Source organism: Ruditapes philippinarum, unplaced genomic scaffold (assembly GCF_026571515.1).
Source record: "Ruditapes philippinarum isolate M1 unplaced genomic scaffold, ASM2657151v2 ctg719_1_1_1_1, whole genome shotgun sequence".
Lineage (NCBI taxonomy): Eukaryota > Metazoa > Mollusca > Bivalvia > Venerida > Veneridae > Ruditapes > Ruditapes philippinarum.
Genome location: NW_026861463.1, coordinates 663,190 through 726,806, shown reverse-complemented (window position 1 = coordinate 726,806; position 63,617 = coordinate 663,190). Strand labels below are relative to the sequence as shown.

Genomic DNA, 63,617 nt, shown 5'->3' with positions numbered 1-63,617 from the left:
TGGTATGTGTTTTAGGTTTGTTCCAGATTAGCTGAATAAGGACAGCATTGGAATAGTAAACCAGGGAAATTTTAGTGACGATTGATCCCCGACATTGACCCTAAAGGTCATTTGTAGTTCACATCTGATTCAAATATCAGTTGAGATTAGTCATCGGTCACTTGCAGAAAAATTGATATTATTGGTTAGTTATTCCAGGAAAGCATGTTAGGTGGATCAATTGCCAAGATTTTTCTTTAATGTTTAATAAGGATAAAAGAAGAGAAAAACAAACTGTTAGATGAGACTATTATACACTCATTGAACCTGAGCAAGAACTCAATTTTATTTTCTTTGCCATGTCCCATGTTAAAATTATTATTTAAACAATTGTCGAATTCTTATTAAACATGCCTTTTTGCTATCAGCTTTAAATTTTCAGTGAAATCGAAATATTAGTTATAAAGATTTTTGACAGTTGATATGGCCCTTGGAGAACCTGTTAAAAATCATTGAATTTATGATTCAGCTGCATGTAACTACCTTTATTAGTGAGAAAAAAGAAACTACTTCATAAATTGATGATTTAACTTGACCAAACTTCACAGGAATGATCCTTAGGTGGTCAAAAAGTTATAAATGGTTTGAGTCTGATGCAATAGGTCACAGGAGCTAAAATAGACTTTAAAAATGAAATCTTTAAGAACATTTATTCTCAGAAACTACAATGACCAGAGCTTAGATATTTGGCTTGTAACACCACCTTATGGTCTTCTTCAAAATTTAGATAAATTGTGCACCCTTGGGTAAAAAATGTTCCGCTCTAGGTGTCATTTGGTTTTCATAGTCTGATAGACTTATATAGGAAAATACATCTTAAGTCTTCTTTTATAAAACTGCAATGCCCACAGCTGAAATATTTAACATGTAGCATTGGCAAGTGGACCTATACAAAATTATTTTAAAAAATGCTGCTTGGGTTTAAATTGGTCCTCCCTGGTGGTGACTTAATTTATATTTTCTTGTATTGTAAATTGTCTTAAAAATATTCTTTAATGTACAATGCCAGTTGTTTAAAAATTTTGCATGTACCATCACCTTGTGCTCAAAATTGTACCCGCAATAGGGGTCACTTTGTTTATATGAACTTGTATATAAAATACATTTTAAGTCTGCTTTCTTGAAACAATAAATCCAAGAGCTTAGGTATTTGGCATGTATTATTGCCCAATGGACCTCCACAAAAATCATATGAGTCGAGCATCAGGAGTCAAAAACTGCCCACCCTTAGTTCACATAGACTTGTATATTGGAAATATCTTAAATGATCTTCTTTGAAAATTCAATGCCAAGAGTTTAGATATTTTGAATGTAGCATCACTTTGTAGTCTTCGACAAAAGCTACATACGTTCAAATTGACCCCACCATAGGGTCACTTAGTTTATATAAACTTGTAGGAAAATACAATTATGTTTTTGAGTAATTGCAAAATGCTTAGTAGAGCATGTAGCATTGCCTAGTAAATGTCTACAAAAGTTATATACGGCCCCTCCCTTTATTGGTGTCATTTCGTTCATACAGACTTGTTAAGTACGCATGTCTACTATAACATCTTTTTGTCTGAAAGTTCAATGCCAAGAGTTTATATATTTTGCATGTAGCATCACTGCGTGGTCCTCCACAAAAATAATATAAATAATGAATTAATCCGCCCCCCCCCCCCCCCGCGGGTCACTTATTTTATATAGACTTGTATAGGAAAATGCATTTATGTCCTCTGCGTGAACCTGCAATACCTAGAGCTTAGCTATTTGTCAAGAAGCGTTAATAGTAGCAAGCATCTACATTGTACAAATATTTTAAAATTATGATGCTTTGTTAAAAAATGACAAACCCAAGGTGACCTCATTACTGTAATTGTGATATGTTTTAGCAGTGTAACCCAGGTGAACGATCCAGGGCAATCATGCATGTCCCGCTTGTAACACAATTTTTTATGGTTTTAAATCATAAATATGAAGCTCAAATTAAGATTTATAAATGTTGTAGGTTCCAAAAAGCATTTTTTATAAAGATATTACCGAATTTAACATTTCATGTAAATAAAGGAAGGTAATTTTACTATAAAACAAGAGCTGTCTGTAGGACAGCACGCTCGACTATTCTAAATGCTTGATAGTAAAAGAGCCTTGATAATGTTAAATTTTTTAAGTTCACAAAAGGGCTAATTTTTTTTTATAAATTCATGTTATAGGCCTTAGAGAGAGTCTAATTATACAGTATTGGCTTGACTATTCGGAAGGTAATGTCACAAGGGTGTTTTATTGAGTATAATAATACTAATTACCTATGAATACATAAATTTGACAGAAAAGGTACAAAGGCTTTTTTATTAAGATGTTTTATCAAGTAAATCACTGCTTTATTATTATGAATGCATAAAATTGTCCCAAAAAAGGCACAAACCCTTCAGTAGTTACTGAGATAACAGCTTACAAGCAAAACTTTACCATGAATTTCTAAGTTGAAAAAGGGGAGAAAAATCAGCCTAAATGCAAGATAGAATTATGGATCTTTGTCAGTGACCTACAATTATGACCCTAAATGCATATGTGAAGTTTTAAATAAATATCTTTAATAGTTACTGACATATGTAAAACTTGCATGTAAACATTAACCAAGAGACTAAGTAGAAAAGGGGATATGAATCAGCCTCCAATTATGACCCTAAATGCATGTGTAAAGTTTCAAGTAAATATCTTTGAAGACCTTTAACCAAAATTTCTAAGTTTCAAAGGGGCAAATAATTCTGCAAATATTGCAGGCAGAGTTATGCAATTTTGCAAACTGATGTACATTGTTACTATAAAAAAGTATTTTAAATTTCAATTGAATATCTCAAGCAATAATTCAGATATTTGACTTAACAAAAACACTTTAACCAAAATTTCTAAGTTCCAAAGGGGCATAATTCTGTCAATATTGTAGGCAGAGTTATCCAACTTGTCAATCTGATGTACCTTGTTACTATAAATAAGTATTGTAAGTTTCAATTGAATATCTCGAGCAATAATTGAGATATTTGAATTTACAAAAAACTTAAACCAAAATTTCTAAGTTAAAAAGGGGCATAATTCTGTCAATATTGTAGGCAGAGTTATCCAACTTGTCAATCTGATGTACCTTGTTACTATAAATAAGTATTGTAAGTTTCAATTGAATATCTCAAGCAATAATTGAGATATTTGACTTTACAAAAAACTTTAACCAAAATTTCTAAGTTAAAAAGGGGCATAATTCTGTCAATATTGTAGGCAGAGTTATCCAACTTGTCAATCTGATGTACCTTGTTACTATAAATAAGTATTGTAAGTTTCAATTGAATATCTCAAGTAATAATTGAGATATTTGACTTTACAAAAAACTTTAACCAAAATTTCTAAGTTAAAAAGGGGCATAATTCTGTCAATATTGTAGGCAGAGTTATCCAACTTGTCAATCTGATGTACCTTGTTACTATAAATAAGTATTGTAAGTTTCAATTGAATATCTCAAGTAATAATTGAGATATTTGACTTTACAAAAAACTTTAACCAACGCAGACGCCGACGCGGACGCCGACGCCGACGCCGGGGCGACTACAATAGCTCTCATATTCTTCGAATAGTCGAGCTAAAAATGAATGCATATATATTTTAATAGTAACATATAATATGCACAAATATTTGCAGAACATATTTTAAATATTTATCGATGTTTGAAAATTGTTTTATTTGCATAAGTATGTACATAAATATAATTTCACTTAGTGTGGTTATCCACTTTGATCACAACATACAGGATCTACATAAATAATTCCATTATTTTATGGGATAAAGTGTAAAGCCCGCTCTTTCAAGTGAGTAACCCATGTATAGAATGTTTTGGTTTTTTTTTTGTTTTTTTTTTCGGAAACGTTATCAATATTTTTTGGCGTTAAGTAAAACAACGTGAATATCTGATTGTCCAAACATTATGAAAAAATACTGATTTTTGCCCAAAAACAAGTATAGGTTATTGACTAGATTGAGCAGTCATCACTTTATCCATAAAAAATTATGAAATATTTAAAAGATTATGAAAGAAAATGTTACATTGACCGGCTATTGTATTGGTTTGCTGCCCCACGTAGAAAATGCACCGTGTCAAGGAGTTTGAAGTCAAAAATAAAATAAATTGTCTCAATCTTTTTTCTTCTTTTTTGTTCTTTACATGACTCTGCCCAAAAGCCTTTTTTATTTTCTTCTTTTCTCTATACATTGTTTTGCAAAATAAGGAGGTCTAAAATCGCGAAATGCAGTCAACTAGCAGAACTTTTAACGTCTTCTGTACATCAAGAAAATTGCAGCCCAAGCGATCGGTAATCCTATTTTTCCGCGCAACGTCACGTTTTTTATGACGTCGCACACAATAACACAACGGATGATAAGGTATGTACATGTTTATATTTTCTTCCGTTATCATGTTTATGTTAGTTTTATTACAGGAGTTCCTTTGTTTTACAGTTAATATAACCATTATCATCGTTTATGCTACGTGCACATAAAATACTAGAACACTATGTATACATACATTCAGATTAAGAGCACAAGATCTCGAAGAAAGAAACAAACCCCTAGAAATGCCCGTAAAAGATGTTATATTTTTCAAAGCAAAATCTAACATTAAATTGTTTATAGTATTCAAGTTTTGATACATTATGTATTTCTATTTTCTAGTTTTTGATATACTGATCTCGTAACCTTTGCTTCAAATTACAAAAGAAAGAATAGTTACAGGAAGTGTTTAAATTGAACGAATATCACTGAAGCCTATGGTACGTTTTAATTATATTTGACATAGAATTTGCGTTCTGAATATTACATTGCTCTCTAAATATCTACCAAAAATCTAGGCTGTAGTAGAATCTATGTAGATCTAGTAACTGTAACAGATTCTAAGTTATTAAAATGATCATCTTGTTTTCTTGAGTTCTTTCAGTAAAGTCTCGTTCTGTCTTATATATAACATTTAGACAAATAGATAATTTTACTTAGAAATATTGAAAATGTGACAATGCTTACCATTTATTTATTCACTTTAACATTATAAACAACAAACGTAGTTTTGTAGGGTTCATGCCCTTGTAAAAAAAAACGCGAACTTTATTTTTTTGCAGATAATCAAAATGGAGCGAGGCATCACCGCAGACGACTCTGAAACATTGCAGACGACAGAACAGGAAGTTTCTGAAAGGTATAGTCTATGCACCATAACGCTTCTTGCTTGTAAGAAAAAAGGGCTAGGAGCGGATTAGTCTATTTTTATCCGTGGGCAGTAACCATCATTTCTTTTTCTTTTTTATCTATCTTCTGTTAATTTTAAACCCATTGCGGGGTCGTAGACATGTCTGCGCGTCAAAAATCGCGAGAAAGTTAAAAGTCGTTTAAAATAGTGTAAAAGAATACAAAAAATGTTAAAAACAGGGGTTGGAAAACTTTTATAATTAGGTTATATGCCAATCGAAATTCAAAACGTCAAATGTTACTTCATGTATTATTTTTTGAAACTTTTCGTCGCCATTTTTTGCCAGTGCAATTGGGCAAATCACTACTTCCAGACAAGGATTATATTTCATTTACTTTGAAAATGACCATAATTATACATGTAATGCACCTTTATATCCAAAGTAATCAATGACCTTCCAGATGCAACAATAGCAATATATCAAAGATTTATATTACAGTTATATATGAGCCATGACAAAACAAAATTTTGCAGGAACATGCAATCTTTGTTGTGCAACTTTTCTGGACTGAAATTAGGATATCTGTGAGAAAATATAACTAACATCTTAATCGATAGATAGATAGATAGAGAACCCCACAGCTTGGAAAACTGGGCATTATGTTTTGTGTCTCGATTTGAATCCAATGTGCTTTTGTTGAATCCTATTTGTTCTCCATTGCCGCTTTATTATATTTAAATGTTCATTTTTTTTAAAGTAATCTTGAATAATTCAAGAGCCTAACTTCATACCTGATGGCTTATTAATGGCAGACATATTTGTACTTTAAATGGATTCAAATTATTTTGAAGAAAATTATATCATTTCTAAATTACTTCAATACTAAAATATTTGTACTTTAAACGAATTCAATTTATTTTGAAGTATTTTGGCCAGTGAGCAAATAAAGAGATTAAGGATAACCTTATCAGCAGAAATTACATGTGTGTCCACATGAGCAGAATGCCCCGTTAGTAACGGAGGTTGAAATGCAGTCTTAAATCATGTTTGGATGCTGAGATTCACTTGATAGTGAATAAACATATACAATTTTATATGTTTTGATATATTTCTCTTCAGTTTGATATTTGCTTTATTCGTATACTTATTATGAGGCGTACAACTTTTGGCGCCACAGCAAAAAAAATCTCAGATATTGACATACAAAATTGAACGTGCTTTTATATATCATTTTTTGTTATCATAAAACAGCTCTAATCGGAAGAAAGTCGGAACTCTGAAAGATGATGCTAGCAACTTTTGTCTTTCCGACCGTTTGTCAGATGTCAGTTTTGTATTCAAAGAAAGTTCAACGAAACTTCCGGCTCACCGATTACTTCTGAGCATGCGCAGTAAGGTATTTGAAGCAATGTTCTACGGACCGATGGCTGAAACCTCTGGCACGATATTGATAAAAGATACCGACATATCAACGATGAAAATTATATTAAGGTACATTTTGTGTATTAGATGGTTCAAAGCACTATTTAAAGATCTCAGAAGACAATATCAGACTCGAGAGAATATTCTAGGAAATTGTCTCATTTAAATATGCTAATGTCGGCTGCCAAGTGGTTTAGGCCGTAAGTTTGTGGTTATACTCAGGTCAATGTATGTTAATGTTTGAAATTTGCAAACATTTATCAACAAAGTAAGCTAGGGTCTTAATTTTAGCTCTATAAGAATTAACGGGACTTTCTGCAACTCAAGGGAGTCATTTTTAATAAAACTGACAGTTTCAAAAAACAATTGCAATGCACCCGAGGCAGAGTGTTTGTCAAAATAATAATAACACCTATTTCTACCCCCCCCCCCCCCACACACACACTTTTGTTGCTGAGGGTTGAGGCATTAGAACTGCAGCCATCGTTGACCACCCTAAGAGGTGACTAAATGGGTCCGAATTACTGGCATCTATGCATGTCGTAGCTCCAGCAGGTTTGGTGGTTATGACCCTAGTCTTGCTTTCATAGGCGTCATGAATTGTAATGGTGCGCCGTAAAACCAAACCAAACAAACAGACATTTTATCAACTTCAACAGGAAACGTCTTAATTTTCAATTCCCTTTTCATGTTTTAATTTCTAATGCGCTGAAATGTTATGAGAATTATTATTATTATTTAATCTACGGCAGCGTGTATGTGCTAACATTTGGTTATAAAATATGATATACATGTTTGTACTTTATAATGTTTGGCATTAATCCTCTGTTTTACGGGATAGCATTTTTATTTCAGATTCATATACTCAGATGAAGTCGAGCTTGATGGTAAAAACGTAACCGGATGTCTTTACGTTGCCAAGAAATACGCTCTGGACGGTTTGGTCGCGAAATGTACGGAGTTTCTAGCAAACACGATTGCAGTTGGCACTGCCTGTACAATATACGAGCAAGCCAAGGTCTACGACGAGATATCACTTCAAACAAAATGTTTTGATTATATTGTTGAGCATTCAAATGATATTTTTCTGTCGGCAGATTTCCTTACTCTTTCTTACGACAGTCTTTTAGAAATTATGGCTAGTGATTGCCTAAGCAGTGACGAATCCTTGAATTTCATGGCACTAAAAAGATGGGCTGGATCCGAATGTGTGAAGCAAGATTTAACGACGACACCGAAAAATATTAGATCATGTCTTGGCGAGATCGTGTTTCTGGTACGTTTCCCGTTGATGTCCATCGACGTATTCGCAAAGGCAGTTGCCCCTACCGGAATACTGACGTATGAAGAAATGCTGATGATATACCATCACCTAGCAACGAAAACTGGGTCACCGGAACAGGAACACATCGGACGATTTTCTAGTAAAACAAGACAGATAGTCGTTAGATTTGATCGTGTAAATCAATCACCGGGATCTTCCGATTGCTTAGTTGTTTTAAATACCTCGAAACCTGTGCAATTATTGTCTGTAAAAGGTAAATTTGTGATACATGTTAGTAGTATCCACCTGACAAATACGGGGCGGCATAGATCTGATAAAATACTGTTTAACGTACATGACGATACGCTAGATCTACTTGAGCCATTGACACTGAAGCCAGAGAATGGTACCATCCATATTGAATTTCAAGCAAGGAGTGGCGTATATGACGATTCTTCGAGGTCAACAAGTGTAAATATTTCGCGTACTATCCGAGACGTCATTATAAATGTTAAACGTATACCTTATGGACTTCAGACACTGGTATTTAAGGAAATTTGAATATTGTTTTCAAGTTTTATTGCATAATGAATATACAAAATGTTTATACAGTATCTACAGTAAAGCAATGAAAAATAAATTCATAATAACACTTGTGTTTAATTTAATCTTATTCATAATTCCAATTTCGTCATATTTTGATAATATAATATGATTATAATCAGCCAAACACATTATATTCGTGTAAGTTTAGTGCCAGTTAGTTGATTTCAAATTAACGTCCTTAAGGTGACAACAGACACTTTCCGTGGTACTCACATAAATGTCATTTAAACCAAGTTATTTTAGTAATAATTGTTATTCATTTAATTTTTGTGCATTAAGATCGTTGATCATCATAAAAAATAACATATTTGAAAAAAATGCCTTTGTAAATGATTGATTTTGAATAAAAATCCTAAAATTTTAAATCGTCATATCAAAGTCATTTTTTTATTTTTTTGTCATCAAACTTTTGGAAAATAACCATACTTATATTATCTGGGGAACCGTGTCTCAATTTTTTTATATCTTTTCTCAAAAAAATATTACGTAACGTCAAACATTTTATGCGACTTTTTTCATCATACATATTACGTAATTAAAGATAATTAAGTCGCTGATTGAGCAAACAAAAATCCCTGACACGGTTCCCTCCGTAAATGAATTTCCTTTCATGTGCTTTAAACCGCATGTTAATTGCTTGATTATTAAAAAAGTTATGCCGATTCAACGTTAGTCCGACCCGCATCAAACGAAGTGTCATAAATCGGCTGTTCTCTCTCGGACCCCTACGTTTCACGCTAAATAATTGCATAATACACAAATATCGCACCAGAGAGGGTCACAAGTTGCGGTAACATACTCTAACAACATTTTATGACCCAGTGACATCCGACCAATTAAAAAGCTGCTGATTAATATCAGTTTATAGCCGAAATTTCTTCAATTCTTAACGTGATTTACTGTCGTCGCACATGTCACGTGACTATCGGTAAAATTTGAGGCACTCAGTGGGGGCAAATGGAACGCATTTGCGCACCGCTAGCGGGGTATTTAATTGTTTCCTATTTGAAGTTTATTATTATTATCATCAGCATTATTATTGTATTATACCAGTGTCACTCTGCCTGTGTATTCGTGTATGAAATTCCGTTAAAATATAAAATAAAATAACAAAAAACTGAGCTTCTGACAGTCTTTTAAAGTCCATGGTAGATGTACAAATAAGAACGGGATAGTATATATTTTTTCCACCAAATGCTTCACATATTTTAATAGAAATAAAAGGTATTACTCGATCATTATGATGTGGCCTTCTTGACTTCTATTATCATGAATATCATCTATGCACGGCATAGAGATCCAGTTTCTACCGGGATAGACAATAAATTTCATACTTTGTCCCAGATTTATTAGTACTGTGTCGGATTTACTGGCGAACAATTTATTTTCACTGAGAATATATTTTAATATCTTTTTTTATTCATAGAGAAATAATCATCCTTAGACAATCTAAAATGGTTAAGAAATTTGTCAGGGACACCTTACCACAAGTCATATAAGCGTTCACATAAAACATGTCGTCTGTTGTTGTTTTACTTGACATTGTTAGAAAACGAGGTTGAATGTAAAGTAAGCCCTTGAATCCGTACAAAAGTCTATCAACTCAATGTAATATATATCAGATTAACGGGACAGACAAATTATTTTCACACCTTATGGATATTTTAGCAACTTTATGTTACGTACATTGGCCGACAATTTCTTAATTTATAAAAAAGGCTAAATGTTGAGATATTCATAAAAGATGTACGGTAGATGAACGATACATGTATTACGAGAAGTATGGACCAGTATGGACCTGTAATTCACGGATATATGGAACTACCGATTTCCCTCATTGATGCCTCAACAGGGGGCGGAGCGTTATCGATAATCGACAGGTTACGCGAATAGCAGATACAAATAGTATAGGTACCGTTTTAAATCGTTTAAAAACACATTTTTTGGACTAACTGCTTCCAAAATTAAATCACGAATGTGTTCAGAAAAGGTTGATAAATCTACTTAGCAAAAAATCTCATTTTAGGTATTTTCAGTGATAATTGACTCCGTTGTCACCTTAAACTTGTTAAAGGCGTTTCAGGGAATTTGAAAGCATTTTTTGTAGCATCAGATGGATTCACACCTTTTCGAGGATTTGCTCTTGACATATAGGCATACATGTAGGAATACGTGAAACACAAGATACTGTTGTTTATTGCTATCCATATCGCTATTTCTTCATTTTTTTATAAAACAAGTACATATACGTATGTACGAGGGATGATCAAAAATAAACCAGCCTGTGACTGTCAATTGAAGAATTTTCAACCTTTCACTTATTGTTATATATCACACTTAATCGGAAAACAATACTTGTAAACTGATGCTTTATCTAATCTGATAACGCAAAAAGCTTGTCCGTAACAGCGAATTCAAAAACCATGGTAACGCACACCCGGCGCAGTGCGTAAATTCGCCTTGACATCAGGCGATTTAAGCTGCGTATATTTTACAATATGGCACATTTAGATTTCAAAATACGCCAAAACGTCATATACCATATCTTTGACGTTGTCAGTAAAAATGATTTGATTTAAGTCATATTTTTATTTGCAATCACAATTCAAACGTCACATGTTAATGAAATACTCCCGTTAAAACTATGTCGTCGGAATATCTCGAAAATCGATCAATAAGAAAAAATTGTCAAAAGTAAGACGAGAAACTGTTAAAAACGTAGAAAAAGATAATGGCTATCAAGGGAAAAGTTCCAGAAATACACAGCATATTTTTTTATTAGCATAAAAAATAAGAAAGGGTAATAGAGAAATAGAAAACAAGTAAGGGAGAGACAGAAAACAGAAATTTTCAATGACGTTGGTGACGTCAATCGACAAGACGTTGAAAAATGACAGTCGATTGACTGCGGACATGGTCAACGATGTTCGACAGTAGCTACGGGACGGTGAAGTAAACTCTTAAGGATTTTAAAATGATAATAGTTAATGCATTAATTACATATATTGTATTTTTGGTTTACAATTGTAACATAGAGGATATTTGTTTGTTTTGCATGTAAGATTGAAATATAATTTCACTGAGTGAACACCAGATGCAATATTTTCACGAGTGGCGTAGCCACGAGTGAAAATATAATAGCTGGTGTTCACGAATGAAATATATTTCAATCTTAAATGTAAAACAAATAAATATTCTTTTTATTTTATGGTATTTAAGTGATTTTAAGCTATTTTTTTACTGATTTTGCCGCGTAACGTCTCGCATCTCCTTTGTGACGTCATAATATCATGACGTCACATCATCAGTTTTGAAATCTAGTTCCGTTAAATTTCTCTAATTTTGTTAAATTTCTAACATGATGTATGATGACATGGCCTTTCTTTTCCTAAAGAAGCAAAATTTACGTATGACGGCATTTATTTCTGCCTGTTATTCCATCTAGTTATGATTATCTGTTCATCCGCATTCAGATATAGTCCGGCTACAGTGAAAATTATATTTTATAAATTTCACTTGTGGTTTATCAGAATATAATCATCTGATATATTACAATAAAACACTGGAAAGCATGAAATAAAATTAATTTCTTATTTTCGCAGTAGTTTTTTGGAGAAATTGTGTCAACAATTAGACAGTCACTGTTCAAATTCGGCTATGCGTTTTATTTATTTTAAAATAATGACAATTTTGTTCATAGTTGTTAATACTTCTATTTTTTCTTATGTATGATACATTATCGTTCAGCAACATTATTTTACATTATTTGTTATACCACGGATGTCAATTAAAGTCCGTGGTTATACATAATATAATTTATTGTATGTGCAATTTTTCCAACAATCAATTTACAGAAGGAAAGAACGGAAGTTTGCGTCATTACAGGAGCTCTGTATCATCATCCATTCTTTTACAATACAATAATGATACCCACTTGTACAGAAATATATATAGGCAGTGGATCCACCGCATCAACAACGTGACTGTACCACTTATCGGCCTACTCCGTGAATGAGTAAAAAGCTGCTCCTTTAAGGACAATACGCGTGTGACGTCGTTAACGTCAATTTCAAAGTTATACCGTGCGCCGCATTGCTTTACATGTACATGCCAATAACAGCATAACTTTTTTATTTGTTTATATTTCTTGTTGGTATTTTTTGTATCATTTAGGAGATAGATTCCGATTTATGTTCCCGGTATTTTAATGTAAATTCATTTAACAGGTAAAGAATCATTTACAAAGTCCGGTTAATTTTTGATCATCCCTCGTAAATGCATGGATTATTGCACGCGGCATGACCTGCAGATGTCCTCAACAGGATTTTTGCAGCATTTTAATTTAAGATTTAAAAAAGGACTACATACTAAAATCTAAAACATGATAAAGATAATGCATTTGCCAAATAAGTGAATTATCTGATATGTAAATAAAGAAATAAGTCATTAGACAGTTGAAGGACAAAAATTAAATATACACTTCAAATGTAATCGTAATTTTACTTAGCTTATGTTAGCTATCAATTATTTAATGGACGCATCAGTGTCATAAGGACCCCAGTTATAGATCTTGCCGGTGTTGCTATTACATATGTTAATGTAAATATTTATATACTTATTGATAATCATTGTTATTTCCGTTTTTTTGAATGTTTTGTTTCAAGAAATTTGACTGTGATCGATGGTTGTTGGTTTGTAAAATCATTTATCTGTTTACTATTTTCTACTTAAATTTGTTACTCTACACGGCGTCCATTCTCGTTCTTTATTGGCGACTCATGACTATTTTGGGCCTTTTTGATAAATAGAGAATCATAAGTAATGCAACTAAGTAACAATACTATCAGGTTTACACGACAAAGTTCCAAGTTATATGTAATGATATTTAAAATTGTTCTACACAAAGAACAAAATCTGGCTGATAAGTGCTTATAGTTTAATAAGCATAAAATGTCAACGTCATGTCATGTTAATGCGCGTGACAATTAGATTCATGATTTTAATACTGATACATGTGCATAGTACTTCAAATTGTGATCAAACTCTATAGAAATATATAATACGGCAATTCCAGAAAAAAAATATATACCTTTTAAAAGTCTATCTTTTGAGGACAGAAGAACCTATTCGTCAAGTTAACGAGTGTCAGTGTCAGTAACTCTTTACAAAAAATAGACTGAAAAAAAATTACCTTAAGGCATTAATTTAAAGTGTAACCCTTTCCGTAGCATACAAAAGTGTTTTTTTTATTTTAACTCTTTCTCTCACTGAGAGCACATATATTTCTTATCAATTTCGCCAGTGTGAAATAGAATAAAACACATTTTAACTATATAGGATAAAATGAGCAACACTTTAAACATTTTCCTTCGGTTCAATAAGAAATATGGTGATATACAATTCGTCATATCTCAAAATAACCAAAATAAGTACGACATTTAAACAGATGAATAATAAAATTCATTGATAAAGCGCCTAAACATTTCGTAAGAAGTTAAATATATTGTTGACGTGTGGTAGTCATGTTGAATTTAGCTAGCTGTCATCTTACTTTATTGTTGTAGGAGTAGTTTTGATTGAGTTAGGAATACTATCTGCGGGGGAAAGTTAAGCAAATGAAGGGTTTAACTTTGATTATATTTTTTGACAATATTTTGCTCGATTTCTTTCCACGTCATTTTATAACAATAATCCCTGATTAGGTTGTCCATTGTCAACATAATACACTTTTTCAAGAAATCTGAAGGGTATGGCATTTCTATGGTTGGGAAGTTCAATATTCTACAAATTGTCGTTCGCTTCGTCAGGGAGAAAAGTTCTCCCGGGCTTAATATAATTTTGTTTTTGTAACAGCTTAGATAATTGGAAGCCTAAATCAATCCTACACGGAACTACATTTTCCGTTTTTCGAAGAAATACAACTTAAATGAATAACAAGACAAAAACATAAACAATACTTACAATTAGCCGTTTAAATCGGCCTTCCGCTCTATCTCGGAAATGCCGTTCGCTCGTTTTACCGTACACCACACTTTTGAAGTGGAGCGACAGTTTGCCGGGCGTGATTGTTAGGAAGCTGACATAAATCTGTAGATGTGACAGCTTTTATGAGCGTGTCTAACAGTATTATCCCGACAAATATTTCAAAATAATGATTTTCAGTTGTGGTTACATATAATTTACTTCTGTAATTTTTTTTCAGTATCTTTAGGAATGAATATGATCATTGGTAACAGCTGCAGTTTCTAAATGAGATGTTTAAACTTGTCCCTTATTTACTGTTTTGCATGACTTTAAACTTTAAGCTGAATCGACAGCATTATCCGACTGTCGCCGACTAGAATGCCTTCAGAGTCAGTTATCATTCATTCAAATTGTTTTATAGTGTTGAGGGTTAAATACAGTTGAATGTTGAATACTGCTTGAACTAATGCAAGGGTTGGAGTGATGAAGCACGTTATATTGTCTATCAAAAACATTTTTAATAAAACCAAATAGGCGATTTTTAATTACATTTATATTCCATACTATTTCTTTTGATTTCAATGCATTTGAGCGGTCCTTCTTAACATATGTTTTACAAGGAAACAAACAAACAAAAAAAACGAGTTCAGTGGAGTAAGATACAAAAATTCCTAACATCTTTTTAATTCCTCTATAGTTGCTTCCGTTAGGTTCTTGAAAATAACTAGCTATTATGTATTGTAAATGTTATACTTTATAGATGATGGAAACTGAAGAAACAAAGCAAACGCCGTTGCAAGATGGTCATGATTTGGTTATAAATGAAAGGTAAATGTTTTCTGATTACGTATGTGACTAAATATTAAAATATTGACAATAGTCAGAATCGATCTATTTCATATTTGATCTTACAACTCCTTCTAGATATTTATTCAAACATCGATAATTTCCGCGCTGACTGGTTTTGATGAACTCTTTAGCAGCATGGAATAACTGATTCTTGTTGTGTATATTATGTTTTCAGAACTCTTATAAGCATATCACTTGATTGAATGATGAGTAGTTTATTAAAAGTATTAACAGAGTATCAAGCTGCTTGTTCAGCGATTTATAACAAACACTTTCATCAATGTCATGGTTAGTGGTGGTGGTGGTGGTACTATAGTAGTTTTCACTCCGGATCAGGGCAGTAATCCACATTGAATTTACCAGCATCGTCCCTGGGCAGACTGTCAAGCAGTTAACCAATACTAAACTTGCCTTCACTTTCGCAAGGAACTTGATAACTTCCGTACATGCCAGAGGAGAATTACAGTGCGAATGCATGATCAATCGCAACGAAAATGACCAGCACCGTCCGAGAATCGAACCCGGATCGCCCGATGCACAGGCCAACGCTCTACGTTAACCGAACGGCTTAATGTCGTAGTTGTTTAAAGGGAAAAACAAGGTTAGAATAAAAACTTGATTTCAGAAAACGAATACTGTAAATAATAAATCTGCAAATTTTCTGCCGCCAAATAATAATATTAAACGAATGATAACGAAGTTTAAATCGCTAAATCGCCGATTTCTACAAATCAGTAGGCGCGGCCATGTTTGTGTATTGGCCGTATAAAAACAGGTGCGCGTGATGTCATTTCCCCACATCTTTAGATTTATGATAAATCTAGCTGAATCGTAGCGAAACATTTACATATTAATAAAGTATTGACCAGACAATTTAATTTTCACAGGAGGTGAAGAGGCGATTTTTTTATTGTTCAAAATACGTAACAATATAAAAAAAAAAAATAAACAAATAAAGAAACAAATAAAAAATCAACGTCTACCGGTCGCACCACTTCAGGCCAGTGATGCCCGTTACTCCAAACAATGCTATTTTCATTAAAGTCTCATCTTAATGTAATTAATAAATACACATGTTATTATTTAAATTGAATTGAATTGAATTGAATTGAATTTAACAAAGTTTCACAATCAAATAATGCAATTAAATAAACAAACGCACCAACGAATAATTGGCTGTTAATTATTGAACGGCGATAATTATCATTATTATTAAAATCCTACTAAAACGTGTTCTAAATAGTACATGTAATTAAATGTTTGCAGTTTGATTCTGACTTTCAAATGAAAAGGTGTGAACATATGTTAGTAGTGATGTACACATTTCAAAAATATAAGCAACTCTTTCGAAAAGTAAATTGTTTACATGTCTGTCAACGTATGATGCTTCGTGGTATTTATTTACATCGTAATCGTAGCCTAATATTAACTGCATGCAAAACATTTTTATTGGCTGCTCAAAAATCTCATTTGCATAATTTATTCACACAATTGCTGGTTCTTACTACTTATGACTAATACTGTGTATTATCCATTTTAATTGTTCATAATTTGCACCAAATGTTCCTGTCACACTGTGTACTAACGGTTTTTATTGCTCCTTGTATGCCTCTGTGCCGACAGAACTTTTGATCATGCACAATGTTGCCCTGATTGGTTAATCACCCTTCAGTTGTCAAATATTCTAATGACGAAATAGACATATTTTTTTACGCTTCATCAGTGAACTGAATGACCTTAGGGTAGTCAAGTTATACTGTAAATTACAGCATTTCATACAATAGCAACACACTTTTCAGTTACCAATAATCATTTTGAATATTAAGTAGATTTATGTTTTTTGTTTTATTGGATTAAATTTACGGTAGAAGAAATGCGTATCTGTGTGGTAAGTAGATAACGTGGAAAAAAGCTATAGGGAACTGGATAAACCCGAGAATATGCGTAATAATAGGGGAATTATGCCCAATGGGCAACCTGTTGCTGTTGGTACCAGTTTTGACTGGGTGCCTAATTAACCAAACGGACAGTTTTGTTTTCATACGATATTAGTCTAGCTGCCGATTTTCCTGCGCCATTTTATTTTTAACGTCAATGTCGGAAAATCGCGTCCTCGGGAAATATCTGCATATTGGATTTAGTTGATATTTACCGCTGAGAAAAAGATACATGACCGGCGATGTACCCTATTCAGACAGCTTGTCTAGCGAAAATTAAGTACCAAATAAAAGGATATATCGTCAATTTGAAGAAAGTTCTCAAAGTACCCAAATTAAATTGATGGTTTATCTTTGAAAACTAAGCAGTCATTGCTTAAATCATGTGGTGGGATCATCAGCAAGCTTGAAAAATCGGACAAAATTAATGATAATTAATGCCGCGGCGTCTTCAATTAATTAATTAAAGCAATTCAGTTCCATATGATGTTTTCATAAATAATAAATAATGTACGCAATAAGATTAATTAAGTTCTTCGTCAAGATATATTTCAGTTGTACCAGCGTGTACACCTTTACCGGAAGTGGGTATAACACGTCACAATCTCGGTCTCGTCTGTCTCGCGAGAATGACAGAACGCCAAAATGGCGGCGCCCATGAACTTATTTCTCAAGTAAAAAATAGTGTCTTAAAATACGAATTTCTCACTTAAAGGGTTGATGTCAACAAAAAAACTGTCATGGTTCCTCTTTTTTAATGATGAATATTTATATTAGACAGACATCAATCCATCCATTCCTATTCCTTTAATGAAATCGGACTTTATAAACGCCTGGCATTATAAATATGCATATAATTAAAAGAGATGCAAATATATTGATTTTTTTTCTTTTCATGAAAAGGCAGCGAAAAAGAACCGAAAGGAACTTGAAAGGTGACACGAACTATTTCTGTATGTCGGATCACCTCGCCGATGTCTGGTTCGCTTTCAAAGACGACACTTATAAACTTCCAGCGCACAAACTTCTTCTAAGCATGCGCAGTGAGGTTTTTGAAGCCATGTTTTACGGGTCTCTAGCGGAAAGTTCAGATACAATCATGCTTGAAGATATTGACATTAGTACGATGAAAATGGTTTTACGGTAAATATTTGTTTGCTAATACAACTTGGCATACATGTATATTCAATTACACAATACGATGATTTGATTTTCTTGTTCAACATTTCAAAATAAAATGCATTGACTGACATTGTCCGATGATCAATTGTTTTAATGTAACCTTATATTCGTAATTGAATAAACTTCAGAAACTTGCTTCAATGAATCCTTAAAGCTTTCTAAGTTTAAATTATGGCCTTTTGGTCAAAAAATTTTCTAATGAGCCACTTAAACAAACAGACTTACATGATTGAAAACTTTGTCCTTTTCCAAAATGTTTTATGGCAGTTTGAAAATGATATTGTTAAGAAGGTTATTCAAAAATCTTGTAAATTTCAAAGAACACCAAATAAAATTTCAGGTATATGTACTCGGATGATATTGAACTGGATGTCAATAACGTTTCTTGCTGTCTTTATGCTGCTAAAAAGTATGCCTTGTATGATATGGCAAACAAATGTGCGAAGTTTTTGGAGACCAAAATCGGCGTTGACACTGCTTGTACCATTTATGAACAAGCGAAACTTTATGACGAGGCCCAGCTTGCAACAAAATGCATCGATTTTATTACCGGCAATTCAAAGGGGGTCTTTCTATCCAAAGATTTCCATACACTTGCTTTTGAAAGTGTTTTGGAAATCGTCAGAAACGGCATTCTGAACGCCGATGAATCTTTCATTTTTGCAGCAGTTAAAGGATGGGCAGAGTCTGAATGTAAAAGAAAAGGCTCAGAGGTCTCACCAGGCAACCTAAGATCATGTATCGGTGAAATAATGTTTATGATTCGATTTCCCCTGATGCCAAATGATGTATTCGCGAAAGAAGTCGAGCCAACTGGAATCCTTACAACTGAAGAACTATTGATGATTTACCGCCACTTGGCTGTTAAAATAGAGGGCCAAGAAGTACAGAATGTTGGAAAGTTCTCGTGTAGTAAGAGAGCTGTAATAAAGAGGTTTGACAAGATGCCTTTGAATCCCAATTATCAAGAGTGTGTCATTTCTCTGAGCGTCTCAAATCCTATACAACTTTTTGCCATACACGGGGACTTTGTACCTCAAGTTGACAAGGTGAATTTTTCTAAGTACCAAAATGAAATTAAATTCGATACAGATGGAGAAAAACTCATACTGCGTGAACCAATAATACTTTCTCCTCACTTTGGAAATGCCCTGATAGGTTTTCATATGAAATCAGTTGATGGGCCCAATCCTGACAAAATTAAATGGTCAGCAAAAGTGAATATTTCCGACGTAATTAAAAGTTCTACTGTCTACATTAGTCGCATTCCATGCACACTACATGCACTGGTGTTTAAGGAGACATAAAAAGCTAATTTGTGCTAACCGGGATTTATAACGTCATAGCTGACAGGAGACAAAATACATTAAGAAGAAATATTATCTTACATAATTGACATTTCAAGTAAGACAAAATCTATTGAAACAATTGAAAGCATAATTATAATCTTGTCCTCAAAGGGGCCTTTTTAACATCTTAAATATACCATAAAGACAGTCTAAGGATTTCAAACACTAATGGAAATCCTTAATTAAGATTTTTTATACTACACTGTATATTTGAAGCCTGTGGTCCAGTGATAACATATAGGGTGTGATACACCTGGATTTCGGTAGAGGCAACTGCATTTTAGTGATTTTAACATTTTTTCTCAAGAATTAGCCAATATATGCAAAGTAAAAGAATGTTTGTGTTAAATAAGTGACAAAAATAAAGATAAATGATGTTTTTATTCAAGTTACAAACTCTGGCCAAGCAATATTATATGTTCCGTATGCATCAAACTCAAGTTTTTCATAGCAAAACATTTAGATGGTAAAATGTTTTAAATTTTCAGAACTTGTTTATATATATCTGGAGATGTTTTTTATTTAAGTTTTATTGGATTTCCTTGATATAAACACTGGTTTTAGTTGTTGGAAAAGATGTGACAGTTTTAGCCTGTGAAGAGGGGAATTAATTAAATTACACGCATGCATTTATTTAAGATAAACATGTAAAAAGCAACGATCACTTGTTACTTGAAGTCACTTTGTAAATTTTATAGGTCCAAAATGGAAACGAAATACAAAAACGTATGTCATATGCAAAAATAATTCCTCTAAATGCCACGAGGGGTGTAGCACTGAAAAATCATAAAAGAATTGGATGGTGAAATTTTCATGAATTTGAAAAAATGTCTTATACTGTTTAGAAAAGAATAAAAGTTATGAAAAGCTGAGTACTGTTGGAGACCAATAGTGTCCGCAATCTTTAAATAGTTATATTTTAGCTCCACGTTTTGAAGGGGAAGAAAGTGGAAGCAATGTCATTACCCGCCCGTCGACTTAAGTTTACCTTTTTTTGGTTAACCTTTAAATCTATTATTATAAACTTCAATATAACATATTGAAACTTTATATGTGAATTCCCTCTCTGGCGTGGGTTGAATCGATCCCCGGGAGATGCTTTGGTAGTTTAGCGCGGAAGAAGGTAGTCTAGTACTGGTGTAACTCTCCAGGAACGATGGTTAGGAAACTATCCGCATATATGACTGAAATACTGTTGGGAAAATGCGTAAAATGAAACAAACAAACAAACAAAATATGTGAATGCAGCTTAATGAGTTGTACATGTCACACCGGTTTGAGTTCAAAAGATTTTTTTTTAACAAGAAAACGAAAATCCACGAATTTAAGAACCCACGAAAATGCCCTTTTTGATAAAACCACGAACTTTCATGCCCACGAATTTAAGTGAATTCGCAGTAATGTGTTTGTTTTGCCCTACACATGTTTGCTTCTACATTCTTTGACACATCGGCTGCAAATGAATTGCTGAACGAAACATTTCAAATTTACGCTCCAGAGACCTCCTTGACTGTTAGGCTGATTGTACTGATGTGAATTGTAATAGACGAATGGTCAGGTATTGTGTCAAGTTACTAGCTATAAGAACAATAATTAATTGAATATTTGCAAAATTAAAGGGTATAAATCTATATCTTATCGAACATTTTTATAAAATTTATAAACAGTAAAATTATATTGGTTCCATTATTATATGGCTGATTCCCGAAAACGTTGTAACATAGAATGTCTCTGTTATTTAATACACATGAAAATTGTACGTAAACAGAATAAAATGTACCGGAACAAAATAGTATTTTGCTATTTTAAGTAGGGTTTTATCCGTTTAGCAATGACTTGTTCATGAGCCACTCGCTTTAACGCTATTTACTGGCCTTTTTATTTTATACAAACATTTTGGAAATTTTCTTTTTTAAAATCCAAAAAAATTTTTGCATCAGATATATAGCGTTAAACACTTAAATGCCGAGTGGAAATTAATTTGCACACGGGCAACCTTTAATAAATGAAATATCACGAGACAACATCAACAAGTTATGAAGCGAACCAACGAAGTTTTAAGTGCGCATGCTTATTGATATAAAACTTTCAGTTTCACTTATCATCTGAAAGTAGGATAGTATCAACAAAACACAATGACAATATTTCATGTCTAAGGGAAATAAATACATTGGAAACTGTATCATCACTTCAAGTTAGGGCTGCTCAAAGAAGTATTTAGAGAATAAAAAGGTTAGCTCACAGAAAGATAGAGGACAGCTCAGATCATCAACATCAATTGATTGATTTTGCGAGTTCAGATGATTGGTCACAAACAGAATCTGATGATGTTTGAAAATTTAGTTGATATGTGCAAGGCAAATGCATTGGAAGTGTGAGATTCTATGCACATTGAAATATGAGCATAGAGAAATCAAAGTGCTGCAGCACTGAATGCGACGGACATGCAACCGGGGAGACATTTAGGTTTTTTTTAGAAAAAAAATAAAACACAAAATATATAACAGAGAAAATTTGTTCCATACAAGGAGCAATATATTTTGTGTCCCAATCTGATAGAATCCAGATTTTCTACTTTCAAGCAGAATGAAATATATGCCTAAAACCCTGGTCAAACTTGTAAATCAGTGTCATTATCGATTTATTCCAAGAAATGATATGTAAATGGAAAAAAAAACTTTCAACGACATATTTCTAAAATAAAACCATGCAAATAGACTTCAAGCATAATACATTATACCACGGATAAATCCGTGATTATACATGTGAGAATGTCATTTAGAATTGCTTCGTGTTTTAACATAGTGGGCATATAGACAATAAAATATAAGTCATTTGTATTTTTATTTCTTTTGGATATGTACGTCTCATTAAAAGTATTTTTGGTTAAAATCATCAGCAATTAATTGTCACCGTATTTTTTAGATTTTTTTTATTTGCAAGGGCCAGAGCACATCGTTTTTATTTTAATCTAAATGTCACAATTTTTTTTTAAAAGCACTATTGTGTTTAGTTGTCCTTTTCATTTTCACACTAAATTACATTTTCAACTTGTTTGCTTCTTACAATTGTATAGAATTTCTAAAAGTATTGCATGTGAACAAAGTAAGTATCCGCTGGTTTATAACATGTATAATGTGTACTCCCTACTGTCCGAAAATCAGCACAGGTAAAGCAGAATCTATATTTAGAATAGCGAAGGTTAACTCATATCGTGACCTAGAAAATGTATCTAATTTATTAATAACTGCTGAATATTCAGCTAAACCCGCGGTATGAGTCACGAAAATAGTTCTTCTTTTATTAATGCGCGAGTTATTCTAGAGTCCAAAAAACTTTTGATTTGTTAATAATAATGTTTTGTATAATGTAGAAATATTTATTTCCTACTAATAATTTCTTGGAACTCAGAGCTTACACCTTTATTATAGTATAATTTGCTGTCCTACTTTTTCGACAGCGGTAAATCGTTTCGGCAGTAATTTGCATAATTGCGCAATAATACTACGGGACTACAACGTTTTTATCAATCATATACGTCCATATTTTAACTTGGATAACTTAATTTGAAATTGAAAAGGCTAAATATGGAAGATTTTAAGATATCCCGACATAGTATGGGAGTTTTAAAGGATCAAATTCATGTACTTTTTCTTGGGCTGTTAATCGGTTGAGGACACTTTGCGCGAGTGTAGCAGACGAAATCCCATGTAGATGACTTAGCTCTGAACGCGCCTGAGGGCGCGTCCGTCGCAAAAATGTAGATGATCAGACAAATATAAAAAGGAAACCAAGGAATAAATTAAAGTGCATTTTAAATAAATCTAAACAAGGCCTCTACGCTTGCAACTGGCGAGAAGGAAAAACCGTGAAATTCATAACTAAGCAAATGATTTCGCTTTTTCTCTCAAAATAAATTTATTTTACAATATCGACACTGATAGTTAGACAGTTCATTCTTAGATGTATATTGTTTTTAGAGGTATAACACAATATTTGCTGGCAACAACGTGATAGCATTTAGGTATTTCATCCCTTTGTCTCTTTTTAAATATAAGTTTGTTTCCTGTTTGAGCATTGTTTAGTCAGTTACACCCATTTCTCTTTGGTACTAGCGCGTCGTGGAGAGGCACAGGGCATCGACAGAACCACGGGTGGGTACAACTTATACTTTCGTACTTCGGTAGCAAACTCCGCGCACCAATTACGCTACGGCCCGTAACCACTGCCTTCACACAAAGCACGTGATGATGGTCTTATCACATGATTGTGTCAAGATGGCGGATACGCCAATGCAATCGTTAAAAATTGTTTTATCTGTAATAAACAGCGACATTATAATTAACTTGAGCTATTGTGTCAAATCAGTCGATATAATTGAAAAATAATCATTTTTGTTAGGTGTAGAATCGAAAGTAATTATCACTTGAATGCTGTCCCGTTTGAGAGGGACATTTGTTTTGGAAATAAACGGTGCGATGTTAAAACTTTCAAAAATTATTTTCATAATACAGTAAAAACCCTCAATTAAGACCACCATTGGGACTGGGCCAAGGTGGTCTTAATTGCGGGGTGGTCTTAATTCTGAATATTCTAATCGATGCTTACACTCTTTTTGACCATGGTCTATTTTAAGCATTTTTAAGAACAAACAATATATATATCAGCAACTGCAACATAAAACTATGTTATAAATTAGCATCTGATGGAAAGAAAGAAATATCAAAATGTATTTTGTCTGATTTCAATATCAATTTCAATATATTAATTACAGTAAAAACCCTCAATTAAGACCACCATTGGGACTGGGCCAAAGTGGTCTTAATTGCGGGGTGGTCTTAATTCTGAATATTCTAATCGATGCTTACACTCTATTTTCATAATACATGTATTTATGTTTCCAAAATTATTTTTTATTTTAGTTCACATCTAACACCTTACGGTCTTGAAACATTAGCAAAACCGTGTTTACTTTTTAAAATAAATATCAAAATTGATAAAATAATATCGTCAAAAATCTTGACGAAAATGTTGTGATGGCAGAGATCTAATCCTGTAAGGGGAGATCACTGCGTAGTAGATTGCTTCGGTAGATCCAACTTTGTATTTACCACTGCTCTTCAAACTTGAAAAGCAGCTGACGATGTTCTGATTGAAGCCGACGGCAGTTGCCTAACAAGGTAACGGGACGACGTGTACGAGTAATATTATGCATGAGCCCCTAGTACCAGAAGACGGCATGAAATGGGACGCGTAGCACTACGAGAATGTAGCTGGGACGACGAGAAAAAGTGCTAGGTAACGTGAGCACCTTGCACACATAGAAGGTATGCTTTTAGCTGGCATAACAGCCCTCATCAGGGCTACCCTTACTTGCCTTCCTTTCACAGGATACGATTCATTCTAAGTCTCATGGATATGATGGCCGCCGGTAACGTTCATTTCAAAGCCGCGAGAATATTTATCGAAATTGTATAAAATGTCGTATAAAATGTCGCTGCTTATAGAAACTCTCGAACTTCTGTCGTAAAAGGTCGAGTTTTTACGAAGGAAACTGCGACATTTTCTGTCTATATACAAAGTAGACTAAGCCACGCATACGTATGCCTTCTTTTCTGTCTATGTACATAGTAGACTAAGCCACGCATACGTATGCCTACTTTTCTGTCTATGTACATAGTAAACTAAGAAAAAAAATAAGCGTATAGTAATAAATAACGTTTAAACAAAATTTCTTGGGTTTATTTCTATATAATATATTATATATCCAGAAATTGTTCGTTTTACTTACTATACACTTGCAAAGAACATTTGTAGACTGCAGACCTTCGAACAAAATTTTATATGGAATTCTACGATAACAGATGTCAATAAAATGATTGATTTGGTATCTTAAGTGCAGAAAAAAAGCTTATTTTCATTTATTTTGGTACCAAATTATACCGCTTCGTGTGGATTACTATCGCTGAATGTGCAATTTTCACACAATTCAAACAATGTTCTCAAAAACCACAAAACGTAGAATAATGCACTTTGTATTGTCATTTGAAGAAAATTTCCGCGCATATGATACGCTAGGTTTTGTTTTGATTTAAGAAACGTTTGTCACCTTAATTTATCACGTGACCCCCCCCCCCCCCCCCCCCCCCCCCCCGTGATCGCGGGGAACGTATAAACCTTTGTAAGTTGCCTACGACATTTAAGTCGCCTGTGATAAACTGTGGCTGCAATACTTATGCCTCAACCATTAAAAGCAATCCCTCAGCCACAAGGATTTAACCACCTAAAAATATAATATAATGTTTTTTACAAAATTACACCCCACCCACCATCCACCCGTTTCAATAACGTTAAAACTGGATAACGCTTACATGTAGAATTACACAATATTGTTCCCAAATAGTTAGCCCCCTTTACATCTTTTGGTTTTTGAATGTTATAGATGTTTATGTAATGTGTATGCATTCATAACTGCTCGTGTCAGCTTTAGAAGAACCGAAAGTGAAAGAAGAAAAGAAGATATTTTACAGGCGAAATGGTTTGTTATTTTCTATACTAGTTTATTGCTTATAATACACATCGTGTTAACTTCACTAATTATATTATTTATAAAAAGAGTTTACATGTGAAAATTGATCGTACGTACGATTATCAAATGTATTTAAATCTGCAACGTGACCTCAAAGTGCATTCTAGAAATAAGGGATTCCTTCGGTTCAATAAGAAATGGTGATACAATTCGTCATATCTCAAAATAACCAAAAACACATACATAAATTTCGTAATAAGTTAAATATGTTGTTGACGTGTGGTAGTCATGTTGAATTTTTAACTTTATTGGGTCAAAGGCTTTCTACATAGTTGTAGGAGTATAAGGGAGACCCATAGGAACTCGAGAACGGGACCGCAGATTGCGGCGCATATTTTCGATCGTGTAACGGTTTTTAAAAACGTTTCTGTTACATCTAAATTTTTTTAGTATTATCCGAGTATATGGCCTCAAAAAATATGTTATCAATTGAACCCGATCTGTCTCTTTTAAAACTGGTCAAATTTTATGGTATTATAAAAAAAGACAAGGACAAACTCCTCACAGTGATTACCTCCCTTGGCAGAATTGTAATCACTGCCTTCAAAGACGTCACATGATGATGAAAGTCACATGACGTAACGTCGAAATTCAAATGTAAATATCGACCGTTACAAAGAAAATCTAACGTTATTTTACTCTTTCTGTTTTATTTTTTACTTTTAGTGCCTACGTTCCATATAGTTTATTAAAAAATTATCGAAAGTATACAAAATAACGAAAAATAAATTCAAAAGCTAAAAAATATAAAATATCAAAATATCGTCTCGGTAGAAAATAATCTCATAATTTTTAAAATTATTTCTAAATATTCATATTATTTATTTATTTATTCATAAACATTGTTAAATAAATGAGAGAAAACTTATCTGATAGATAAAAGCAGTAGATAAAACAATTTTTGAAAAAATATAGTATATCAGAAATTCTGATATATTGGGACCTTGGTGGCAGAGATCTACGCCGAAGAATTAAGGGGAGATCACTGTGTGGAGATTGAGACAAGGAGTGACATCCGCCATTTGCCGCAACGTTTTCGGCATGAGTTTTTCCCCTTTGGCTACAATTGATTACTATTTTTTCAGAATTTTGTTCCCGTTATTTTTGTCAACTGTTTGATATAACGTTAACGGTTTATTGTTTGTACACGTGTTGACATGTATAGGCGGCATTATAACGGGCGTATTCGTGTATTGATTTGTTAAAATGGAGAAAACAGACACTTTAGTAATATGGTCCAACTGATTTTGTCTAATTGAAAAAAGGAATATTTAAACATGATCCATAGATAAATATTTTAGGCACTCATCTCGTATTCATTACTAGAAAAATTAAAACAAAAATCAAGCATATCAAGGGGGGTAACTTACGCCGAACGTTGCGGCAAATGGCGGATGTCACTCCTTTTCTTTTTTCGATATACCGTAAATTTGACTGATTTTTAAATAAGCATATTATATTAAATTGAGATTATATAATTAAAGACCATCCGCTCGCATACTATGAAAAGATATTCAAAGGTCGGACAAACAATATGTAAAGCCGGTACGGATTCGGATTTATGCGCCGCAATATGCGGTCCTGTTCCAGAGTTCCTATGAGGGAGACCGTTTGGATTGAACGATTCCGAAAAGACTGGAATACTATCTGAGGGGGAAAGTTAAGCAAATACCGGGTTCAACTTTTGATTATTCTTTTTGACAATATTTTCCTCGATTTCTTTCCACATAATTTTATAACAATAATCAGCTGACACTAACCTGTAGATGTGACAGCTTATATGGACGTGTCTATTAAGCACTGTCTATGAACCAACAGTTTTCTGAATATATATAAGGATTAAAAGACAGTGCGCTTCTTTTTTGTGTCGCCTCTACGGAGTAGTGGCGACATATAGGGATCACTTCTCCGTCGTCTGTCTGTCCGTCTGTCCGTCCGTCACAAAACTTGTCCGGACTACTCCTCATAAACTACTCATGCAATTTCATCCAAACTTTACAGGATTGATCAGTACCAAGTCTAGTTGTGCATATTGTCAGCATTTTCCGGTTCAATGATTTTTGTAAGAGTTATGGCCCTTTAATAATTTTTATTTTTAAAATTTGTCCGGACTACTTCTCTTATACCACTAATGCAATTTCAAGAAACTTTACAGGATTGATCTGTAGCTCAAGTCCTTGTGCATATTGCACGGATTTTTTGGTTGAATGATTTTTGGCCGAGTTATGGCCCATTGATAAAAAGGTGTTTTTTTCTGTGTGTTGCCAGATACACAAAAGCTTGTCCGGACTACTCCTCATAAACTACTGGTGTTATTTTATCCAAACTTTACAGGAATGACCAGTACCAAGTCTAGTTGTGCACTGTCTGTCTGTCTGTCTGTCTGTCCGTCTGTCACAAAACTTGTCCCCACTACTCCTCATAAACTACTGGGGCAATTTCATCCTAACTTTACAGGAATTTATGTCGCCACTACTCCGATCACTTCTCCTGTGATCACTGATCGCTCTTAATTGTTCTCATATAGTTAACTGTTTGATTGGAAGTTTACCTTGCTGAAATTTCTAAAATACCAGAGGTAAGAAATATTTTTTAAGTATTCCGAATGAAATTTTATTGTCCTTTGCCACAACTTTGTATCAAACATGTCAAAGAAAGAAACGTGTCTATTGTGTATTACAAATGATTCAATTTCTCCCGTTTACGTTTAATTGTATTATCTCGACGACTGCATGAAGACATTGTTTCAATATAATGGCTCATGTTAGTTTGTTATTTTCCGAAAACCGTGTATAGTTTTTCATTTGTGGTTACATATAATTTACTACTGTAATGGTTTATTCAGTACGTGAAGGATGTTTGATTGCCTAAAACTGCCAGCTATTCATTTCTACCTTTAAGAATGAATATGATCATCGGTATTAAAAATCGCTGTTGTTTTTAAATGAGATGTTAATCTTGTCCCTTGTTTACTGTTTTTGCATGACTTGATAAAGAAAAAAAACCGAACACATTATCCGACTGTCGCCCGTTTTATGTCAGACTAGAATGCAGGTAGAGTCAGTAACGCATCATTCAAATTGTTTTATTGTGTTCAGGGTTAAATACTGCTTAATGTTGAATACTGATTGAACTAATGCAAGGGTTGGAGCAACGAAGCACGTTATATTGTCTATCATAAACAGTCTTAACAAAACCAAATAGGTGATCTTTAACTACATTTATATTTCATACTGTTTCTATTGATTTCAATGCATTTGAGCGGTCCTTTTTAACATATTTTTTATAATGAAACAAACACAAAAAACGAGTTCAGTGGAATAAGATAAAAAAAAGTTCATAAGATTTTGTTTTATTCGTCTATAGTTGCTTCCGTGAGATCATTGCAAATAACTAGCTATTATGAATGTTATTTTTTATAGATGATGGAAACTGAAGAAACAAAGAAAACACCGTTGCAAGATGGTCATGATTTGGTTATAAATGAAGGGTAATGTTTCTGATTTCGTATATAACTGATGTTTAAATATTGACAATAGTCAGAATCGATCTATTTTATATTTGATCTTACAACTTCTTCCAGATATATATTCAAACATCTATAATTTCCGCGCTCACTGGTTGTGATGAACTCTTTAGCAGCATGATATAACTGTGTATTTCTTTATCTTATATCGTTGTTTTCAGAAGTCTTGTTAGCATATCACTTGAATGAATGATGAGTATTAACAGAGTACCAAGCTACTAGTTCAGCGTTTTATAACAAACACTTTCATCAATGTCATGGTTAGTGGCGGTAGTGGTGGTGGTGATGGTAGTTTTCACTCCGGATCCCGGCAGTAATCCACATTGAATTTTCTAGAGCACAGTTCAGCCTCAACATCGTTTCTTCTGGGCAGGCTGTGCAGTTAACCAATACTACTGTACAGTTTCTTTCACCTTCGTAAGGACAAATAACTTTCGTACATAATAGAGCAGAGGTACCGTGCGAATAATTGTAGAAAGGATATGATGATAAATCACAATGAAAGTGCCCAGCATAGTCCGGGAATCGAACAAGGGTCGTCCGATTCACAGTCCAATTACGCTCTACCTAAAGAGTTAAACGAACGGTTTCATATAATGGTTGTTCAATGAAAACCGACTTTACAAACGTCTAGCATTGTAAATATACAAATAATTAAAAGGATGCAAATATATTTATTTGTTTTCTTTCCGTGAACAGACAGAAAAAAAGAACAGAAAGGAACTTGAAAGGTGACACAAACTATTTCTGTATGTCGGATCATCTCGCCGATGTCTGGTTCGCTTTCAGAGACGTAACCACTAAACTTCCAGCACACAAACTTCTTCTGAGCATGCGCAGTGAGGTTTTTGAGGCCATGTTTTACGGGTCTCTAGCGGAAAGTTCAGATACAATCATGCTTGAAGATATTGACATTAGTACGATGAAAATGGTTTTAAGGTAAATATTTGTTTGCTAGTACAACTTGGCGTACATGTATATTCAATTACACAATACGATGATTTGATTTTCTTGTTCAACATTTCAAAATAAAATGCATTGACTGACATTGTCCGATGATCAATTGTTTTAATGTAACCTTATAATCATAACTGAATAACTTTCAGAAACTTGCTTCAATGAATCCTTAAAGCTTTCTAAGTTCAAATTATGGCCTTTTGGTCAAAAAATGTCTATTGAGCCACTGAAACAAACAGACTTACATGATAGAAAACTTTGTCCTTTTCCAAAATGTTTATGGCAGTTTGAAAATTTTATTGTTAAGAAGGTTATTCAAAAATCTTGGATTCCTCTTGTAGATTTCAATGTTAAACTAAAGCACACCAAAAACATTTTCAGGTATATGTACTCGGATGATATTGAACTGGATGTCAATAACGTTTCTTGCTGTCTTTATGCTGCTAAAAAGAAGTATGCATTGTATGATATGGCAAACAAATGTGCGAAATTTTTGGAGACCAAAATCGACGTTGACACTGCTTGTACAATTTATGAACAGGCGAAACTTTATGACGAGGCCCAGCTTGCAACACAATGCATTGATTTTATTACTGGCAATTCAGGTGAGGTCTTTCTATCCAAAGATTTCCATACACTTGCTTTTGAAAGTGTTTTGGAAATCGTCAAAAACGACAATCTCAACGGAGATGAATCTTTTATTTTCGCAGCAGTTAAAGGATGGGGAGAGTCTGAATGCGAAAGAAAAGGCTTAGAGGTCACATCAGGAAACCTAAGATCGTGTATCGGCGAAATAATATTCATGATTCGATTTTCCCTGATGCCAATTGATGTGTTCGCAAAAGAAGTCGAGCCAACTGGAATCCTTACAACTGAAGAACTATTGATGATATACCACCACTTGGCTGTTAAAACAGATGACCAAGAAGTACAGAATGTTGGAAAGTTCTCGTGTAGTAAGAGAGCTATAATAAAGAGGTTCGACAAGATGCTATTGAATCCCTATTATCAGGAGTGTGTTCTTGCTCTGAGCGTCTCAAAAACTATACATCTTGTTGCCATACACGGGGACTTTGTACCTCATGTGGACAAGGTGAACTTTTCTCTGAAAGAAAATGAATGTGAATTCGATACAAAAGGAGAAAAACTCATACTGCGTGAACCAATAATAATTTCTGCTCGTTTTGGAAAGGCCCAGATACGTTTTCATATGAACTCAAGTGACGGGCTTAATTCTGATAAAACTAAATGGTCAGTAGCAAAGGTGAATATTTCAAGCGAAATGAAAAGTTCTACTGTCTACATTACTCGCATTCCATGCACCTTACGTGCACTGGTGTTCAAGGAAACATGACATAAAAAGCTGATTTGTGGTCACCACGATTTATAACTTTATAATTGAAATAGCAGGTCACTAAACACATTAGGAAGAAATACTATCTGACATTGACATTTCAAGTTAGAAAAAAAACTATTGAAAAAGTTATTTACGCATAAGTATAATCTTGACCTCAAAGGAGCCATTTTTTACATTTCAAATACGCCATTAACAGACATTTAAAGATTACAAACTAATGGATATTCTAAATTTAGAATAATTTGGTTTGCTTCTGATTATTTTCCTTAAGGAATTATCCAAGATATGCAAACAAAAAGAATGGCTTTGTTTAAGCAATAGACAACAGTATTTATAATGGTTACACACTCTTGCCAAGCAGGTCCGTATTCATCAATCCAAATTTTCATACAAGAATCTACATGGTAAAAGTGTTTTATATTTTTTCAGAACTTTTTATATATATCTGAAGATGTTTTTTGATTTAAGTTTATTAGACTACTTCAAATAAAAAATGTGTTTAAGTGGTTGGAAAAAAAAATGTGTCATGTTTGAGCCTGTGAAAAGGGAGTCTATTTTTACGCACATGCATTTATTTTTAAATAAAAATTGTAAAAAACGCAATGATTACTTAATAATAAAAAATTACTTTGTAAACTGTATAGGTCAATAATGGAAATAAAAAACATAGACAATTTCTGCAAAAAACATATATTCTCTAAATACGGCATGGTGATTAATAATGGGTAAAATGCAAAGAAGGGGAATAAAAGATATGAATAATAGCATCTGTCGTTTGTTGCGGTTCAGGATCGGAAATCCGTTACGAAGAGGACCCGCCCATTATCGGGTTGCACGATGGACAGATATTCCGATCTGAACCGGCAAAACATATGTCGGATATTTTTCTTGCATATTCTGCCATGTTTCCATCATATGTTACCCTAATTAAAACAATTTTCATGGAAATTATGTAAATCTAACAGAAACAAACAGTCTGGTGCACCATGCACCTCATCGGCTTAGGTTCACCTTTTTGGTTAACCGTATAAACTTCAATTCGAACAAATTTATAATATATTGAAACTTTATAATTATTTTGAATGCACCTATATGAGTTTTACATGTGTTTCCAAAACGATGAAAAAGGCCAAAGACACTGTGACCTGTGATAGGTAATAGGTTAATCTCAATTTTCTCAGACACTAAACTTTATAATTTATTTCAATGTTAATTTCTTAAATATATCTAAATATCTATTTAACATTGATACCTCATTTGAACATTTCCAAAGTGTTTACAAAATAAAGGGGAATATAGTACTTTATATTACATTCTACATTCTTTGACACATCGGCTGCAAATGAATTGCTGAACGAAATATTTCAATTTACGCCACCAGTGACCTCCTTCTGAGTTTTATGGCTGATTGTGTAATAGACGAATATCCGGCATTGTTCAAGTTACTATAGTGGGGCGGGAAATAAGGTCTCTGCTGTCAAAAATAGTGAAATTGTGATACAAACATGAAACATTTGTCAGGAAATTTATTCTTTAGACCATGTAGATTTCAAAAGTGAAGTGGGCCCAAAATTATCTCTGCTCATTCAAGATGGCCGCCATTTTCAAGATGGCCGCCATATTAAATTTGATGTAATAATAGCTCATTCATTCCAATTTTTTGTACAACCTGAAACTTACACCCCAAAGATGCATATAGTTTCCCCTTTTTCAAAAATTTAAGAATCTTTAAGCAAATTTCTCTGCATTTTTCTTCAGAATCCAAGATGGCGTCCAATCATGGCTGCCAATTTTAATGAAAACTGATATAATCTCTTTTGCAGTATAATGTTTTGCACACGGTATGCGTATTGTCCCATATAAAATTGTGAAATATATTAGAAAAAAAATCAAAATTTTAGGTTACCCACATTGTTAGTCATGTTTTTTAGTTTTTTTGTACAAAAAAAAAGATCTTTAAAAAAAATCAAAAAGATAAAGTGCCATTTTTTTTTCATTTTTCTCTAACATGGTTTTCTAGGTCTATGTACAAAATTCCCAAAAGTTACATAGTTTCTTAAAGTGTATTTGATATTCAGATCAACACTATGTTTTTATTGTATAATTGTAACAAAAACAAACAAAAATGTGAAGGTTTTAATAACTTATTAAAAAAGTAGGGATGGGGTAAATTTATCAGACAAATTGTAGTACAAAATAACGTTTTTTAAGAAATTCTTATGCAAATATTCACTGTAAAAGTATTTTATTGTGATTAAGGTATTTTTGTTTTCCTTCAGATCTAGAGGGTGTACTAAAATATCAATAAATGCAGATTACAATCATATGTATACATTCAGTTATTAAAGTGTGTTTGCGATGATATAAGTTGTTTCAATATTCTTAATACAATTTGATAATTGTACAGAAAGAAGACTGAATGATTCATCAACGAACCATATGTTAGATAAAATCATGCTGGAACCTTAGTGAAATGTTGTCTATTTATGAATACAATTATTTCCTGCACAATTTAAGTCTGCTAAAAGCTGTAACAGAATGATTCAAATGTCATATTTACTTTCACATCATTGTAACCAAGTATAAATTGAATTAGTACCGTCCATTTCTAATAACTTATGTAGACATGATATTTTCAAAGAAACAAATACGACTGATACATCATAATATCTAATGACTAGGTGTGCTTAAAATAGGTATCAAATAAAACGGCTTTACCCACATAAACAAAACATAGCTTATACTTTGGAATATAAACTAAATGTGTTTCCTACTTTATTTTCCCATTAAACAAGAAGCATTGTTGACCCTAGATGACGCGCCTAAGACCAACTGCTGGAAAAGGTCTATAATTCTTTATACTGAAGAAATGCAAAAAATCATAATAAGAGTATCTTTTTTTATCACCGTCATGATTTATAAACTATTTGAAAAGAATCATGTCCAAAACTAGGCTCTCAGAACTACAAGAAGACTCATATAACTTATATTCCAAATAACGAGTCGCATGTAACTAAGTGATTTTGACCCTATGCCAATAGTTTTACTAACTTTATATAGCATTCACAAGATGTTATGAATATATTTTCTCTTCTCTGTGCACATAGTTTCCGGAAAAAAGAATTTGTAATATATTAAGTCAAATGTAAAACTAACGGAGATGACAGAGAAAGCCATTTTGGACTGCAGGAATGATTTAAAGGCCCTCCGAGGAACACAGTTTTTAAAGACTTTTGTGTAGGAATCGTATTTAAAGTTGTTTTGTTGTTGTTGTTGTTATTTAAAAAAATCAACAAACAAACAAACTGTAATGCCTAGAGCTTAGATAGGTCAAAATAATAAACCTTGCCAAGTAAAGAAACCACCCTTTAAAAGTTACATAAAAAACACTTTTGGATCATTAATGTACATGCAATAGAAAAATTCTTCTCAAAAATCAAAATGCAATAGAGCAAACAGGTACTAGGCTGGCATGTAGCACCAAACTTGGGTCTTTATTTACAGACATTTAATGAAATCATGCTTCATATGGAGCCAACCTGGGTTCACAAGACTTGTATAGGAAAACACATTAAAAACATCTAGTGTTAAACTACATTGACCTGAAATAAGATATTTGGAAATGTAGACTGATATAACAATGCATAAATTTGTATGATGCTACTGCAGTCGTAAAATGGTTTTGCAATGGTATCACTTAAATTTACAAAGACTACTGTAATAAATCTGTTTTCTCTTAACCTACAGTATCCGACGCATATACATTAATCAATGTATTCATCATAAATATGTTTATAAATAATGATATATCATGGACCAACATGGTCCAAATTTACCAAACACAAAAGGTCACTAAGTTTATATGGACTCGTATATAGATATGGGTTATTAAAGTCCTCTCGTGTGAATAAAAAATTGAAAGCAGATATTAAGCATGTTTTTTTAAAAGCAACCGGATTCAATTATGACACAAATCATGTGTGTTATGACATAATTGACACTCCCAAAATGATCTTGTTTACCTTTTTTGCAACAATGATCTTAGGTGAGTGGATCCAGGGTCATCATTACCTTCTTTATTGATAAGAAAAAAATAAGATATGATTACTATGTAGGAAATACTAGTATTACTTAGTTTTTTGGTTTACTAGTTTAAAAATAAAATCTTAACTTTCAAAAGTTGCATGCAGGCGAGACCATATCATTGATATATATGTTTCACATAACAATACATTTTGTTGGTTTTTAAGCCATGTTTATATTATAAATATAAAATTGTGGTGGAGTCAAAAATGCGTTTATGGACTACCTTTATACCTTACATTTTCAAGTACATGTTTGCTATTTTAAGCACGTTTAGTTGATTTATTGCTCTTCATTATATATGTCTTTACAATTAACAATTAATATATGATGTCAAAATATATTGAAACAAGAATTATCATGCAACCAAATTTATGACTGAATGTATACACCTGTTTGAATGTGCATTTCTTGCTCACCCACCAAATGGCCCGAAGGAAGACAAAAATACTTTCATCCAATAAAAAGTACTTTTTAAGTTGGAACATTTGCATAAGAATTCAAGGAAAAGTAAAAAGGCAAAGAAATAGAATGAACTTAGCTATGTAGATTTTCTGTTGTTTTTTCTTTTACAATTATAATATAAAATTACCCCACCCACTTTCACAAACTATAAAACCTACAGATTTAATGCTTTTCTTACAATAAACAATAAACACATGATATTAATGGAATGTCAAATACAGTTTAAGATATAAAGTAACTTTTTTAACTTTGTACATTACTTTAGAGATTCAAATTTGAAAAATATGAAAAAAATGGAATTTTTTCTTGATCTTTTTTAAAGATATTTTTAGACAAAAACTTTTAAAATGTTTACTTTTATTGAGATTAACATATAATTTGATTATCTCTGATATGTTTAAACACCTTTTTTATCATAATAAACATAATTTGTGCACCAAAAATTATACTATAAAATGGTTATAACAGTTTTGCACAAAATCGACGGCCATATTGGACGCCATCTTGGATTTGGAAAGAAAGTATGAAAGAGAAATTTTGTGATATTTAAATTTTTGAAAAGGAGAAACTATATGCATGCTTTTGGTGTTAGTTAAAGGTCTGTACAAAACATTGGAATGAATGAGCTAGAATGTACGTCAAATTTATATGGCGGCCATTTTGAAAATGGCGGCCATCTTGAATGAGCAGAGATATTTTTGGGCCCACTTCACTTTTGAAATCTACATGGTCTAAAGATGATTTCCTGAAAGTTTCATGCTTGTATCACAATTTGCACTATTTTCTCATTTTCCCGCCCCACTACTAAGCTATACGAACAATAATTCAATATTTGCAAACTTAATGCCGAGAGGAAATTAATTGCACACGGGCAAACTTGAATAAATAAAATATCACGAGACAACATCAACAAGTTATGAAGCGAACCAACGAAGTTTCAGATGATCACTAAGGATAGGATCAACAAAAACACATTGACACTATATGATGTCTAAAGGAAAAAATACAGAGGAAACTCATATCATCACTTCTAATTAGGCCTAGGTGTGTACAAAGAAATTTAAGAGAATAAAAAGGTCAGCTCACAGAAACATTGTGGACAGCTCAAATTATCAACATCAAGATTGATTTGGCGAGTTCAGGTGATTGGTCACAAACAGATGATGTTTAAAAATTTAGTTGATATGTGCAAGGCAAATGCATTGGAAGTGTGAGATTATATGTACATTAATTGAAATACGAGTATAGAGAAAAACTAAAACTGTAGACAAATAGGAAACCAAGAAATAAATCGGACGTACATTTTAGATAAATCTAGTATAAAATTATAAACATGGGCTCTACGCTTGCAATTGACGAGAAAGAAAAACAGTGAAATTCATAGATACATGTGACAAACAAACAATTTCGCCTTTCCTCTCAAAATAAATTTATTTGACAATAACGACACTGATAGTTAGACATTTCATTCTTACATGTACAGAGTATATTGTTCTTCTGACATATAGCGATACAATTGTTGGCAACAACCATCATAACATTTTGGTATTTCACCCCATTGTTTCCGATTACAATTTTGTTTGCTGATTGCACAGTATTTAGTCAGATACACCCCTTTCTCTTTGGTACTAGCGCGTCGTGGAGTGACACAGGGCATCTGCAGAACGACAGGTTGAACCCAACTTTGTTTTCATACTTCGGTAGATCCAACTTTCTCCGATCCTAAAACTTGGAAAGGAGCTGCCGATGCCCTGATAGAAAACAGGCGAAAGGGCCTTACAAAGTGGTGGGGACGACGAGTAAGGGTGCCAGGATTCGAAGCTCCCTACACACAGAGACATCTTAAAGGCAGGGTCTTACAATGTATGTGGCATAACAGCCACCAACAGGGCTATCTTAACTTTCCGTCAATTTTCAGGTTTCTGTATCTTCATAGTCTTATAGAAAAATTTTCTGGCTCAAAATTTTTCTTAATTTTACACCCAATTCAGTGCAGTTTTTTCATAGATTCTTCATAGTTTCTTATCGAACATGCTTTTCGTAAAAAAAAAAGATCGAATGACACCGTTACGCATGACTGTGTGTAAATCAATCGGTAACAAATTCATATTCATTGTTTAGGAATCGTAATTAATAACGCTCTTGTGAAATACGCTCGTATCAAAACTATCAACATTCATCTATGTATTTTGACTTTTTGATTCGCTAGTATATGTAGTAATGAAATACATGTATATAACTTTTAAGGCGACTGTAACAGACGTTAAACTATTCGTAATTGTATTATAGTATATTATTTACAGCGTTACTAATGGTTTTCTAAATATAGGTTGTGAGAATTCCGTTTTATTTTTATCAACCAATGAAAACGCTCGGATTAGGTCATGACATTATTTCGTCCACGCTGGAAGTAGAAACGCGTTTAAATTTCACCAAATTAAAATGACGATATCCTATTTGCATTTACTATATATATTGAAGCTGGCCGTCTTAAAGCAAAACATTCAATACCGAATAACGAGTCGAATACTCAAGAAATATATAGTTTAGATCTTTACTGATCTATTAATTTCTGTAATACATTACTAGCTCTGTGGGACGTATATTTTAGTTAATTAATAATGGGTATGTTTCTATCAAGATTGTATAATCTGTTTGAGGACTGGGGAGCGGACCCAGCCCGGATTGTTATGCTCGGACTGGATGCTGCAGGTATATTAACTTTTATTTATTTATTTATTTACATGTACATGTACTTATATATTTATTTAATTTATTTATTCATTCGTTTATTTATTTATTCAATTCATTTTTTATATAAATGATTGATTGATTGATTGATTGATTTGTCACGAATTTTAATTAATTGAGTGAAAAACTTCATAAATTCGATGCTTTTTGAACGTTTAAACACTTAAATTATTGTAAACATACTTTTGAATCTTATTTATACACAGGAAAGACAACTGTGCTGTACAAAATCAAGTTGAATGAAACAGTTACTACCATTCCTACTATTGGTTTTAACGTAGAAACTGTCACTCCTGTGAAGGGTCTACAGTTTACTGTATGGGATATTGGAGGCCAAGGAAAAATAAGACCCTTGTGGAAACGGTACACAGAAAATTCTGAAGGTACGTGTACCCGACTATTATTGCGTGCTACGAAGTTGAGTTAAGATATTTATTTTCATTGTGTGCGTTTCCAATACTTTTCTTTGTCCAATTTCATTACAAGTTTAATAATCTTAGCTTAAAACATGTTCAATGTATCTCAATCTAATTAAAATCATACCCTTACTGTCGCTCCAGTACCCTTCGCTACATAGCAAAGAGTAACGGAACAAAAACGATGATCTGATGTTAATGAGATTGAATGTATCTCAACATAATTTACCATTTGAATATTTTTGCAGGTTTGATATATGTAGTGGACAGCGCTGACAGAGAGCGGATGTCAGAGGCCCGGGAAGAGTTATTTGGAATTCTAGAAGGGGAAGAAATGAGAGGCGTTCCAGTGTGCATTGTTGCCAATAAACAAGATCTGCCAAGTAAGTTAAATATCATGTGATTACTTAACTAACTTATATGATAAATAAATTCGGATTTTCGATTTAGAAACGCTAAAATGAGGAATCGAATAGTTTGCTACGTAAGAGTTACTGATCATACATTTTCTCTCTAATAAGAATAAATAACCAAAGCATCTGGTGGTTTACAGTAATGTGGCATCAAAAATATTTGATGAATGTCCGGATAACCTAAAACAAAACAGATGCAGAAGGGAACGCATTCAAAATAATAGAGAAAATGGAAGAAGACTTTTATATCTATGTACGCGCTAACGGAATATATCGTTATACTGTACAGAACAGTTCATGCAGCTAAAAGATAATCACTTCACGATTTTCTATCATGCTATGAACCGGTAACTTCAGCAAGGCAATGATATTTTTTGTGAACAAAATCCAGATCACTTAACGAAAATTATCAAATGAAAAACTGATATAACATTTTTAAAGCATCCATGTCGAGTATTTCTGACAATGATCTGTGTTGTGTTGAACTGTTTTCTAATTTATTATTGTTTCTATGTTTAACTTATATGTTTTTTCTCTCAATTTTACAGATGCAATGAGTCCTTCAAAAGTAATTGAGGAATTGCACTTGCAGAAGCTAACAGGCCGGAAATGGTATATCCAAGCTGCGTGCGCAACTACCGGGGAAGGAATATATGAAGGAATGGAACACCTTGCAACAATGGTTAAAGAATTCAAACACAACAATCGATTTTAGAAGAAACACTGTCACAGCTTTTATTAAAATGAGACAGTTTGCCTTGTCGGCTCAATCAAGATGGTGTTTGAAATAAAGGCCATATAAGCCATGTGTTCTACGTAACTTGATACTGAACGTTCGTGGAATTAAGATGTTTGGTGTTCACAAAAGGATATTTCAAATGGTTATCGGCTACAATCACGCCGAATAAAAATCATTTGACATCTTTGTCATCTCGAACAAATATGATAAAGTTTATACAATTTGACACATTGTTGGTGTCTATTTTAGCCATATGTTTGGAGAGCGAACACGGGGTGTGCAATTCTGGAATAATCCGAAATCCTTGAACTGGTATAGTGAACTCGAATCCATTGTTGATTTTTGTTCCGAACAATAGCCTTTACTACAAAGCTTTTACTTTTATATTTTGTGGTTTTTTGTCTTCTTGCAAAGGAAATGATAGTTCAGTCACATAAGTACATTCAAGTACTCTATCAGGACTGACATGCGTTATGTTCTAATATTAAGGACCTTTGTTGTGTGTTTATGGTGAGATCAGATTATGATATTGCTTTATTTAATGTAAATGTTATACTTGGAGTTGTTCTTTTTTTCATTAGTTTTATTAGCATCAAAGTAATATTATACTAGAAGTTGTACATCATTTATATAAGTACTTGTTTACATTGTTAGTATTTTCTTCTGTTACATGTTGTAAATAGTGACATTGTTTTAATGTTGATTTTGCTGTTACTGTTGTTGTTGTTGTTGTTTATAAATAAATATATTTTTATACCTTTTTAGATAAGTTTTTTCAGTATATCTTGTATGTGGCGCCGTTATATGACGCTAATTGTCGCACGATGCCATAACTGCCGTAGAATGTCGCAAAATCTTCTGCCATAAAAATTCGCAATGTTAACTGTCACATGATTTTCCCTTGCCGTTTAATGTCGCAACAATACCGTTTGATGTCGTAAGGTGTATATTCATGATAAAATTAAGGAGTTAGTAATTCTAAATTGAAATATGTATGTACATATTTTGTAACTTTTGGACATTAGCTAGAGAATGTCCAGATCCATCTGCCGACTCAAGATGAAAAATGCTTTTAAAGTGGATTGGTCTACAATGGGCACATTTTCAAGAAGTATTTCAAATTAGAAACGTATCATTTGGACATACTTGCAAAACATTTCTTAAACAAATAAATTTATTTTTACAATAGTTTTATATGACATTTATATAATGAATTACTAATATTTTGTTCTAGACCATTTAATTATCCACATCCACATTATAATCTGTTCATGGTTTGTTATCACACATATTCCTTAATACTATATTTATGCAATGCATACTTTCCATCATTGACCATTTAAAATGTCCTTTTTGTTTGTAACGAAAATGTACAAACATCGATTAAAGTATAGTATAGTCATCTTATAAGGGTATTGCTTGGCGTACTTGCCCCTCAAAGCTGTGGGTTAGAATCCGGCCGGGAACTTTGATTCTTTCATGTGAGGAAGCTATCCAGCTTGCTTACGGGGACGCCGGTGGTTCTGCCCAAGTTCAAGTTCGCCAGAGGTAGTCCTCCAACATTAAAGCTGGAAAGTCGCTACATAACCTTACTGTGTTGGTGTGACGTTTTTATGTCGAAAAACCTAATTAGGACTTTGCACGTATTAATTAGAAGTTTTAAAAAACGTATTAGGAGAAATAAAATTCTTGCTTATTCTTTGTATGTAAGTCTAATTAGAAAGTTTAAAGTTCAAATTATGTTTTTATTTTATATTTAGTCTTTTGAAGCTCCTTCTAATTAAGATTTTATTTTTCAACTCCAAATAATAGTTTCATTTATCCTAATAAGGCTTTTTCACCTTCTTATTAAGAGTTTTTATCCGATTTATTTCTCCTAGTTATGAGTAAAAATTTTCTTATTAATTTGTTAATGGAGTAACAAATTGTAATAAGTTTTTTTTATCCCTCTTACTAAATAGAATCAAAGTCCTAATAATAAGTTAGGCTTTTAACTAAAAGTAAAAATAAATTCTTAATAGGCTTTTAAAACTCCAAACGGAAGTAACAAAGTCCTAATTAATCTTTAAAACTCCTTATTAAACAGATTTTAAAGAACATTAAGATTTTGCAACAGACGATTCGTACCAAAATTGTTTTAAAATTAGAGATTTTCGACCATGCGACCACATACATGCATCGAGGACATAATGTAAGGAAAGTGACCGTGCGACCACATACACGCATCACAGGATTCCCCTTCTCATACGAGAAAGGGACAAAATTGTGTCCGCCCTTTAAATTAAAGGACAAACTTAAAAAACATGCCATTTTCTTATTGCTATTGATAAGGTGGCTAATTTTCACAAATGTGACTTGAATTGGTTTATATACAACAACAGTAATGCAAACCAAGCGGGTAGGAGTTTACGTCCTTTTAAGTCCGCTATGAAGAATTAAAATTATCGTATGTAATTTCATAGAAAATTTTGAGTTTACAGTTGTTTTCTACTTTTCATTCTATGTATATAACAGAATTATTTTGTTTTTGCAAGACATGTACGTATCAGAAACGTTTTATATGCATTAAATATGGGAGATAATTCTCACACTTTGTTTGCAAATATTAACCTCGGGGCATTTTTGCCAATGTATGCATTTAGTTTCTGTATTCGACTTTTCTACTTGTGATAAGAAGGATAATGTGATGGGCTGCAAGAAAAACATAGATTAAAACTGAGCAGCCGACAATTCTGACACTGGTAAAATTGTACATATTTGCAAGCCTAATCTTAGCCTACTGAATTTGTAAAATGCACTTTTCAAGCTTCCATTTTTAGAACTGTCTATCAATCTGGTAATATGAAATTGCTGTCCGCATGGGTGCAAACCATGGCTGATCTGAGCAAACCGTTGTTTCCTTCAGCAATAAACTTTACATGTATTGCTTAGTACTGGTTGGTTCCAGACCTGTACTGATTCGAGAGTGTTCCAAGACGCTTATATCTTTCAACACAATCGAACTAAAATAAATTCTGTATATAATGAACTCGTCTAATACAATAAGACTTGAATAAAGAAAGCATTTTTTACTTAATTTATGCATGTATTTTCATACCAGGACAATGTACAGCGAACAAAACCGAGACAATTGAACTGCATAAAATCACAGACAATCTTGCCCATGGTTGGGACCCCTACTTTCCTGATTCGTGTTTTAAGTTAACTTTAGACACTATTATTCTTAATGTCTAATAGAAGTAGTTTTTCACTGAGTTCTATGATATATTTAGATCAATATATACTAATATATTAAATGATTTCGTGTCCAAAAATGACTGTCACCGTATTCTTCTACGTTTGCAGATTTGCCAACCATAGACACAAAGATGTATTTACAAACACCGGTATATAAAAATCATATCTTGAATCATCTGTACAAACATTATCAACTGTAAATATAAAACACAGGCGACTAGATATTGAATCAGTTGTACAAATATGACCAGTTTTTTTCCATAAATTGTACACATATGACCAGATATTGCATCCTATACACAAATATGACCAGATATTGCACTAATTGAACAAGTATATGACCAGATAAAGCATTACTTGTATTAATATGACCAAATCAGGGCTTCCATTAAGTTTCAAAATTTGGAAGTCAGAGACTACAAAATCTCTGATATTGGAAGTCTATATAGGTAAAGGAAAAGTATTAGATTTTGGTGGTCACAAGCCAAAATTAAGGAGTAATTCGAGTCTGCAATTCTCTTGTAATTTTGTTGTGATTAATGCTTCCGAGGGATCACTTTGTTTCAAGATTTCCATTAATGCAAGCCTTGCCAAATAATGCATCATTTGTACAAATATGACAAATTCTTGCAGCAGTGGTACAAATGACTAGATATATTGCATATATTATACAAATACAGCCAGATATTGCACCATTGTACAAATATTACCAGATTTTGCACCTTTTTACTTATATGGCCAAATAGTGCATCAATGATTCACATATGACCAGATATTCGACTTATTACCAGAATATGACCAGATATTGCACGTTTATAGTTCAGGTGGCAGTTTTTCAAACAGTAACCTCATTGAGGCAACATTTGACAATATATATTGTATTTCCATATTCAACGAATATCGTTCATGTTAAAGCACTTTATCACTTTTATCACTCTTTAAATTCTACGAAATCTTAATCGGCATCAATAAAACAAATTCATCCCCGAATTCGACACATGAAGTGTGCAATGGGAAAGGAACGACAATCTAATATTAAGTAACTTAATCACAGACAATTGATAATTTAGGAGACAGATTATTTAACACTATACAAATAACAGATAAGTTATCAGCCCATTGCCTCTATTTATCACAATATTTGACACATATATGTAGTTTTTCGTCTTTTTGGTCTGGTGACAGGTTGTGGGCTAATAACTGCTAATATCGCATTATCAAACACAGCTTTAAGCCCCTTTTGAGTCAAAGCGGAACATTCCACATAACAGTTTGCGCCTATTCTGTTAGCCAGTCGTAATCCCATTTCGTAGGTCACCGGTTTCTGTCGGTTTTTCTGCAGTCTTTGGATTTCATAAAAATTGTCCCGTAGATCAACTTGCATGCCAACAAGTATGAACGGGGTTGTCTCCCTGTAATGGCGGACTTCTGGTGCCCATTTCTCTTCGACGTTTTCAAATGAAGTAGGACCCATGACCGAGAAGCAGACTATAAAAACGTCAGTATCCGGATATGCCAGAACTCGTAAGCGGTCATAGTCTTCCTGAAATATAAAAAAGAAATCTTAAAGTATGTTTATGAATGACAAATCAAAATACACAAGTGATAATTAAGAGGTGAGCTGTGATCTGATGGTTAACTTTGAGTCTGCCCGAACATATCATATGTGACAACCAAAGAATTTGAGTCCTTAAATAATTTAAATTAAGTTCCCTGACTCTATTTCATCAGCATATGGTAGCCTTGTAAGCGTCTACGTAAGCGATTTATTATATAGGTTAAAAGTGATATATCTATAAATTAATCAAGACGATTATTCAAATAAGATATATATTTTTATTTTATATTTATTTTTATTCAATAATTTCTGTATATTAGATTGATTATTTTAATAAGTCGACGTTGTTCATTAAAATCTCTCTTCTTTTATATGCATGTATACATGTAATTATGACACATATAGAAGATTTCAAAATTCTCAACTAACGTGATAACTAAAACAATTTTGTATAAAGAATCATACCTGTCCAGCAGTATCAAAGAGGCCCAGTATCATCGGTTTGTTACACACGGATAAACTCACTGAAATATGCAAAACAGTTGATAATTAATACTCATCTATATGCCATATTACAGAAGCAAATACTACAACGGAAACTATCCGAAACGATGCCAGTTTCAAAGTGATGTCCAGCCATTGGTCAATTTCAAATATTTGCTAATGATAATCAATTTATCAGGTATTTATGTACAAAGATGATACATTGTACTATTATAGAGATCCTAAAAAGAAAACGACGACCTTCACTCACATGAAGGTGTGTATATCATATTGTTTTATTATGATATACATTAGTATACATTTTCAATTCAATTTTATATACAATTTGTTTTCAGGGTAAAATGCGGAATTTATTTAATACTAAAGTTTTTTAATTTGTTTGTTTGTTTTTTGTTTCTTTGTTTGTTTTTGTTGTTTGTTTTATGGGATATTTTTTGAATATGGTTACCCACATCCTTGATTAATGGATCATTTAGATAATGAATGTTATCCCTGATATCTAATCTATTTTAGTGCAAATGCGAGGCTCAATGATTTTATTATAGATGTCTTAAACCTAGTTCATCTACCTTCTACTAGAAAGGTTAAGGTACCAATGGCAACGCTTAGTATTTGACTGATTCTGTGAAAAGGTTGTAAGGTTATGATTTGACAGAATGAAGGGTGTTATTGTTATTAAAGTACTATTATTCATATTAACTATGCAGTAGGTTTTTAGGGCGTTGAGGCAATACAATCGTGAAAAGTCGGGATAGATCGTTACTTTCCGGATTTAAGTTCCAGTAAAATTACTGTGAAATTGTTGTTGTTGTTGTAATTGCTGTTCCGAATCCCCTTTGCTAAATATAGATACTAGTATCATTACTTAACCTTTAGACAATCGGCTGCTGAGGAGATATTTAAACAAATTAAGAAAAAGGCGTGACAGAATAATTGCAAGCGGAACTCATTTACATATACAAAACATATAGCCTAGAAAATATATGCAATGCGTAAATGTTAATAACTTTTGAATATTCAGTTACTTAACATTTACTGTATTATATTGAATGAGTAAATAGATTGTGCTTTAGGACAAATCGAGACTTGGGTGTTTATACGACTAACTCGAGACTGGGCTGGGTGTGGTGGCAGACGAAAACGTTCGGCGGTGAAGAATTACTATCCATAGAGATGGTACATGTACAATGTACATTGTATGTACATATGTTTCATGTACAATGTACATTGTATGCACTTCCTTTATGATATCTACAATGCTTTGATTATAAGTATTTCTCCTACATTACTGTGATTGTATTTGATCGTATAGTGCTAATCACATATTAAACAAATTATGCAACCACATACCATTGGCATAGCAATCTTCATTAATTACTACAACTAGTATTATTTATGTTTTAACTCTCCGAATGCTTACGTAGATATTAACTATAATATAGAGTCAGAAGAAACAGTTGCCTGTTGAGTATTATTTTATACATGTGCAGTATATAGACGAAATTCAAGTTTCTTCTATAAATACAGGATTTAATTTCAACGAGTGGTATGAAAATATGATAATTTTCATACCACTCGATGAAAATATAATTTTTATAGCACAAGATAAAAATAAATCCTGTATTGATAGAAAAAAACTTGAATTTTCTGTTTATTACCTTGTATATACTTTTCTCTTTTTTAACCTCATGAATAGGAAGAATTCCCTTTTAATTGTGTGCATTACCTAAATTTAGAAGGAATTTATTCGACAAGACACCAGTGAAAGTACGGAAAATATGTTTCACTGTAGTGAAACAAAAATTACAGTGAAAATACGGAAAATAAAAATACTCATTTTATTTCATCAATATAATTCAATGTTTCATTTGTAAATTATAACAGTTGACGCATGGCAGTTCTACATAAAGTGCGAGCTCGGTAAGACGCTTTAAAAGAAGAAGGCGAATGGCGAATATTACGTGATGTCCGGGAAAAACCCCCTTTTATTGCGTATTTCGTATCCAGATAAATATTTTGGCTTGTCCAAAGCTGACTTTAAATGCTTCAAATACAAAACCATAAAAATCTAAGCACCCTGCATGGTACGTACACAACCCCGATTAGACTATACAAGCTAGTATTACTTCCTCTATACAAATCATGAAATGTTTTTTTTTTTACATGCGCGACTCGAAGAGCTTGACTCATGACAATTCACATTTACACAGCCGGTTAAGTCATGTAAGTGATAACCATTTGCCACCAGTATCGAGCCAGGTCAGCATGCACATCCGTGACCATCTTCAACATTTCATCTCGTTCCAAAATGTCAGCTGGGCGATTTCATTTAAGAAACTCATCAGGTTAAAGGGTTAATCTAACTTGTAAACAGCTTTCTCTATCAGTAATAAAATAAGTATTAAAGTAAAAGGGTTAAGGGTGGAGGTTGATAGAACTTGAATCAATGGACACTAGAACATAATATCTTCAACAACATCGCAGATTAGAGATTGCAGTCCCTAAAATACATTTCAAAATTGCCGGGCCGGTGACAGTTATAAGGAGTTAGTTAAAGTACCAGGCTCTGTTGTTGAGCGTTTGGAAAATATTCATATATTTTACATAGAGTATAGTTAGTGATCTCTAAAATAATAGCAAAATCAAATACATTTATAATCACGAATAATTGGAATATTGTGTGATCTACACATGAGACTGTTTATGCTAAGTCTGCTTTTAAGTTAAAACGTTCTTTATCCTGCCATTTTCCTCCCCCTTAATAGCACTTTCAGCGTATTGACTATATTTCCTATACCGTTGATTTCGCGAAATTTGGCATTCAAGAACACTTTCGCGAAAAGTTCTTACTTTATAGTATTTCTATATAATACCCGGTATTAAAAAGGGCATAAAACAAAATGAGAAAAATATTTTATACTATTTTCTCAAATCATGAATAGCGCCTGTCCATTATGAGCATATATAGATCATTAAAATGAATGTCTAAATGTATTAACAAACGTTTCTCATAAATAAGTCATAAACTTTTTTTATATAAGATTCCATTATAAACCGGAAATAAATCAACTCTAATTTACCACAAGCATTCTATACTCGATCGAGTTTCTCATAACCTGATATACATAACTGATAAGCCATGTACAAAGAACCAAGATAAAAACATCCCACATGTATTTCACTTTTTTTATCTGAAATTATATATAGATAAACAAACATACATTGCAGTGAATTTAATCATTATTATTACTCATAAGCCTTTCTGGCTTTCAAAATCTTATCTCAACATCGGTTTGCGAAAATCTATACCTTTTACCTGGCTTAACGAAAACAGATCTTTTGAGCGCTAGAAAGATGGCGGGAAAAAAAAGAAAATTGACAGTTTGTTTTGAAAATGATTTGAAAATCCTCAAGAGATTCTGCATGATTGAGATAAATAACAGACTTAAAATCTAAGACACAAAAAAATCATGATAGGAGAGAGAGATAGAGAAAATCAAGAATTTTAGATCTTTAATCATGCAACGTTTTCTCAGAGAATGCTAATGCATGTGTAATTATAATGGCGTGTAAAAATAACGCGCGGAAATGCAATGTTAAATTTCTGTTTTGCTTCATGCGGCTGACTCATGTCCTGTATGATTCACATATTGTTTGTAAACATATATATGTAAAAGAAAATCGTTGCAAATGTTAATGAATCAGATTCTATATTAATCAATTTACATATTTGTTAAGTTGTATTTTTAGTTAACAATGGCAAATGTTTATCATTTTATGAGTGGTACATTTATTTAATTATCTGTACAAGCTATAATTACCAAAAACGGTACAATATAACATATAGACTATAGTATTTATGTAAATAGAGCAGGAATTTATAATTATGAAACAATTAAACACATGAAAGTGGATATTAATCATTTAATTGTTAACAAATTGTTTGTTTAAATATTTCCTTACTAAAGGTCAAGAAAAAGTGCAAAATGCAAATTAAATTACTGTCAGACCTGCGTTAAAACCACCTCCAATTAAAGGTCATTCTGTGACAAAGCTTCATTGAAAAAAAAATTAAAACAGAGTAAACTATGAATAAAGACAACTTTTCTATATAGGCCGCGTATGGTCTCTCCTTTGGATGGCCTCTATACACAGATTTGTCAGCCTAACTGTTTTTGAAAAGGCAAAACCGTCTAGAAATGATTATATTAACAACATTACCAGACTGTATTTAAAATTTGACTATGTAAATTGAAAATGAAAACAGTCAAAACTTCATGTATAATTTTGTTGTTGGAATTCACGTCACACCAACACAGTGGAGCTCGCATGGCCACTTCCTAGCTTTACTAGTGTAGGAAGAGCTCAGGTGTCCCTCAGTGCACGAGCGGGCATCCGAGTAGAATCATCGACGTTCAATGATAAACACTGTGTGTCGCTCAGTGCATCAAGGAAAAAAATCTTCTTTTCTGTAAATTGTTCTTATTTTGGGTTTGGGAGAGAATATTATATTCCATAGCTTCATTACTAAATTTATTGAGCTCGTTGAAATGAATGAATAAAGAAATGAGTGAACGGACAGACAGACAAACAAAGAATGTATTAAAATGTAATAGTAGAAGCAACCATTATAATTAAATTAAATATATATATTATATAGGCTTTACTTCCTTCAAATTATACTTGACCCATGAAATACAACGTTTACTTGTATTTCATTTGGAATTCGAACCTACTTTAATCGTAGCCTTAAGTAAAATGGCATGCAGGCCTAGCAGTCCACGAGGTCAAAAAGAGAGCTTCTGATCCTAAAAGCATGTAAATAAATACTTAAGAACGTGCTGTTAGATCTGGTTTGTTTTCGACAGCGCTTATTTTAAGTGCTTAATTTAACACACTTGATAAAAGTCAATTACTCCTATAAACGTTTCGTGTTAGCAGTTTCCTTGAAATCTCTTCAAATCATTATAATATGTACTTGGTCGGCACTTTTGCCCTCCTAAATTATGTAGCCACTCGTGCTTTGAAAAATCTTCCGCAATTGTTTAACATCGGACAATATATTCTTCCTTAAAGTTTATCTATTCTATTCCTAGAACGGAAAAGGAGTACTTTCAGATTGTCTCCCAGGCCGGAAGTGCTCATGTACTTTATTTCTAATGTAAGAGATTCGTTTTCAAACATACATGTTCATAATAAAGGAGCTTATGAAAATATTTATAACTGCAATATGCATAATTACGTCCAGATTTCGAACTTTTACATCTTAATTAGATTATGCTGAACTAATTTAAAAATACAAAACAAACAAAAAAAAACATATCTAATGAAGCATACAATCGCAAGGATCATGTCCGTTACTTTCTCCTTTTTCTATTATTTGTTGTTTGTTGCTGCTGTTGTTTTTGTTGTTCTTGTTTAAGTTTTGTTGTTGTTTTTGTTCTTTTAATTAGCCCTTAACCTGCATAGGACCCGGGCAGACTGCACATTCTTTCAGTGAGACTATTAGACTGGGCTCTATATTGCTGGAAGCTCCGTTGCTGTACTTTGATACTGAAATCTTTGTGAGATGTCGCTGTGCTGGGTCAATTCAAGCAGTGTTTGGTTAGCCAGCAACGTACATGTATACTTGTGTCATTTATCTATATGAGTTACATGAACATGAAATGAAATTGAAATACATCTATTACATTTAAAATTAGGTCGATATGTTCCTTTTTTATTGTACTAGTATGATATTGTTTTGATGTTGTTTTTTGTTTTAGTTGGTTTTTTGTTTGTTTGTTTTTTGTTGTCTTTTTTGTATTATAAGTATGTGTATTTATTCTTGTTTGTAAGTGAACATTTGTACGTTTATTTATCACTTACTTTCTGTACTAAGTCAACTTAAATCAAGTTTCGTGCACGTGGAGCAAAAGTATATAAATGTTCTGTTCTGCTCTGTAAAAATGTTTTATACTATATGCTGACATTAATCATACACGGTCGGGACAAATTCTCAAGAAGTTTGATTCTATTTAAGATATTGCAATTTTTTACTTATCTGCTAACATCGTCGGGACCTATTTCGACGTTGTTCGATTTTATGTAAAATGACACAATATTTACTCACCTGCGTAGTTATCAAAAACCGTGGGAACGTATTCCGACGGAAACTTGTTGGTTGCGTAACTGACAAGCATACATGTTTTCCCGACGGCGCCGTCCCCGACGACAACACATTTGATATAATCTGTTTTCGGTGGGTTGATTCTGTGGACACCATTCATTCTGTAATAATGTTATAAGTTACTATATCAATTTTCCATGATGATAATTCTATGAACCAGATGTTAATTTATAAAACACTCATGAATTTTCCTACTGCCCATTTCCTCTTTTTTCCCCTTTTCTTGATTTTCCTGTTTTAGATTTAAAGCAATGTATTGGCTCTAAGACAGTTTACATAAATAAGTTACCGTTTGTTGCTAGATGTTTTAAATCACGTTTTTCACAGATATTCTATAATATTTAAATTAAATGAATTCATTTAAAACAAACAACTATGGTAACGTACATGTATATTTCCGCTTTTTTTATGACAATAACTTGAATTTAATCACTTTTGCAATTTTTGCAACTTAATGGAACTTGTTTCAAAAAATATTTCCTGGAATCTAAACGGCACTGGAAGTGGGCGACTGGAAGCGTACGATCTCTTTAGAAAATGTACATGTTTGCAGTGCAGAAGATAAACAAAATATACATGTATTTTAATTGAAGCTGCAATTCACATTAAGACTTGAGAATCGTTAGGAAATCTTCACCGGTGGAGGTTGCTTTGGTGCAGCATTTAGTTTGAAAATAAAAAAGAACGCTGGTGCCGAATCAAACACACTATCGTCTGCTGATATGATATCACTGAAACAAACATGCAGGAAAAATCTGACGTGCGTCTCGAATTACATACATTTAAAATGCCAAGATCATTATTTTCATGTTTACAAGTAAAATTTTGTTTATCATTTATCAAAATAAAAAAAATATTTCTTTGTCTTTTTTATTCGTTAGAAAAAACAGCTGTGGATCGCATTGCATTGATCTCTTATAGTAATGGTGTTGTGTTTAGACAATTTATATTTTCGACATCTCCATAGACAGTGTGAGCCTAAACCAGGAGTCGGACCTAAACCTCCTGGAGGCCACTGATTATTCCTATGCGACCAGTGCAGACGAAGATCAGCCCACACACTTTTGTCGTCTGCAATTTTCTCTGTCCAGTCAGTTCATAATTCGAAATTTTCCCTTAATTAATAATTTTTTGAAAGATGATCGAGTCCATTATAGATATTTTGCGTGATAAGAGTTATGAATAATGTTGTAAGAAAATACGCTTAATGGTGGTTTCCTTTGTAATTATGCGGATGATTTAGGCTTGGTGTGGGTATCTTTATTTTTTGTTTTGTTTTGATTTTTTGTGTAGCTGTTGCTAATACTGTTGGTATGTGTCACTTAAGTGAGTGTCTAAATGACGTCAATGCATTTTCAGTTTTGGTGTTTGAGGATGGTATTGTTTTTGTTGTTGTTGTTGTTCATTTGAGGGAACATGGTCGTTACCCGAGCAGGGCTTGAACCTCGAACGCACGACCCCTGGGTTGAGAGGCGGACACCTTTACGCTCATGCACGGTGGTATGAAAACTGCTGATGGTTGCCTCATAATTTGTTCTGTTTTATTATTATCATTGTTGTTGTTGTTGTTGTTGTTGTTGTTGTTGTTTTTATTATTATTATTATTATTATTATTATTATCATCATCATTATTTTTTTTATTATTATTATTATTCCTACTAAGATTCGCATATTATATTCATCATTTCATCATTTTGCCTGATAAATATGACAGTAATCTGTCAGCTATCTATCTATAAGATTACTAATCTGACCGATCTTATGGTAGAAACAGTGGCACTATTTTTTATGTTTCAAATTGTTAACAGAATTTATCTGTTATTTGGCAGCATTCGTGGGCACTAGGCATCTATTTCTCACAGCCAGATCCGAAACGTATCAGATTAGATGAGAAATTGAATTAGATAGCTTACGTCAAAAATAAATTGGAACAAAAGTAGAAACAGAGATCTGCGTACACTGATTTCAACATCATTAAAATAACCAAATCATTTTCTATAATTCAAGTACATTTTATAGTAGAAATAATCTAATAGTCTAAAGGGCATCCATAAATGTATATGTATACATAGGATAAATGCATTTCCGACATTATGTCAATTAAATATCAAGCATATATTTATCATATAAAGATTTCTAAGGCTGCTCTGTATGAAAATCCTTCTCCTTATTCTGTTCATTGTCATAATGTTTGTATATTATGCATCATGTATGTATAAAGCCAATTGAATGGGATTTTTGTATTAATAAACGATTATTATGGAATGCAAGTAAACGCGAATTCGCTGCAAATTCGGAGCGTATATATACAAATTTTAAGGCTCAACAACGATTTCCTATTTATTTGTTTATTTAATAGATGTTTTCAGTGTACTAACGCACATTTAGGATGTAACAAAAACAATTCACTTCACAGCTCTTTTGTCAAAGTAATATTTCTTAAGTAAAATATAGTTAAAGTACCAATATCCTTATTAACGTAATATCACGTGACGTGTCTTGTTTATGTGCCATACAAGCATAACAATTATCTCGGTTACGAATGCTAAGTACGTACACTAGATAAAATTATACCTGATTTACTTGGAATGCTGATCTGCCGATATTGCCTTTGTTTTCATTTTAGCCACTTTAGATAAACATCCGAAACGAATACACTTTTTAAGATGACATCGACACAAAACTTCGAAACTGCGACACAACACTGATCAAGTCCTCGGAAACAGGCGCTTGATATGACAATATGCGCGGAAAGATAATGCGAAATGTGTTTCCGGTTTAGCGCGTGCCAACGTAAGATGTGGTCCTAGAGATCACTCGAAATCCATCAAATATATACGTTTTTGTGTAGACGACTTCGTCCTTCTTCCTACTTTCCTCCGTAAACACAGCTGTAGAATGTCGAATATTTTCAGTTGAAAATAGGAAGCAAAAATTACAGGCTGTTTCAAAACATTTTGTTTACATTGAACCGTCTTTTCTGCAGCAGATGGTTTAAAAAACAGCTTGCTATTTAGATAGTTAACTTACATATCCTTGTCGATATTTAAGCACAAAGCTTTTATCTCTACATAAACTTAAAAAAATCCTTTCAGTAGAATATTTGCGTATTTATCAAACACATTCGCGCGTTCTGTTATAAATATTGATTTTTCTTTCTCAAAAACAGAATTTGTTGCAGAAAAAATGAGATATGTAAAATTACTCCCGAAATATCCTCTATTAAGATCTCCTCAAAGCTCTGTAAATGGAATACTGCTATAAAATATTTACTATCCTCGGATATGCTGGGACACCTTCTGTCGCTGTTTGCGCTTAGATTACGTTGATCACATCAGGAATGTCTTTCGCGGAGCGGTAAAACTTTTCCTTGCAGACTGTATTAATTTTACGAGAACATGTTTGGCTTATCACAAGTTAAGATCTCGTATCTACTCTGACATGTAAGATTCCACAAGAAAACACCGTATCGCCCCCGATCAACTGATTAAAACACCTACATCCACACTTACTTCAAGGTCTTCTTCACTTTCAGCAAGAAAATGAAAGAAAAGTTTTACAAGTTTTATTGTACGGTGTTTTTATTTTTATGCAAAATTGAGCCACAGTAAGCGATTTCGGTTCTTTTCGTATCGATTTTTCTGGGAGTGTTGTTTTATTATTATTGTTGTTGTTGTTGTTGTTGTTATTATTATTAATATTAGTATTTATTTATTATTATTTTATTTTTTTATTATTATTATTATTATTATTTTAGATCTATTATTTCAAACAACAAAACAATGTCAACAAACATTATTACGTTCTTATAACGACACACGAGTACATTGTAATTTCGATCACTTTTGTAATCATTTTAACTCAAAAAGGACCAAACTCGTTTAGACGCAGTTCTTTGTTTTGAAATTGTTTTACTCTGAACATAATCAATATAACTTCTCGTAGGAGTTTAACATTATTATATTGATTTAGTAGAAAGAATGACAATTCTTGGTGTTTCAGATATCAATATATGGTTTTCAATATGATCATTCAATTATATATTTTAGCATTATATACGTTTCATATCTTCAGAAACCAATATTTTGCAACTCAATATGCGTCTCTTGTCAGAAATTTGTTTCATTATAACTAAAACAAGAAAAGCATTGATGCAAAGCATCAAAGGGCGTCCAAGCAAGAAATGCAGCAAGTGAAGATGAACCTAGATGACCAGATATTCTTAAAAACTTTGCAATGGTTAATTGGTTTTTACCAGAATTGTATAATATTTCTGAATGGCCGGACGAAAGACATAATATGTTTGCATTTTATTTCCTGCAAAATTCTCCAGTACGTTATTTATTACCATAGCGTGACACGAATGACCGTTTCGTTAAACTAAAACTACTTCTATAAATAGATTTTCGGACTTTCACAATGTTAAAGTCATCATTCCATTTATACGTACAGCAATACATAATAACCCACTGTGTACTAAAAAAACCGAAGATTAATTGACGGGTAAGATAATTTCATTTGAATATGTTTGCATTGCGAAATTCTCCAGTTCGCTATTCATTGTACATATCTCGACATTTCATTTTTGATAATCAAACACCCTCATACCAACCGGAATGATCGGCTATTATGACCGACAAAAAGGCCCGAGAAGTTGCAATTGCCCTTTCTCATTCCATATGGGGCGTCGCGCTCCGGCGCGGACGGCAATAAACCCATATTTAGGAAAATGAATTATGTCATAATATGTGATGGGGCGATTGTTATATGCCATTTCGCACGAAAGTACGGAAGTTTTTTCGGGACGAAAAGGCTATAGGTCGAAAACACGACAGACATAGGCCGCAATGAGTTTTTTCTCTGCAAAAAAAATAAAATGCAAAAAAAATGCAAAAAAAAAATGTCAAAAAAACAAAACAAAACAAAAAACAAAGAAAACAACAATAAAATGAACTTTTCGTATCCCTATAGACTAGTTATACATTTTAATGCAACATCCCTCTAGATTCATGTTTTTTTTTTATGAAATTTTTAAAAATGTATTTAATAGTAAAATTTTGTGAATTGAACAAAGAAAGTAATATAGAGTCCATATTAATTACCAAATAAGGGTCAAAATTTGCAAAAAGTCCCCAAAAAGCGTTAGTCACCCAGTAGAAATATGGTAGTTAATACTGCAAAATCAGTCATTAACGGTAAATAACATGTAAATAACTACTTGAATCTTGAATCTGTTTATTTTATTTTTTTTTAAATCTTTGTTCATTTTTCTCAACTATGATTTTCTTGGAATATTTTCGCATGCAATTTTAAATCTACATTTATCTCGATTTTAAACATTTTTATTATCACAATATCAAACTTTTTTATCATTAAAATTAAACGGATCATCTGATAACAAAAATACATAAGAGACTCAATGTTTTATTTTCTTTGATGTTTCCGAAATTCGCAGGAATATAGACATAATGAGATGCAGAATGTGTGCATACATAAAGTGTAAGAAATTCCCATAAATTTTAATTGTAGGAACGTTTCTATTTTTGTAATCAACCGGATATTTTTGAATTTTTGATTATCTGTGCACAATTTTGTTATCATTAGCTTTTTCTTCTTCTTCTTTTTTGTTGTTGTTGTTGTTGCTGCTGTTTAGTGGTTTTTTTTATTATTTTAATTATTATTATTATATTATTATTATTATTATTATTATTTCTTCTTCTTATTATTATTATTATTATTATTATTATTATCATTATTATTATTTTTATTATTATTATTATTATTATTATTATTATCTAAGATAAAAGAAATAAATCACCTATTCAATTTCAGACTGTGTTTTAAGTTATCGTTATGCATGTGGTCCTCAAAAATAGAATCGCGCAAATTACCCGCGAATCCGAGATCAATGCAAGCCTGAGCTAGCAGGTACTGTTTATAGAGACCGTGCGACCAGAGCACACCGAGATCGGCCGGCACACCTCTGCCGTCTAATCGTGTACTGCACTTTTCGTTATTCATATTTAAAAGAAAATATCTTTAAAAAATAATAAATAGTTTTGTCAAAATTGAACAAGAGCGATCAGTAATCACATGTGTCGCCTCATGATGGCCAATTTCATGTTGGGACAAATTTTGTGACAGACGGACAGACAGACGGACAGTGCACAACTGGACTTGGTACTGATCATTCCTGTAAAGTTTGGATAAAATTGCACCAGTAGTTTATTAGGAGTAGTCCGGACAAGCTTTTGCGTATCTGGCAACACACAGAAAAAAAACACCTTTTTATCAAAGGGCCATAACTCGGCCAAAAATCATTCAACCGGAAAACCCGTGCAATATGCGCAAGGACTTGAGCTACAGATCAATCCTGTAAAGTTTCATTGAAATTGCATTAGTGGTATAAGAAAAGTAGTCCGGACAAACTTTAAAATTAAAAATTATTAAAGGGCCATAACTCAAACAAAAATCATTAAACCGGAAAATTCTGACAATATGCACAACTAGACTTGGTACTGATCATTCCTGTAAAGTTTGGATGAAATTGCACCATTAGTTTATGAGGAGTAGTCCGGACAAGCTTTTGTGTATCTGGCAACACACAGAAAAAGAAACCTTTTTATCAAAGGGCCATAACTCGGCCAAAAATCATTCAACCGGAAAACCCCTGCAATATGCGCAAGGACTTGAGCTACAGATCAATCCTGTAAAGTTTCATTGAAATTGCATAAGTGGTATAAGAGAAGTAGTCCGGACAAACTTTAAAATTAAAAATTATTAAAGGGCCATAACTCAAACAAAAATCATTGAACCGGAAAATGCTGACAATATGCACAACTAGACTTGGTACTGATCATTCCTGTAAAATTTGGATGAAATTGCACCAGTAGTTTATGAGGAGTAGTCCGGACAAGTTTTGTGACGGACGGACGGACGGACAGACAGACAGACGGACAGACGGACAGACAGACGACGGAGAAGTGATCCCTATATGTCGCCACTTCTCCGTAGAGGCGACACAAAAATGGTCAATTTAAGATATATGGCGGAGAAAGTGTTAAACTTATTGCATATAGAAAGCGTTCAATATTTCACCTCTTGCTATGTTAGGACATACCACGGCGCAATCTTTCATCTTCTTCATATTCCGATAAATAATGAGGTAAGGAAAATTCGAACAGTTCCCTCTTAATCATGCCTTAGTTCCACACAAAACACATATGTCTGTAATTGAAATTCTTGCTTAAAGTCTCCACTCAAATTGAAAATACTTGATGACTTGCATGTTGTTAGAACATTATTGCGTGTTCTAGTTACATTACATTTCCACCTGCAGATTCGCTACAATAAACTCAGAGCCAAACATTTCCATTATTTTACGGTGAGAACTCTAAACACGCGATGACCCTACAGCCTCTATACAGGCACGTTGCATATGTATTCCACCCCAGCGCATGGTTTGTAACGATGCCAGATTTACGAGTATCTGTTTTGGCATGTTCGTTTCCGTTTAATTATTCATTTTAAAATACAAAAAGCGAGCTGATTCATCGGGTATATTTAGTTACATGGAATTCAATTCAGTAATTTTGAAACAAATTTTCATTATAACAGAAAGATGGAATGAAAGAACGTCAATTTTCTTACGTCGTTTACGTCATGTTTGTTTACGTTATTTAAATTGAAAAAAAGTGTCTTTATACTTATCTAAAGTAAATTTTAGTTCATGTGCCTCTCACCATTATTAAAAGATATATTTATGTTTTGACTGATAAAGAAATGTTGTAATGCTGAATTTGTTTACAACGTAGACTTTTTACTTTCTTCTTAGTATATATATCGACAAAGAAACTTCAATAAGTTCGTTATTTATTAAAACATTGTATGTGATTTTTGACTGACAAACTTAAAACTTTGTTTTATCTTTTAATTGTCCGAATTATCTTTTATTTGTCCGAATTTCTTTTTCTTGTTTTTTTCTTGTTATTTCTTTCTTTCCTTTTTTCTTTCTATCTTTTCTTGTTTTTCCTTTGTCTGATCTTGAAATACTTATAGTGATTTTTATAGAATATGACCGTTGCATTTGAGCGATTTGAGCGAAACAGTTCGTGGAAGATGTCACGTGGTTTACGTCTTTATGATTAAGATAAAGTTTGGCAAACCCATATCAACAATCTGCGTTTTCTTTTCTTAGAATATCAAGGTTCAATAACAACATTTTATGATTTAATGAAACCCATGTGTCAGATATATGATTTCAAACAGCTTTGTTTGTTAGCATTATTGTTTATTTATAGTTTTAGAGGCAAAGTTCGCATGCTGATTATTTATTCCGACTGGCATATTATGCTCCTGTATTGAGATAATGCTCCTATATTGAAGGCATACATGTTTATATAGGTGTATGTATTCGCCCCAATGCCACTTTCACTTATTTAAAGGTCCACAATGCCCCAGAATTTATTTTATTTTCATTTCTCAAAAGCATTTTATTTTTGGAGTCCTGTTTAAGTTAAAAAAAAATACTCATTGGCCAATGACCTGAACCATCTTTTGCCTCTTTGCTCAAATGGTACAGTTGAAGTGATTTAAAGCTTAGACTTTTGTTTGGAATTCAAAAATATTACTTTGTTCACATTTTGCTATTTTTATGATAAAAAATTCTCATTCCGCGCTACTTTCTCAATGTGACAATTATTTAACATACTCTATAACCATTATTTAAACGTTAAAAAAAACTCATGAATGTGTCATGCCAGAAGAAATTATTGTATTCCGTTCCGAAGCATAATGTGCCTTTAAAACGTGCACGATTGCTAATGGTTTTACAAAACTTAAGCATGCAAAACGTCCAGACTCAACTTGGTGTGTAACAAGTTAAGATTGCATAAAAATATGTATTGGACTTTTACAAGGAATTTGTTGTTACAATTTGAGTTGATAAAGTTCAAGACCCAATCAGGACTTAAGTGTTCCACTCATTGTAGTAAGGCTATACACATTAACGTCAATTTGAATGACTCTTCATTTTCCGCCTGTGGTTGAGGGATTGTCTCTAAGCGCTGAGGCATCAGAACTGCAGCCACCGTTTATCCCTTCGTAAACGTAAGAGGCGACGGAATGGGTTCGAATTACTGTGAGTCTGTGTACCTTTTAGCTCAAGCAGGAGAGGTGGTTTTGACCCCTGGTGCTGCTTAAATTTTAACACATTTTTTTAAGCAAAATCATATTTCCTATTTCGGCACAAATGACCTAATTTGTGTTAGTGCGCCGTAAAACCAAACCAAACAGAACAAAGCCAACAAAGACTTCATTCGACTTACAATCCTTTTCATAATTGATTTACAAACTGATAACATCTCGTGCTATAGCAGAATCACGTGTACCTTATTGCTATGCACGTGAAAATGACACATAGTTACAAAATTTAAAATACTTGTAACTAACAATTATAGATCAAAGTCATCCATACTGGTATATGCATTAAAACGAACCAAAAAAAAACAACAAAAAAACAGTCCTATACTTTAGTTTAGGTACGGCCTAGTATAATTTCAAACATTTCGTTGAAAAAAAGGTCTCATATTGGACCGACATCTGAAACAATTATTGTTGTACAATACTTCATATACTAGTATATTGATATATACATGTATTTTCTCACCAAGAGAAGTCCCTTTTGAAAAGACTACATCACACGGAGCTTGACAAAGTAGAGAAAGAAATATGTTTGGTATTTTATACAATAGTGAACCAATGTCAATTGCTGTATAATGTTTGTAAACAGATATGTTTATGTCGTAATAGACGTATAACAAATGCTTTGTTTTATATGTATATCATTTTCCTAACGACACCAAATACCGTGTCGGATGTCGCAAAATCCATTTGCGTGCTAGAAATTGAAAACTAGACCGCTGTTAACTTAACTCCGTGTGAATACGCTCCACTCCTTTCAGTTTTACTTTATTGTTTCCTTGTCTTCAATATTTAATAAAGACAATATACAACGCGTCCGTTTATTTCACACGAAACGATTTACAAGATGATATTGGATATGTAAGGAAGAACTTCATGAAATGGATGTTGTTTCCAAGAAATTTACAGCCGATGCGGTCACATGTTTAATTTAATCAAAATGAAAATATCACCATGCCCAATGTTGAAATTCGGCACAACTTGCCTTTTTCCATATAAGGTTAACTTGGACAACAAAAACAAATCAATATGGTGGGTGATTTACGCCATGACATATTTGTGCATCCAAAAATGCAAAAACAAGAAGGGATGACAAAGTTTGACCTTGTCGAGTTTTCGAATATTTGAATTTTTGGTGGGTGATTTACGCCATGATAGCCATGACGAAAGTGTGCATCCGAAAATGCGAAAACAAGAAGGTTCGACAAAGTTTGACCTTGTCATTTTTTTCGAATACATGTACATTTGTGTATTTGAATTTTTGAGTCGAAAATACGAAACCTCCAAAATGCGAAAAGACAACAAAGAACGGCGTCAATAAGACATAAACTTGTGACGAGTTTTTGCACTGGTCGCAAAAGTGCTAGTCGCGTTGATTTTTCTTTAAATATATGGATACTACATTGCGTAAATAAAAAAGATTGAACATATTAAGGCCAAATCAATGCAACTAGCACCTTTGATCTGTCCTGTCTTTCCCTTTTTTGTGGCAGAAAATACGGAAAAAAATGCGAAAAAATAAAGATATGAAAAAGTCAAACGCAATTTCGCCTTTTTGCTTTGTTATAGTTTTGCTTTTTGGCATTGTTGCATGGTCGCATTTTGTAGTTCGGTTGTACAGGATCATGAGCATTTATGAATGACGCTTTATGACCGAATTAGTTACTTTTAAGCAATTTATTTGTTAATTACACATACTGCCGCATATGGCATATGTGTAATAGATCTGAACACGACTAACCATAACGCGAAGATGCGAATACAAAAATGCGAAAAAGCAATGCGATAATGCAAAAATGAGTCAATGTAACATTGTAAAAAAGCAAAAATACA

The 63,617-nt window shown here is 32.9% G+C and overlaps 4 protein-coding genes across 7 annotated transcripts; 3 read left to right on the top strand and 1 right to left on the bottom strand.

Moving 5' to 3' along the window:
- The first annotated feature begins 4,427 nt into the window (after positions 1-4,427).
- LOC132715704 (BTB/POZ domain-containing protein 1-like) lies at positions 4,428-8,588 on the top strand. Its single transcript, XM_060698766.1, has 5 exons — positions 4,428-4,449; positions 4,738-4,835; positions 5,178-5,254; positions 6,498-6,737; positions 7,524-8,588. The coding sequence occupies exons 2-5, from the start codon at positions 4,833-4,835 to the stop codon at positions 8,491-8,493; spliced, it is 1,290 nt and encodes a 429-aa protein (XP_060554749.1). The 5' UTR covers positions 4,428-4,449; positions 4,738-4,832; the 3' UTR covers positions 8,494-8,588.
- Positions 8,589-15,172: 6,584 nt separating this feature from the next.
- On the top strand, positions 15,173-32,575 carry LOC132715697 (BTB/POZ domain-containing protein 6-like). 4 transcript variants are annotated; one of them, XM_060698759.1, is made up of 5 exons: positions 26,269-26,357; positions 28,936-28,986; positions 29,831-29,898; positions 30,634-30,873; positions 31,273-32,575. In XM_060698759.1, exons 3-5 carry the CDS (start codon positions 29,831-29,833, stop codon positions 32,243-32,245), a joined length of 1,281 nt encoding a protein of 426 aa, XP_060554742.1. In that variant the 5' UTR covers positions 26,269-26,357; positions 28,936-28,986; the 3' UTR covers positions 32,246-32,575. The 4 variants fall into 4 exon arrangements, with proteins under 4 accessions (XP_060554743.1, XP_060554744.1, XP_060554741.1 ...); XM_060698758.1 differs by lacking the exon at positions 28,936-28,986 and having other exon boundaries at positions 26,249-26,357; XM_060698760.1 differs by lacking the exons at positions 26,269-26,357; positions 28,936-28,986; positions 29,831-29,898 and adding an exon at positions 15,173-15,330.
- Positions 32,576-38,905: 6,330 nt separating this feature from the next.
- LOC132715696 (uncharacterized) lies at positions 38,906-41,861 on the top strand. The gene is made up of 4 exons (XM_060698757.1): positions 38,906-39,508; positions 39,754-39,930; positions 40,212-40,346; positions 40,925-41,861. Exons 1-4 carry the CDS (start codon positions 39,418-39,420, stop codon positions 41,089-41,091), a joined length of 570 nt encoding a protein of 189 aa, XP_060554740.1. The 5' UTR covers positions 38,906-39,417; the 3' UTR covers positions 41,092-41,861.
- Positions 41,862-44,168: 2,307 nt separating this feature from the next.
- On the bottom strand, positions 44,169-56,026 carry LOC132715695 (cdc42 homolog). The gene is made up of 4 exons (XM_060698756.1): positions 55,158-56,026; positions 52,527-52,684; positions 46,376-46,434; positions 44,169-45,895 (listed from the first exon to the last, which is right to left on the bottom strand). The coding sequence occupies exons 2-4, from the start codon at positions 52,681-52,683 to the stop codon at positions 45,485-45,487; spliced, it is 627 nt and encodes a 208-aa protein (XP_060554739.1). The 5' UTR covers position 52,684; positions 55,158-56,026; the 3' UTR covers positions 44,169-45,484.
- Between the last annotated feature and the right edge of the window lie 7,591 nt (positions 56,027-63,617).

Coding starts and splice junctions, on each gene's coding strand:
- LOC132715697 (XM_060698758.1), top strand. Junction 29,899..30,633: donor GATTTGGTTATAAATGAAGG/GTAATGTTTCTG, acceptor TTCCGTGAACAG/ACAGAAAAAAAGAACAGAAA. Junction 30,874..31,272: donor ACGATGAAAATGGTTTTAAG/GTAAATATTTGT, acceptor AAACATTTTCAG/GTATATGTACTCGGATGATA.
- LOC132715704 (XM_060698766.1), top strand. Junction 5,255..6,497: donor GAACAGGAAGTTTCTGAAAG/GTATAGTCTATG, acceptor ATCATAAAACAG/CTCTAATCGGAAGAAAGTCG. Junction 6,738..7,523: donor ACGATGAAAATTATATTAAG/GTACATTTTGTG, acceptor TTTTTATTTCAG/ATTCATATACTCAGATGAAG.
- LOC132715696 (XM_060698757.1), top strand. CDS start 39,418: ATGGGTATGTTTCTATCAAGATTGTATAATCTGTTTGAGGACTGGGGA. Junction 39,931..40,211: donor GTACACAGAAAATTCTGAAG/GTACGTGTACCC, acceptor ATATTTTTGCAG/GTTTGATATATGTAGTGGAC. Junction 40,347..40,924: donor CAATAAACAAGATCTGCCAA/GTAAGTTAAATA, acceptor TCAATTTTACAG/ATGCAATGAGTCCTTCAAAA.
- LOC132715695 (XM_060698756.1), bottom strand. CDS start 52,683: ATGAATGGTGTCCACAGAATCAACCCACCGAAAACAGATTATATCAAA. Junction 46,435..52,526: donor GGTTTTTGATAACTACGCAG/GTGAGTAAATAT, acceptor TGCATATTTCAG/TGAGTTTATCCGTGTGTAAC. Junction 45,896..46,375: donor TCTTTGATACTGCTGGACAG/GTATGATTCTTT, acceptor TTTATATTTCAG/GAAGACTATGACCGCTTACG.